Source organism: Hyperolius riggenbachi, chromosome 2, assembly GCF_040937935.1.
Source record: "Hyperolius riggenbachi isolate aHypRig1 chromosome 2, aHypRig1.pri, whole genome shotgun sequence".
Taxonomy (NCBI): Eukaryota; Metazoa; Chordata; class Amphibia; order Anura; family Hyperoliidae; genus Hyperolius; species Hyperolius riggenbachi.
Genome location: NC_090647.1, coordinates 174,060,108 through 174,132,196, shown reverse-complemented (window position 1 = coordinate 174,132,196; position 72,089 = coordinate 174,060,108). Strand labels below are relative to the sequence as shown.

Sequence of the window (72,089 nt, the reverse complement as noted above, 5' to 3'; positions counted from 1 at the left end):
AGGATTTTGTGTTGTTTTAATGTGAGATGTAACTCACCATATATTACATATCTCCAACAAGGCCCAATAAGTCATATAATGTGAGTACAATAAAAAAAAACGCACACCAAGAAGTGGAGTAATACAGGTGCTGGGTATCCCCTGGCAATCCAAATCCAAGAATCAAAAAGGGGATCTTCTTCACACAGACTTCTTAAAGAGAGTCTGAAGCGTTATTAAAAATCAATTTTTACCTTATATTCAGCAGGGGCATGCCCTGCTAAAACGCCGCTATCCCGTGGCTAAACGAGGGGTCTTTACCCCCCCCCCCCCCCAATCCCCTCTGAAGTGTCCAGGGATCGCTTCTGTGTGAGGCAGGGCTAATGGCCGCAGCCCTGCCTCTCAGCGCGTCTATCAGCGCTGATCGCCGCCTCTCCCCGCCCCTCTACCTCTTCCTTCACAGAAAGGGGCGGGGAGAGGTGGAGATCCGCTGCTGATAGACGCACATGGAGGCAGGGCTGCAGCCGTTAGCCCTGCCTCCATGAGCAGCAAAATCTACGACCAAGTTGGTCGTGGATTTTGCCGGGGGGGGGGGGGATTTGGGGGGTTTTAGCAGGGGCAAGCATGCCCATGTTGAATATAGGGTAAAAAGCTGTTTTTAATTACGCTTCAGAGTCTGTTTAAGGAACAATTAATTAATTTATTGTCCCAATGCACATATATACAATTATACAATTATGATTCACCCAATCCGATGATCGTTTCAGGTGCCATATGTCAAGGCTCAGTGCTTTGTCTGCTTGTGCCTTGACAAAGGGTACCTATCTGGCCCTGAAACGATGTGTGCACTGGGACAATAAACGTAATTGTTCCTTAAGAAGAATTGTTCATTGAGTATATATATATATATATATATATATATATATATATATATATATATATATGTATATATACTTATTTTTTCATTAAGCTGAATGTGTGAATACGTTTCCCTTGTCTTAGTAATTTTCATTTTCCTCACATGTCATCTTTTGGCATATGTACACAAAACCATCACATGTTACACATAGCAGGAATTAATCTATCTGCATACATTTTGGAGGTAGTAGCCAAAGTAGCACAACATTTCCTTCTTTATTTAATTATGTTTCCATGTAGAATTATGTTAAAAGTCTGATATATCCTGCAAAGTTTTGGATACAACATGTTTTTCAAACATCTTTGCAAGCTGCCACCTGCTTTACAGCTGTTTGATTCCATATTTTAAAATCATACTGTAAGCACTAAAATGTTTAGTTCACAGTATTTTTGTGCAAACTCTTCTAAATGTTCCTGAATCTGGAAAGCTTGCTGAAGTATAAGCTGTATCTTTTCAAAAAGTTTTGGAAATGTATATAGTTTCATGTTATCATTACTGGAACAATGCCCAGAAAAGTAGTAACTTTTGACCTGAAATTTCACTATAACTACAAAATTGAAAAGTCACCAAATCTGAAAACTGCTAATTATCTAATGTGATGACATACTTGTAAAATAGGACAGGAAAATTAAAAAAATGTGCTTATTTATCCAACACAAAATAGGCAATATAGCTGCATGAATAAATAAAAAATAAAAGTAGTTTTGTTGAACCAACCTGGCAGTTTGATTATTTCCAAATTTTAAGGTCTAAAACTGGTGCAATTTTTTTGCATGCCTTTAGACGCTAAAATCGTGAAAAAAAAATCACACCACAGAATGATCTGCATCAATCCAGCATTTACTCCATGATACAGCGCTGCAATTCTCCCTCCATCCTCCGGATGGCACTGTAATCCTGTAGTGAGATTGCCATCTGTCTTCATGATGACAGACGGTGATCTCACCAGAGAGATGCAGAGCCTCCGAAGACAGGAGAATGGCTGCAGGCGTCTGGATCCTGGGGCAGTGAGTTAAAATGCCCAATGCGCGCTGCACTCTGCATAGAGCTCCCAGTGGCTACCACGAGTCAAGTTTGAGGCTACCGCTCCTGTCTGCTTTTTTAAACAATGAGCCTGACTCTGGGTTGCCACCAGTGAGGTTAAAATGTCTGGTGGGAATTTAGGGAAGAGAAAAAAAATCACCTACTACGAAAATATTTATAGCGCCAGAAAGTGGGCTGGTAGAACAAAAGTTATTGCCTCTTGTTCAATTACCCAACTGCTAATTGAGTAACAAAGCTGTTGGAGATGTGTTAATTAGGAAAAAAATCCCTTTATCCCTAATCCTTTCAGTTGCTGGCAGCGGCGTTCCTACTGTAGGGCGCAGGGGGGCGTGGCGCACCGGGTGACAGACAGCCAGGGAGGTGTCGCCACGACCCCCCACAGCAGCAGAGCAGGAGGAGGAAGCAGCACTAGAAGGAGGGGCAGTGGGGCAGCGGTGGAGAGGGGGGAAATATCCCCCCCCCCTCCTTCACCTGGGACCCCTCCTTCTGCCTCTCTCCCCCTCCATTTAGCGGTGGCAAGTGCGGGCTCGGCGAGTCGGCGGCGGGGAGACATGCGCAGAATTACTCACCACTTCCGCGATCCAAACGCTGGCAGTGTCATGTCGTCACAGATCTCCGCCTTCAAAGCCTCCCACTGTGCTTCCTGATTAGCGGAAGCACAGTGGGCGGCATTGAAGGCGGAGATCTGTGACGACATGACACTGCCAGTGCTTGGAACGTGGAAGTGGTGAGTAATTCTGCGCATGTCTCCCCGCCACCGAGCCCGCACTTGCCACCGCTAATCTATGAAGGGGGAAAGAGGCAGAAGGAGGGGTCCCAGGTGAGGGAGGGGGGAGGGGTATTTCCCCCTCCCCACCGCTGCCCCCACTGCCCCTCCTTCTAGCGCTGCTTCCCCCCTCCTGGGGCATCTATAATGGGGGCAACTGTACTAGCTATACTGGGGGCAACTGTACTAGCTATACTGGGGGCAACTGTACTAGATATAGTGGGGGCAACTAAACTAGCTATACTGGGGGCAACTAAACTACCTACACTGGGGGCAACTAAACTACCTACACTGGGGGCAACTAAACTAGCTATACTGGGGGCAACTATACTAGCTATACTGGGGCAACTATACTAGCTATACTGGGGGCAACTATACTGGGGGCAGCTATACTGGGGGCAGCTATACTAGCTATACTGGGGGCAGCTATATAAGCTATACTGGGGGCAAATATACTAGCTATACTGGGGGCAACTATACTAGCTATAATGGGGCAACTATACTAGCTATACTGGGGGCAACTATACCAGCTATACTGGGGGCAGCTATACTAGCTATACTGGGGGCAACTATACTGGGGGCAGCTATACTAGCTATACTGGGGGCAGCTACACCAGCTATACTGGGGGCAGCTATACTGGCTATACTGGGGGCAACTATACTGGGGGCAGCTATACTAGCTATACTGGGGGCAACTAAACTAGCTATACTGGGGGCAACTAAACTAGCTATACTGGGGTCAACTAATCTAGCTATACTGGGGGCAACTATACCAGCTATACTGGGGGCAACTATACTAGCTAAACTGGGGGCAACTATACTAGCTATACTGGGGCAACTATACTAGCTATACTGGGGGCAACTATACTAGCTATACTGGGGGCAACTATACTAGCTATACTGGGGGCAACTATACTAGCTATACTGGGGGCAACTAAACTAACTTCATTGGGGGCAACTAGTTTCACTGGGGGCAGCTATATTGGGGGAAACTACTAGCTATACTGGGGCAACTATACTAGCTAATACTTTAAATTACAGTTAGCTCCGCCCTCATCCGGTCATGACCATGCCCATTTTTGACGCGAAGCATGCCGCAGGTTGTGGCCATGCCCATTTTTTTAGGGGGGTGTCTTTTAATACCCAGCACCGGGTGCCAAATGCCCTAGGTACGCCACTGGTTGCTGGAAGAGTTTTTTTATTATTTCAAAACTTTTTTTTTGTTTTTTTTTTTGTAAATATGCATACACACATTTACTATAAAGGCAATTAAAATGATATCTAAATGAAGTATGGCACAAAAAACATAATAAATATAGGACCGTAATAAACAAAATAAAAAAAAATCTGTCCATTAAATTAGAGTAACCAGCCTCTGACCTAATTGGCTAAAACCTATTCCTGTGCATAAAAAAGAAGAGTTGGAGAAGAAGACTGAGAAACACTAAGGCCTCTTTTCCATGAACTGTTGAGCTGTGTGCTCAGCAAGCAGTTGCCAGGCAGCAGTGAGCAGTTACCAGGCAACAGTTCGGAAGCACAGAGGGACCATGGCAACTCACTGGTAGTACCACAGTGTAATAGTGCTGCCCAAAAAATTAGATGCGTCCGGTGACCCGGGCAGAGTGAACGCAGAGTGTAGTAGTGACTGAGTCCGCAGGAAAAAGCACCTCCTGGCTGTGTAAGGGCTATTTGACCAGGGTGCTGCACCAGATGACCTGGCCTCCACATTCACCAGACCTGAACCCAATCGAGATGGTTTGGGGTGAGCAGAGTGAAGGCAAAAGGGCCAACAAGTGCTAAGCATCTCTGGGAACTTCTTCAAGACTGTTGGAAGACCATTTCAGGTGAGTACCTTTTGAAGCTCATCAAGAGAATGCCAAGAGTGTGCAAAGCAGTAATCAAAGCGAAAGGTGGCTACTTTGAAGAACCTAGAATATGACATGATTTCAGTTGTTTCACACTTTTTGGTTATGTACTATACTTCCACATGTGCTAATTCATAGTTTTGATGCCTTCAGTGTGAATCTACAATGTTCATAGTAATGAAAATAAAGAAAACTCTTTGAATGAGAAGGTGTGTCCAAACTTTTGGTCTGTACTGTATCACAATGGTACATGCTAGGCTGGCTTCAGCATATAACAGTATAGTGTGTTGTGTTGGTGGTATAATGGTTAGGGTAGCAACCTACAGAGCGGAAGGCCTGAGTTCTATTCCTGGCCAATTTGAGTTGGCTTTTGACATACTACAATCCTTAAGCAATTTTCTCTTGGATATATCATAATGGTACATGCTAGGCTGGCTTCAGCATGTAATGTTGGTGGTGGTATAGTGGTGAAGTGAGCTACCTACCACGCACTCAGACCTAGGTTCAATTCCTGGCCAAGGTATGTAAGCTGGCTTTTGAAATACTACAATTCCCTGGAAGACAAGACCCTCGTCCCTCCGGGAGGAGGGAGTGAGGGATTACATCTCCTGATGTTGTAAAGCAGTGTAGGCCTGCAATTGAACATTCAATGAGATTTATGACCTTAAAACACTGCTTAGTATTAAATCCAGATTTCTTTCTGGGACGTTTGATGTGTATTTCACTCAATCATGTCTTACTCCAGGACCTCTTGAAACATCGTTTCTATCATTTTTCGAGTCAGCAGAATTTTTTAAAAAATTTTTAAGTTCGCCTCCCCATTGAAGTCTATTGTGGTCTGCGAAAGTTTGCGAACGGGGTTCGCGCACCGAAAATCAGAGGTTTGCGACATCTCTACTGGTCAGTCGCTGCTGGCACAGGTTGGAGGTGGATACTAGTGAGCAGTGAACACAGTACAACGTAACTGAAGAGTATCACTGCCAAATGAGATGATTAATACCAGTGAGCAGTGAGCACAGTACAACGTAACTAAAGGGTATCACTGGCTAATGAGATAAATAATACCAGTGAGCAGTGAGCACAGTACAACGTAACTGAAGGGTATCACTGGCTAATGAGATGAATAATACCAGTGAGCAGTGAGCACAGTATAACGTAACTAAAGGGTATCACTGCCAAATGAAATGATTAAAACCAGTGAGCAGTGAGCACAGTACAACATAACTGAAGGGTATCACTGCCAAATGTGATGATTAATACCAGTGAGCAGTGAGCACAGTACAACGTAACTGAAGAGTATCAATGGCTAATGAGATGAATAATACCAGTGAGCAGTGAGCACAGTACAACGTAACTGAAGAGTATCACTGGCTAATGAGATGAATAATACCAGTGAGCAGTGAGCACAGTACAATGAAACTGAAGGGCATCACTGCCAAAAAGATGAATAATACCAGTGAGCAGTGAGCACAGTACAACGTAACTGAAGGGTATCACTGCCAAATAAGATGAATAATACCAGTGAGCAGTGAGCACAGTACACAATGTCACTCACAAAACTTACTGAATGAACAGCACTGGCAGTGGCAGTCTGTAAGTAGTAGCTGAAGTGTATGACTGGTTAGCAGAATACAAGTGAGCAGTACACTCTGAACCTGCCTGTACTAAACACACTAATAACCAGTACACTCTGACTACACTGACTACAACTAACTACAGCAATGACTCACTGGCTAACTAACTGAATACAAGTGTAGTATAAGAGCACTGTTAGCAGTAAAAACGCTAGGTTTTCACACAAAAATGCACTTGCTGAAGCAACAATGGCCTGGAGATGATCCTTTCAGTACCAGAGTCTAGCAAGGACGAAGCTTTTCATGATGGCTGCCGCTTTATATACAGGAGGGGAGGGCATAGCCTCCCCTCCTATGATTGGTTGCTAGGGCCTGCCTGGGGGCCCAGGGAAGTCATTTCCACCCATTTCTACGCATTTCCGCTAACCACGGCTTCTGCGCCGTTTTCACGAGCGTGAATGCGTTGAGATGTACGTATTCACAGTCTGCCAAAGCGGATTTTAGTGATTGAAAATTGATCCACGGCGACGAATTCCCATGGCGGATAGCAAAAAAATGGTCGTGAAATCACGGCGAATCGTGCTCACGACCTCCATCCGAGCACCACTGATCCAAACCAAGGATTTAAAAATGTAAATGCCACAATGCAATTTCAAAATCTAATTATCAAATAAGATACCTATAAACAATAAAAACACTTCAAAACAATGTGTAGTGCAGGTAATTTTCAAAGGGAGATTCCTCAAAGTTCTCTTTTGCCAAGCAGCACTATACTGTGCATGCACTGGTGCAATGTGTGCCCACAAAATACACATGTTGTGCAGTGTTGGTCCACAAAATACACATGATGTGCAGCATTTGCCCACAAAATACTCATGTTTGCTACATTCCCCCACCCCTTCTCCCTTTAATATAGGTAGCCTTGTGTTCCCCATTTCCACCCCCCTCTCATTTTATTGTAGGTAGCCTTGTGTGTCCTTTCCCGTACTACCTCCTCTGGACTGTGGAGCAGCAGCTACAGATTCAACACTCACTTCTCCAAGCTTCCAGGGCAAATCTTAATTTCCCATCAGCTGGTGTCCCTCACTTGTGATGCACTAACATAGTACCACGAGTCACATGTGAGGGATGCCGGCTGCAAAGTGAGAGGTGACAGCAGTTGTCAGAGAGGAAATGAAGATTCAGCACTGGAAGCTTGGAGAGGTGCATGATGAATCTGATGTTCAGCCCCCGTGCATTCCCCCTCTGTCCGTAGTCACTTTAGCCCACAATGTGCACAGAAGAGTGGGCATCTACGGACCGGCCGGGTTTGTCTTATGCTGGCGTGGGGGCAGAGGATTGGCGATCCCCAGCAGCAGCACATCTGATCATGGTTGCAAGAGGCATTCTGGGCACTTGGAACCCCCTCTTGCACATGCCCCTGTAGTGATCATGTCTCATGTATCTTAAATAAGATATTTAAATAGGGGAACTATCCATACACATACATACATTATTAGTGATGAAAAAGAGGCAATGTAGTGGTTCTGACATGTGCAATGTTCACCCAATGCAAATGCATTGCCACATCTAAAATTGTATCAAAATTACATGCAAAATGATGTGGAGATGGGTCATAATGCAATACACGGGGAGAACCATATCCAAAATAATACAATGAACAGAACATGCATATGATAATTTGCATATGGAATAAGGTGCAGAAAGTGTTCAATGGATTGATAATTTGTATGTAATTTTCATGAGGTGCAAGAATGCTAGATCACAAAAAACGCTTTGCACAATTGTTAAATGCAATGTGTAGGCTCTGACATGTGCAGTGCTGGCCCAACACAAATTCATCACCACATCTGAAATTGCATAAAATGCATACAAAATTATGTGAAGATTGGTCAAAGCACAACACATGGAGAGGGCCTGATCCAAAATAATACATGCATATGTCATACAACCATAAGTAACTAAAATTAAAAAAGTGCTTAGTACATAATAATTTGCATATGGAATACATATTGTGCAGAATACACCCTGAGGGCTGGAACCCACTAGAGCAATTTTTTGAGAGTTTGCGGAGCACTTTGAATCGCTAGCACTTTCCCTAAACGCTCTGCCAATGTAAATAAATGTAACAAATTCCACAGTAGCGATTGCGATTAGCAAAATCGCAATCGCAGGACATGCAGCATTTTGAAAGCGTTTGCGCTTCAATGTAATGTACTGAAGCGCTGGCAAATCGCTCATGAATCGCTACACATAGCGATTTGAGTGCGATTGCAAACTGTAAATAAAATTATGATACATTGAAAGGACCAATCAGAATTAAAATCACTAATCGCAAATCGCTACACAATCGCTGGGAAAAAGCTTACACTTTTTAAAACCGATCCCAAAAGCGCTGGAAAACGCTCATGAAATCGCTTATTAAAAACGCTAGCGATTGTACTAATGATTTGCGATTTGTAGTGGGTTCCAGGCCTGAGGCCAGAAACCCACTAGGAAAAAGCTCTTGCTAATGCAATGCTATGGGGGATTTTTATAAAATCACATCGCTCAAGTGGGATCACACCCATAGCATTACATTAGCAGGAGTTTTCAAATCACAAAGTGTTTAGAAAGCGTTCCTAGTGGGTCTCTGACCTTAGTCCTCTTTTTCACGGGCTGTTGATAGGAAATGAAATGCCTCTCAAACTCTGACAACTGTTCACTGCTGCCTGGTAACTGCTCACTGCTGCCTGGTAACCAGTGGTGCTCAGCAGAGCTCGAATATTCGAGTAGCTCGAATATTCGAGCTCTTTTTCAGCTATTCGAGCTCGGTATTCGAGCTCCGAATAGCTAGAGCTATTCGAATGGGCTATTCGAGTAAACTCGAATAGCCCATTCACTATTCGAGCTATTCGAGCAAACGGCGCTATTCGAGCTCAAATACCGAGCTCGAATAGCGTCATAGCCCAGATTGATGTCCTTAGAGCCAATCAGAGGGCTCCCAGGCCCTCTGACGGCAGCCAATCACAGAGGGGGACCCTGGCCAGCCCCTACCCTATAAATAGCGGCCGCCATGTTCCGTTTTTCTGTCCTTGCCTGAGACTTGTACAGAGAGAGATCTGCTCCTTTGTGCTTTGGCTTAGCAAGAGCTCTATTGTGGTCATTTACCTAGCGTTTTTGCTCACATACACCTCCTATACACACCTATATTGTTGTTAGTTAGATAGACATTGTATTTTAGTTAGTAGCTTTTGTGTTACATAGAGACAGCTGCTGCAGGCTTACAGCTTTAGGCCTCAGGGCCTTGCCTGTGTGGGCAGCTGTTCTCTCCTGTCCTCTGTTTATTTCTCATCTATACCAGTATTTCTGCTGTCCTTTACTACTGATTGATTGTATTTTGTATTGTAGTTATATACTGTAACTGTACTAGGACAGTCACTCAGTCACTGTTCATAGGCTACTAGCTCCTGCGTGTGCGTGCACTCACTGTCTGTGTACACACACTCTATTTCCTTCTGATTACTGATTGATTATTTTAATTTCTAGTTGTACTTCCTGACTGTTACTACTTACTTACTGTACTAGGGACACTCACTCAGTCTCCGTTCATAGGCCAGCTCCTGCGCGTGTGTGCGCGTGCGTGCACTCACTGTCTGTAGTGTACACACACTCTATTTCCTTGTGATTACTACTGATTATTGTAACTGCTAGTTGTACTTCCTGACTGTTACTACTTACTTACTGTACTAGGGACACTCACTCAGTCTCTGTTCATAGGCCAGCTCCTGCGCGTGTTTGCGCGTGCGTGCACTCACTGTCTGTAGTGTACACACACTCTATTTCCTTGTGATTACTACTGATTATTGTAACTCTCTAGTTGTACTTCCTGACTGTTACTACTTACTTACTGTACTAGGGACACTCACTCAGTCTCTGTTCATAGGCCAGCTCCTGCGCGTGCTTGCGCGTGCGTGCACTCACTGTCTGTAGTGTACACACACTCTATTTCCTTGTGATTACTACTGATTATTGTAACTGCTAGTTGTACTTCCTGACTGTTACTACTTACTTACTGTACTAGGGACACTCACTCAGTCTCTGTTCATAGGCCAGCTCCTGCGCGTGTGTGCGCGTGCGTGCACTCACTGTCTGTAGTGTACACACACTCTATTTCCTTGTGATTACTACTGATTATTGTAACCGCTAGTTGTACTTCCTGACTGTTACTACTTACTTACTGTACTAGGGACACTCACTCAGTCTCTGTTCATAGGCCAGCTCCTGCGCATGTGTGCGCGTGCGTGCACTCACTGTCTGTAGTGTACACACACTCTATTTCCTTGTGATTACTACTGATTATTGTAACTGCTAGTTGTACTTCCTGACTGTTACTACTTACTTACTGTACTAGACACTCACTCAGTCACCTCACCCACCAACCCACTCCATTAAAGTACCCCACTTTTCACCCGCCCTTTTAAAAAAACTTTTGTGTTTACGCCCAAAACATCGAAGATGTCTGGAAGTGGCAGCCAGCGCGGTTTGGGCAAGGGGAAGGGCAGCAAGGGAATCAGGAGGAGAGGGAGCAGCATTGTGGCAAGCTGCGGGCGCGGCCGCGCCACCATGCACAGTTCCGCAGCAGCAGCGTCAGTGGCTAACATTCCTCCTATAGCCACTGGCCGTGGACGCCTTGGGCGCCGCCCAGCAGGAGCATCTGCAACTCACGCTGCAGAGACACAGCAGCAGCAGCGTGTAGCACCTGCTCCGATTTTCCTCCAGCCGGGTCAGAAACGTCCCATTGAGGAAAAGGATGCAGACACTGTGGTGCAACTGATGACGGAGTATGAGCAGCCCGCCATCAGCTCTGCATCCGAGGCCTCCACCCTCACCACAACCACCCCTGTTCGCAGCAGCCGCCCAGCAGGGCCTGGGGAGGAGGCCAGTTCACCGTCGGTCGCCGACCTGTCACTCAGCACTCTTTTGACCCCAGGCATGATGAGTCAATTGTCTGCTGTTGTTGGCAATTTGGAGGAGGAGATGCTGATGGGCACTTTGGGGGATGAGGGATTGGACAGCAAGACTGTGGCGACAGTCAAGCAGCCCATCCATGCATCAGGAGAGGAGTTTGGGGGGTCATCATCCCAGCAGGACATGTTTCAGGAGGGGGAGGATGATGATGACACGGTGACAGACAGAGACTGGGTGCCACCAGCTCCAGGGGATGTCGTCATCAGCAGCTCTGAGGAGGAGGAGGAGGATGCGCTTGTGGGCCTTGCAAGGAGGCGCATCATTGCAAGCATTGGCAGCAGTAGGCAGGTCCCACAGCCTGCTGGTGTCTCAGGCTCAGCAGCAGCAGCAGCAGCATCTGCCAGTACCACCACCAGCCGCACCCAAGCCCCCCCCCCCCAACCACCACAGGGAGACAGGCAGCAGCGGTTCCATGCCATAGGGGGTTGTTTTTCTCACCAATCTGGCGTTTTTTCACCATGCCCACAGTGTACAGCAAGTACGCCACTTGCAACCACTGTCAGCGGAAGTTGAGCAGAGGTGCAGACCCCTTAAAGTTCAGCACGAGCTCGCTCATCAACCACCTTGCTGCAAAACATTTCCACCAGCATGAGGAGTTCCAGAGGCTGAAGGCATCTGGTGCTGGCAGTGGCACCACACCCATCACTGCACAGCCTTCAGCAGCAGCAGCAGCAGCAACAGCAGCCACCCGCCCTCCTGCTCCTCTAGCAGCACCAGCAGGAGTGCGGAAACGCACTGCTCCTCCCCCCTCTGCAACTCCTGCCGCCGACACTAAGGCCTGTTCTGGCAGCCAGTCCTCAGTGGCCTCCTCTGCTGTGTCTGCTGATTCCCGTGCCAGCAAAAGGCCATGCCAGAGCCTTTTGAGCGAGTCCTTCCAGGGGGTGGTTAGGGCTCTGCCTCCCAGCAGCCGTCGCGTGCGGCAGCTGAACAGCTTGCTGGCATGGGCCATGTGCTCCCAACTCCTGCCGTACACGCTCGTGCAGGAGGGGAGCGACATGCGTGCGCTGCTTGCTTGCGCAGCCCCAGACTGGCAGCTCCCCAGCAGACACTTCTTCGCCCGCAAGGCCATTCCTGCACTGCACCGCTTTGTGATGGCCAATGTGGAGCGAGGGCTGGAGCACGCGGTTGGTGAAAGGGTCCACGTCACCATGGACTCCTGGAGCAGCCGCTTCAGGACAGGCCACTACCTGTCCTTCACTGTCCACTGGGTCAGCTTGGTGGAAGGGGGTGAGGATGGGAGAGCAGCAGCGGGCACAGCAGCAGCAGCAGCAGCAACACAGTGGGTGGTGCCCCCCCGCAGGGTCAGGGGAACTGCCGCAGTTTCCTCCGATCCTCTACCATCCTCCGGCACACCTGGCCAACCCCCCCGCCTCAGCAGCAGCGTGAAGGCCCGCCACTGCCAAGCGCTGCTGCAGTTGGTCAGCCTTGGGAAGACCAAGCTGACGGCAACCCATGTGTTGGCCAAACTCCGGGAGCAGGAGAGGATTTGGCTGACCCCCAGAGGCCTCAGAGTCGGAGAGGTGGTGGCCGACAATGGGGCCAATCTGGTTGCCGCAATAGACAGGGGAAACCTGACCCACATCCCCTGTCTTGCCCACGTGCTGAACCTGGTGGTGCAGAAGTTCTTGCGCACCTACCAGGGGATGGGCGAACTGCTGGAAACGGCAAGGGAGGTTGTGCGTCACTTCCGGCGCTCAGCTGCAGCCTGTGCGAGCCTGGAAGACGTGCAAAAGGAGCTGGAGCTGCCACGCCATCGGCTGATCATTGACGTTCCAACTCGCTGGAACTCCACCCTGGCGATGTTGGAGCGTCTGGTTGAACAGAAGCATGCTGTCAACCAGTACCTTGCCCTGGCCACTGTGTCCGCCGCTCAGAAAAGGGACAAGACCAGCAACATCCCGTCCATCGTCCCCGATGACGACTGGAGGCACATGCAGCAGGTGTGCTTAGTGCTGGCTCCCTTTCTGCAGGCCACCAACATGGTGAGCAGGGACCATGCTATGGTCTGCGAGTGGGTGCCCCTGGTTTGTCTGCTGAACAGGGCCCTCTATGCTTTGCTGGAACAGGGAGCGGCAGCCTTGGACCAGCAGGAGCGGCAAGCAGCTGCACAGTCCACCTCTGAGGGGGAGGAGGAGGAGGACTTGGTGGAGGTCCCTGACCTTGCTGCTGATGAGGGGGATCAGCACAGTGCAGCTGAGTTGGTGCGGGGATGGAGAGAGGATGAGGCAGCAGAGGAGGAGGCTGAGGACAGCACTGTCGTCGATGTGCCAGCACACGTGGCCCGCCTCTTCCCAATGGCAGCGCACATGCTGACGTGCCTGTGCAAGGACCCCAGGGTGATCCAGATGAAGCAGAGGGAGGACATCTGGATCAGCATGATGTTGGACCCACGCCTCAAGGGGAAGTTGAGCCAGTTCCTGCCGCCTGCAGGAGGAGACCCAGCGCAACAAATAAGGAGCTTGCAGCAGGCCCTTGTTGAGCGCTTGGAGGAAGCCTTCCCCCAGCCTTCCACCCCCACTGTCCAGCCAGCACAGAGGCAGCAGCAGGTGCCTGCATCCAGCAGCAAGCGCCCCACAGACCTGCTGTCTCTCAGCAACGAGCTCTACAGGACTGTAGAGGCTCCGGCAGCAGTGACTAGAGAGGAGGTGCATGCAGCAGCATCCTCCTCCGGTCACAGCCAGCGCCTGACCCGCATGGTGGCTGACTACATGGGGTCCTACAGCAGGCTTGACAGCGATGCCCCTGTTGATCCCATGGAGTATTGGGTCAAGCGCCTGGAGATCTGGAGCGAGCTGGCGCAGTATGCCCTGGAAGTGCTGTCCTGTCCCCCTTCCAGCGTGCTGTTCGAGCGCTGCTTCAGTGCAGCTGGTGGCGTGGTCACCGAGAAACGCTCACGTCTGTCTCACAAGTCTGTGGACAGACTGACGTTTCTCAAGATGAACCAGGCGTGGGTGGAAGGCGAGTTCCTGGCCCCTGTTGTCGGCGAGAGGGGGACATGAACTGGCTGCCGGAACTTAGAACCATCGTTAATGTGCCTTACCACCCTTTACCACCTCCTGGCTCCTGCTCACTAAGCCAGCCTGGTTCACTTTGACTATTACGTCGCCTGCAGCCACACATTTTACACCTACAGTGGGCTGCTGTGTACTGCCCTTCTGCTGTCTGTCTGTGTTTCCCACTGCCAGGGTACACAGAATTACCTTCTGCTGCCACTCTGCCACCAGCTATTACGTCAAACAATAGCTATATCTGTAATTGGTTGTAAAACCAAAACTACAAAACCATTAAAAAAAAAAAAAAGGTTTAATTTTTCTGAGGTGCCCGGGTTGAAAACTGTGTTGTCCCAGTTGTGTATTGGACACGATGTGGGCTGCACGACCGCTGTCTGGGACCTCCTGCCTGCTGTTTATTTACAGCCCTGGTATCACCGCTAGGTACCAGGGCTATTATGTCACGCTGCCTGCCTGCTGCCACACTCACACTACTCCTCCATTCCTCCTGCTGATGCTGCTGTCTGTCTGTGTTTCCCACTGCCAGGGTACACAGAATTACCTTCTGCTGCCACTCTGCCACCAGCTATTACGTCAAACAATAGCTGCTCACATAATTACTCCTCCATTCCTCCTGCTGCTGCTGCTGTCGGTCTGTGTTTCCCACTGCCAGGGTACACAGAATTACATTCTGCTGCCACTCTGCCACCAGCTATTACGTCAAACAATAGCTATATCTGTAATTGGTTGTAAAACCAAAACTACAAAACCATTAAAAAAAAAAAGGTTTAATTTTTCTGAGGTGCCCGGGTTGAAAACTGTGTTGTTCCAGTTGTGTATTGGACACGATGTGGGCTGCACGACCGCTGTCTGGGACCTCCTGCCTGCTGTGTTTATTTACAGCCCTGGTATCACCGCTAGGTACCAGGGCTATTATGTCACGCTGCCTGCCTCATTGACTGCCTGCTGCCACACACTCATCCTCCTCTTCCTGCTGATGAATTTACCTCCTGCTCTCTGTGTGTTTCCACTGCCAGGGAGCACATACAATGGCGCTTCCAACATGCGTGCGCCACCAGCTATTTGTTACGCTCAAAAATAGCTGCATTTCTTTAAAAAAAAATTGAAAAGAGAAATAAGTGAAGAAGAAGAAGACGATATAGAAAAAGAAGGAGAAGAAGATGAAGAAGAAGATGAAGAAGAAGATGAAGAAGAAGATGAAGAAGAAGATGAAGAAGAAGATGAAGAAGATGAAGATGAAGATGAAGATGAAGATGAAGATGAAGAAGAAGAAGAAGAAGAAGATATAGAAGAAGATATAGAAGAAGATATAGAAGAAGAAGATATAGAAGAAGAAGAAGAAGATATAGAAGATAAAGAAGAAGATATAGAAGATAAAGAAGAAGAAGAAGAAGAAGAAGAAGAAGTATATACAGTACTGAACAGAATTTTGGACACAACTTCTCTTTCCACCTTTTTTTTTTTTTAAAGGAACATCCCCACATAATCACTTGCTGTTGTTACTTGGAAAAAAAGATGTTTCTTGCATCATTCACCCTCAAAACAAGTGTTGGAAGCTATTTAAGGCCAATTCGAATAGTCAGCTGGAATAATGAGCTCAAATACCGACTCGAATAGTGAGCTCGAAGTCCGAGGTCGAATCGAATAGTAAAAATTATTCGACTCGAATATTCGACTGACCTCAAATAATTTACTATTCGAATTCGACCAAACTCGAATTTTAAAAAGGGGTATTTGAGCACCACTGCTGGTAACTGCTTGCTGAGCACAGAGTTAAACTGCCCATGGAAAAGAGGCCTTAGAACACATGCAGGCCTCTTTTCCATGAACAGTTGACAGGCAGTGAAATGCCTCTCAAATTCTCACAGCTGCTTGCAGGGGCATAGCTAGAAATGACTGGGCCCCATAGCAAATGTTTTTAAGGGGCCCCCCCACCCCCTTCCTTCCGGACTTCCCACCCCAACACACACACTCCTCCTGGAACCCCAGCCCCGACGAAGATTTTACATCTAGACCGAACAATATTTTTGATTGTTTTGTGGTTAAAGGTGTTATCAGCCAAATATGAAAAAATGAGCTTTGCTCACCTGCGGCTTTCTCCAGCCCCTTGCAGCCGACTGTCCCACGCTGACCACTCTGCTCTCCGCCACTGTCCCAGGCTCCCCGCACGCTGTTCAGGCCGACCTCAAGATTGTCCTTACTGCGCATGCGTGAACCGCCGCTGTCAATCAAGCCCACGTTGTACGTGGTTTACTGTGCAGGTGCAGAACTACTACCACCTGCGCATTAAGCCACGTACAATGTGGGCTTGATTGACAGCGGCGGTTTGCACAGGCACAGTGCAGACGACCTCGGCTTGGCCTCCACACCGTGCACGGAGAACAGGACGGCGGCACAGAGCGGAGCGGTTGGCGTGGTACAGTCGGCTGCAAGGGGCTGGAGAAAGCCCCAGGTGAGTAAAGCTCATTTCTTCCAAAAAAGGCTGGGGGGGGGGGCGAAAATTGTGGGCGTTTGCGCGGAGCTAACGTAATGATGTAACAGCGAAGCATAAGAAAGCAGCGTTTCTGCCATGATGTGGTAAAACGAGGATTCGCATCATGGGTGTGCAGAAACTGTGTGATGCTATTTATTAGTATACCGTAACCCCAAAGCAGCAAATACAGCCAACTATGACCGTTATATAATAAATGCAGCAAAAGTTTCTCCAGACACCAGAAAATAAACGCAATGTGGGCATCATTTCACCAGAAAAAACGCAATGTGGGCAACATTTCAGCAGTAAATAATCGCAATGTGGGCAAGATTTAAGCAGTAAATAAATGCAATGTGGGCAGCATTTCACCAGAAAACTGCAATGTGGGCAACATTTCAGCAGTAAATAAACGCAATGTGGGCAACATTTCAGCAGTAAATAAACGCAATGTGGGCAACATTTCACCAGAAAATAAACGCAATGTATGCAACATTTTACCAGAATTTAGACGCTATGTGTGCAACATTTTAGCAGGAAATAACGCAATGTGGGCAGCATAACACCTGCAAAAAATATAATTTACTCATCTGACAAAAGTCCCCTCACGCGGCTGGCCTCTGGCATGCAGCTCCTCCAAGATCTTGCTCCTGCAGTGTCCCACGCTGATGGAATAGCAGGGCTATGGGAAGTTGGCGCCCGAAGCCCTGTACTGGAGAAACAAATAGTCTCCAGTACAGGGCTTTGGACGCCATTTTCCCGTAGCCCTGCTCGCCTGCCGAACATTATGCACGCTGGAGCGGGGACGGGGCTGCGAACTGGCGCGGCCAGTTGCAATTACGGTGGCCAGAGTCCCGAAGCTGGGACGTCCCACTGCTTAATGAGGGGACGTTTCCCGGGACACAAGGCATCCTGAGACAGCAGACCCCGAAGGCAGGACGCGTCACGGGTAAAGCGGGACGTCTATCTGACACATCAGATAAAAATTGGCTGAGGCAGTTGCTTCCGACTATCTCGGCCGGGAATCAGGTGTGTGTACGTTTGATCCCCTCAGCCAGTGATCTGCAGGGCAGATCCAGTTGACTGATAGCTGGTCGAGAGCATTTTCTCTCCACTCACCCCGTTGCTGCAACACATCACTCTGCACCGTGGCGGGGGAGCGGCACTATAGAGGAGGCGGGGATCGGCACTATAGAGGACTTAGGGGAGCGGCAGAGAGTGACAGTTTACATGTAAACAGCCTGCTAGTGACACGCGGTGTGTCGCTAGTACGGCGGTTTTATTTTGGAGGCACAGCAGAGCGCAGGGGTGGTGGGCTTGGGGGGAACAATATATTAACAGAGGCTGGGCATTATATGCAGACCCAGCCTCTGTGTGCTTATAGGATTTGTAAAACCCACCTCTTTAATGTCCTGCTGGCTGCTGGTTAGAGAGTCCCCCTGCAGAATCCCTCTCACATCCTGTCAGTGTGCCCCATGGACATTGCTCCCTCTTCTTGGCGTTGTAACAGACCCAGACAGGCGAGCAGGGGGTGGAGCTACGAGCAAGGGGCGGGGCCATGCCCAGCACTGTGCGCGAGAGGCAGAGCCATGAGCGGGAGGGGGTGGAGTCACCCACGGGGGTGGGGCACAACCAGCGCTGCTCTCCTCCTGAGTTCCAGCCGAGGCCGGCCGGAACTATAAATTAAGTGTCGGGAAATGAATATGCAGAGAGGTGGCGGATGGAAAAATAGTCCCATTCCACCTGCCAGCCTCTCTGCAATGAGCGCAGCGGGGGGCCCCTGAGGTGGTGGATTTCAGTCTGCCAAAACTGGCCAGCTGTGGTCCCATAGATTAAGAAAAAAAAGGCAAAAAAACAAGAATAGGCAGCAGCCAGCAAGACAGTCGGGCCCCCTGTTGTGGTTAAGGGCCCCGGGCCCTATAGCAACGCTATGGTTGCTATAGTGATCCCTACGCCAGTGGCTGCTTGCTACTACCTGGTAACTGCTCACTGCTGCCTGATAACTGCTCACTGCAGTTTGGGAACTGCTTGCTGAGCACACAGTTCAACAGTCCGTGGAAAAGAGGTCTCACAAAGCTACAGGGACCAGAAGTAGCATGTTAATTCACCTTAACCAGCTTGGCGGTATGGACGAGCTGAGCTCGTCCATACCGCCGATACAAATAGTGGTAATGACGAGTTGAGCTCGTCATGCAGGAGCAGGGGCTTACCGCTGTGATCGGCGGCACGTCCGCTGCTTCCCGCTGTCTGTGCTGGCTCTGCGGGCTGTGTGGTCTCCCCTCCCGGGCTCCCTGTATCTCTCTGTGCGGAGGATTTCCGGATTTCCAAGATGGCGATGCCCAGCTTCCTTCTGTGATGTGTATCATGCATCCTCTGCTTGCCGGCGCATGAATTACACCATAAAGTGACTCATTACACAATTACAAAGTAACACCAATCATGATACACTCATTCAAAGTTGTTTAGTAAATACACCTGATCACAGAATAAAAAGGGTGGGCTGTTACTGATTCTTCCTCTTTCAGAGTCACTGGTGTCCCATTACTAGTCTGCTTGTCAGCTACTTTTGGTGATTGCTGTGCTTTGAGTGATTTTCCTGCGTTTGCTTCATACAGTGTTGCAGTTTTGCTAGTCTTTCTAAAGACGTTGTGATTTCTGTGTGATTTTTTTTTTTTTTTTGGCCGCTGACCCCGTATCTTGTTTGGAGTCATGGCTTCATCCTCCCGGAGGCGTCTATGTGACCAGGAGCTGATGGACGTCCTTGAGGATAGCGGCAGTGATGTCGAGTCTGTGGCGGAGGAATCTACCGACAGTGGCGTTCCAGGGGATCTGTCATCAGAGACCGACGCCACAAGTGACAGCGACATCGAGGAGCCAGTCGTTGTGCGCACATGGTGTGAGCTGGAGAGCCTGGACCAAGCTCCGCCACCCAGGTTCCCTTTCACTGGGGTACATGGGCAGAAGCGCAACTGCGACCACAACCCGCTGGCCTACCTGGAGCTCTTCCTGACCGAGGATGTCATCCAGCGGATTGTAGAGGAGACCAACCGCTACGCAGTGCAGCAGCAGGGTGCTCCTCTCAGCAGGTTGTCCAGGAGCAGGCGGTGGGAACCGGTCACCAGGGATGACATCTGGTTGTTCCTGGGCCTCATCTTCCTCCAGGGACTGGTCGGTAAGCCGCTGCAGAAGTGGTACTGGTCCACCAACTGGATGATTGCCACTCCGTTCTTTGGTTGTGTGATGCCGGAGTACCGCTTCAGCCTCATCATGAAGTTCTTGCACTTCGCGAACAAAGAGGACTTTGATGAGGCCACCCCTCCTGCACCCAAGCTAAAGAAGATCTGGGACATCTACCAGATGATGGTAGGCAATTTCCGGGATGCCTACACACCAGATCGAGACGTCACCGTCGACGAAAGTCTCATGACCTTCAAGGGGAGACTCAGCTGGGTGCAGTTTATCGCATCAAAAAGGGCCCGCTTTGGGCTCAAGTCCTTCATGCTTTGTGAGGCCAAGTCCGGGTACATCTGGAACTCTATCGTGTACACGAGCAAAGGCACGAAGTTTGGTCCCCAGTTCAGTGAGTATGGGTTGGCTACCTCATCCGTGCTCACTCTCATCGAGCCGTTGCTGGGTCAGGGGTACTGTCTTACGACGGACAACTTTTATACTTCCCCTGAACTTTGTGACTACCTGATCCAGCACAAGACTGATTCATACGGCACAATGAGACCCAACCGGCACCAACTTCCACCGGCCTTTTCTGCCAGGCGTTTGAAAAAGGTAGAAATTGTTGCCTGGCAGAAGGGGAAAATGATGGCCCTGCGGTGCAAGGACAAGCGGGATGTTTGTGTTGTTAGTTCCGTGCACAACGCTGCTACCGTGCACACCACCACCAGAGGTAGCAGGGAGGTGGACAAGCCACAAGCTATAGTGGACTACAACCACACCATGGGAGGTGTGGACAGGGCTGATGCTGCCATGACCTTTTATCCGGCTGTCCGGAAGCAGCAAAAAAAATACTATAAAAAAATTTTTAGGCACCTCCTGGAACAGTGCATGTGGAATGCCTATGTCCTGTTCAAGCAAAACAGTGAAAGGCCTGTTGCACACCATGACTTCATTTGGCAGTTTTGCAAAAACATTTACCTGAAGCACCCCCCACCGGAGTTAGTGTTGGGCGAACAGTGTTCGCCACTGTTCGGGTTCTGCAGAACATCACCCTGTTCGGGTGATGTTCGAGTTCGGCCGAACACCTGACGGTGTTCGGCCAAACCGTTCGGCCACATGGCCGAACTAAGAGCGCATGGCCGAACGTTCCCCGAACGTTCGGCTAGCGCTGTGATTGGCCGAACGGGTCACGTGGTTCGGGCCCGAACGCGCTCTGATTGGCCGAACGGTCACGTGGTTCGGGTAAATAAATACCCGAACCACGTCATATCTCCGCCATTTGTCTGTGGGTTTAGCTTTGGGTAGGCAGGCAGGGTAGTTCGCTCTCCAGCCACGCTAGCCAGGGTCCCCCCCAGTCATTGTGTGTCGCTGCTGGGAACAGTAGTACACCGCTCGCTCAGCCACACTATATATAGCATTGTTTACTGCCACTGTGTACCTCGCTCAGCCACGCTATATATATAGCATTGTGTTTTCTGACACTCTGTGTACACGGCTTAGCCTGACTAATATAGCATTGTGTGTACTGCCACTGTGCACATCGCTCAGCCACGCTATATATAGCATTGTGTGTACTGCCACTGTGCACCTCGCTCAGCCACGCTATATATAGCATTGTGTGTACTGCCACTGTGCACCTCGCTCAGCCACGCTATATATATAGCATTGTGTTTTCTGACACTCTGTGTACACGGCTTAGCCTGACTAATATAGCATTGTGTGTACTGCCACTGTGCACCTCGCTCAGCCACGCTATATATAGCATTGTGTGTACTGCCACTGTGCACCTCGCTCAGCCACGCTATATATAGCATTGTGTGTACTGCCACTGTGCACCTCGCTCAGCCACGCTATATATAGCATTGTGTGTACTGCCACTGTGCACCTCGCTCAGCCACGCTATATATATAGCATTGTGTTTTCTGACACTCTGTGTACACGGCTTAGCCTGACTAATATAGCATTGTGTGTACTGCCACTGTGCACCTCGCTCAGCCACGCTATATATAGCATTGTGTGTACTGCCACTGTGCACCTCGCTCAGCCACGCTGTATATAGCATTGTGTGTACTGCCACTGTGCACCTCGCTCAGCCACGCTATATATAGCATTGTGTTTTCTGACACTCTGTGTACACGGCTTAGCCTGACTATATAGCATTGTGTGTACTGCCACTGTGCACCTCGCTCAGCCACGCTATATATAGCATTGTGTTTTCTGACACTCTGTGTACACGGCTTAGCCTGACTAATATAGCATTGTGTGTACTGCCACTGTGCACCTCGCTCAGCCACGCTATATATAGCATTGTGTGTACTGCCACTGTGCACCTCGCTCAGCCACGCTATATATAGCATTGTGTGTACTGCCACTGTGCACCTCGCTCAGCCACGCTATATATATAGCATTGTGTCTACTGCCACTGTGCACCTCGCTCAGCCACGCTATATATATAGCATTGTGTTTTCTGACACTCTGTGTACACGGCTTAGCCTGACTAATATAGCATTGTGTGTACTGCCACTGTGCACCTCGCTCAGCCACGCTATATATAGCATTGTGTGTACTGCCACTGTGCACCTCGCTCAGCCACGCTGTATATAGCATTGTGTTTTCTGACACTCTGTGTACACGGCTTAGCCTGACTATATAGCATTGTGTGTACTGCCACTGTGCACCTCGCTCAGCCACGCTATATATAGCATTGTGTTTACTGCCACTCTGTGTACACCGCTCAGCCAGACTATATACCGTTGTTTACTGACACTCTGTGTACACCGCTCAGCCAGACTATATACCATTGTTTACTGACACTCTGTGTACACGGCTCAGCCTGACTATAAAGCATTGTGTGTACTGCCACTGTGCACCTCGCTCAGCCACGCTATATATAGCATTGTGTTTTCTGACACTCTGTGTACACGGCTTAGCCTGACTATATAGCATTGTGTGTACTGCCACTGTGCACCTCGCTCAGCCACGCTATATATAGCATTGTGCTTTCTGACACTCTGTGTACACGGCTTAGCCTGACTAATATAGCATTGTGTGTACTGCCACTGTGCACCTCGCTCAGCCACGCTATATATAGCATTGTGTTTTCTGACACTCTGTGTACACGGCTTAGCCAGACTATATAGCATTGTGTGTACTGCCACTCTGTGTACACCGCTCAGCCAGACTATATAGCATTGTGTTTACTTCCACTCTGTGTCTGCTGGGCCTGGGAACAGTAGTACACCGCTCACCCGCCACTGTATAGCATTGTGCTCTGTGTCGCTGCTGGGAATAGTGGTACTGTATAGCATTTCTGTGCTGCCACTGTACTGCTGCCAGTCAGCGTGTACTGTAAGGATAAGTGAAATGAGGAAGAAATCCGGTGAAAGAGGAAGGGGCAAGGGAAGAGGTGTTTCCCCTGACGGTTCACGTACAGGCCACAGGGGAGCACCCAAGAAAACCCACTCAATACCGCCCATGTTGTCCAGGACAACAACCCTCACAAATCCAAAAGAACAGGACCAGATAATTACTTGGATGACCTCTCAAGCGTCCAGCAGTGGGTTAAGCAGCACCAGCACATCACGCACGAGGTCCGAGTCCTCAGCCAGTTACAAGGAGCCAGTGGGCACAAAGCTGACACAACCGGCAGCGACACCACGCACACAACTGCCAGATAACCAGTCCTATGAATTACCTCAGGACACAATGGGGTATTCGCAGGAGCTATTCCCAGCCCAACAAACTTCCACCTATGAAAGGTCAATGGAGGAACAGCCAGAAATGTTGTGCCCGGATTCACAACCATTAACTGTGGGAAATGCACCGCGCACTGAAATACAAGGCGAGTCCGAGGAGGACTCGGAAACCCAAATCCCAGAGCAAGTTGGGCAGGAGGGGTTGCAATTGCAGGAGGTCGGCCGACAAGATCTGGAAGACGACGTTGGAGTGAGCTGCGCAGAGGTTGTTCTGGGGAGCTCTACTCCACGGCGGCGGCCCCCCACAATGACATATGACGAGTTTGAGGAGATGGAAGAGGAGGGTATGGACAATGTGGACAGAGACCCAGATTTTATTTGTGAACAAGAACATCGCCGTCGTAGCAGCAGCACAGATGAGTCTGTTGAAGAACCCACTGCTGCACGAGTTCGCCTTGTGCCACAAGGTAGGCGGCGCGCAATTTCAGGCACCACAAGCGTGGAAGTTAGAGTGAGAGGCAAAAGAGGAGGAAACAGAAATCGCCAGCAAGGAGGCAGGTGCTCCAAAGTCTGGGCTTTCTTTGAAGACTGCACTGAGGATGTTACCATGGCGATGTGCAAGGTGTGCAAGACTCGCCTGAGCAGGGGGAAAAGTATTAACAACCTCTCCACCACCAGCATGAGCCGCCACATGCTATCCAAACATCCCACTCTGTGGGCAAACGCGGCAGGACAGGGTACCAGCAACACTGCCTCCCTTGGGTTCACCAGACTCACCACCAGACCCGCCTCAGCAGCAGCAGTAGCCCAGCCATTGCGTGGTTCACAACATTCACAAACATCAGACGACGCTGACACTGTCACTTTCCGGAGTAGTGCTCTTGAGGTCTCCCAGTGTTCATCAAACACAACAACCAACAGCCCTTCCGTGTGCAGCGCTACGGTTCAGTTGTCTGTGTCGGAGATGTTTGAGCGCAAGAGGAAATTGCCAGCAAATGACCCCCGGGCCGTGGCAGTAACAGCCAGCATAGCCAAGCTTCTGGCCTGCGAAATGCTGCCATATCGAGTGGTGGAGACAAACAGCTTCAAGGGCATGATGTCAGTGGCCATCCCACGTTACGTGGTTCCAAGCCGCTACCACTTTGCGCGCTCTGCAGTGCCTGAGTTGCATGAGCACGTGGTCAGCAAAATAACCCGAAGCTTGAAGAATGCCGTTGCCTGCAAGGTTCACCTCACCACTGACACCTGGACGAGTGCGTTCGGCCAGGGTCGATACATCTCCCTTACCGCGCACTGGGTGAACCTTGTGGAGCCTGGCAGCGATTCCTCACCTGCTACGGCGCGGGTGTTGCCCACGCCGCAAACAGCTGCACCGCCGTCCCTCCCACTGGATAACAACAGCAGCACCTACCTCTCTGACTCCTTCTCCTCCAACGCATCTCAAAGCTGTACCTCTTTCGGAAACGCTAACCCAGCAGCAGTAGGATCGTGGAAGCAGTGCAGCACAGCTGTTGGCATGCGTCAGCAAGCGTTGCTGAAGCTGATCTGCCTTGGGGATAAGCAGCACACAGGGGAGGAAATTTGGAGGGGAATAAAGGAACAGACGGATTTGTGGCTGGCACCGCTGGACCTGAAACCGGGCATGGTTGTGTGTGATAATGGGAGTAATCTCATTCGCGCTTTAAGGTTGGCTAAGCTGACACACATCCCTTGCCTGGCGCACGTGATGAACCTAGTAGTTCAGCGGTTCCTGAGGACATACCCAGGCGTGGCCGATCTTCTGTTGAAGGTGCGTCGAGTGGCCAAACATTGTAGAAATTCCAGTACTGCTTCGGGGGCACTCGCCAAGATGCAGGAGCGCTTCAATCTCCCCCACCATCGCTTGCTGTGTGATGTCCCTACGCGCTGGAATTCTACGCTGCACATGCTAGCACGCTTTTGTGAGCAGAAGAGTGCAGTGGTCCAGTACATGACGGCGCAGTACCGAGGCGCATCCGGACAGCTGCCAAGCTTCTGTGGATCCGATTGGGCCAACATGTTGGACCTCTGCCAAGTCCTCCAAAATTTTGAGCAATCCACGTTGCTTGTGAGCAGTGACAACTCTTCAGTCAGCATTACCATACCACTGCTGTGTTTACTGAAGAGGTCGATGTTAAAAATCAAGGAAACAGCTGTCATGATGCAACTGGGGGAATCTGAAGGAGAAAACGATCAGCGTGATGGTACCAACATCAGGCCATCCGCCTCAGGGAACGCTGGCCCCAGCAGCTATGACGAAGAAGAGGAGGAGGAACAGCTGGAGTTGGAGCAGGAATTTCATGCCACCACTGACGAGGGCCAGAGCGGTGCACGTTGGACTTCCACAATTCAACGCGAATGGTCAGCAGAAGCAGACCAGGAGGAAGGTGACGACTATGATGCATCACAACAACTATCACAACGCTCACAAGAGGATGATGAGGATTCTGGTAGGACTCTGGCACACATGGCTCAATTCATGCTAGACTGCATTGAACGTGACCCACGCATTGTGCGCATTCTGGACAACACCAATTACTGGGTTTATACCCTTCTGGATCCACGGTACAAACACAATGTTCCAAAACTGCTTGAAGAAAGAGTCAGACAGGTCAAAATGGAAGAATACCAGCAGGCCCTTGTGGAGACTTTAGAGAGGAGATTGACATCCTCCCCCTCCTCTAGCCAGTTGTACGCAGACAGACTGACTTCCGCAAACCCAGGACGACCAGGAGGGCAGCAAACAACGCAAGCCGCAGCTAGTACCCAAAAGGGAACGGTATCGGCAGTGTCCTTGGAGTGGGAAAATTTTCTGACACCCATGCAGCAGCAGCCCACTGAACAGCAAGCATGCAGATCCACCTCCAACACCGATCGCCTGGAGAAGATGGTCAAGGACTACATGTCAGATGACGTAGCTGTGTCGAACAATCCATCTGCACCCTTCAACTATTGGGTATCGAAGCTAGACACCTGGCACGAACTGGCAATGTACGCAATAGAGGTGCTGGCTTGCCCGGCAGCCAGCGTTATGTCGGAACGCTGTTTCAGTGCTGCCGGAGGCATCGTCACAGATCGGCGTATCCGCCTCTCTACAGAAAATGCAGACCGTCTGACTCAAATTAAAATGAATCAATCCTGGATTGGAAATGACTACGCAACACTCCAGGACCCCAACCAAGTAACATGACCAATGAACATCTGGGATGGTGTAGCGTTTCCGGTCCCTGTTTATTGAACCTCTCATCTGTATTACATTTATGACTGCATGGCGGCAAAAAGCATTGCTGCTATATCCGCACGCTTTTTGTCCTCATGCAAGGCCTGGGTTGTTGTGTCTCACAAAGCGTGGCCTTCTCCTTCTGCGCCTCCTCCTGTTCCATCACGTCTGCTGCTGCTGGGTTAGCGTTGCCGCGTGGTCCCTGTTTATTGAACCACTTATCTTTATTACATTTATGACTGCATGGCGGTACAAAGCATGCTATCCGCACGCTTCTTGCCCTCATGCAAGGCCTGGGTTGTTGTGTCTCACAAAGTGTGGCCTTCTCCTCCTGCGCCTCCTCCTGTTCCATCACGTCTGCTGCTGCTGCTGCTGCTGGGTTAGCGTTGCCGGTCCTTGTTTATGGAACCTCTTATCTTTATTACATTTATGACTGCATGGCGGTACAAAGCATGCTATCCGCACGCTTCTTGCCCTCATGCAAGGCCGGGGTTGTTGTGTCTCACAAAGCGTGGCCTTCTCCTCCTGCGCCTCCTCCTGTTCCATCACGTGTGCTGCTGCTGGGTTAGCGTTACCGGTCCCTTTTCCTGGAACCTCTTATATGTATTACATTTATGACTGCATGCCGACAAAAAACATGTTACCTGTGCAAAGAAAACAGACATTTCCCGCATTTAAAAGACAGTTTTCCCTTTGAAACTTTAAAATCGATTTTCTCAAAAACTATAAGCTCTTTTTGCTAATTTTTTTTTTCCTCTTGTACCCACATACCCTGTAAATTTGGGGTATGTAGCATGTAAGGAGGCTTTACAAACCACAAAAGTTCGGGTCCCCATTGACTTCCATTATGTTCGGAGTTCGGGTCGAACACCCGAACATCGCGGCCATGTTCGGCCTGTTCGGCCCGAACCCGAACATCTAGATGTTCGCCCAACACTAACCGGAGTCCAGTAGAGTGGGGCGCAGAGCCTCATATGTTGTAAATCCGGAGAGACTGACTGGACGCCACTTTCTTGAATATTTGCCCCCGACCGCACAAAAGCTTCACCCTACAAAAAGGTGTGCGGTGTGCTGCGCCAAAAAAGGCCCCGAAGGTAAAAAAGTGCGCAAAGAGACAAGCACTTATTGTCCGGACTGTGACGTTGCACTTTGTGCTATACCTCGTTTCAAAATCTATCATACGAAGGAGGTATTTTGAGATATACCATGCATTTGTTTTTCTGCCTCCATTTATTTCTGCCTTTATTTTTAGCATATTACTGCATTTATTTATTTGTATTACTTATTTTTTATTACTGCATTGATTTAAAGCTATTTCTGTTTGTCATTGATAAATTTTATTTTATTTTTGACAAGAATTTGTGTTTGACGCTTTTATTATACTCCTATTGTATACTAAACTCTTGCTTGACTCATGTTGGTAAGTTACAGGAAAAAGGTTATGAAAATTAATTGTACCAATTTGGGCACGGAAATCCTGGGGAAATAGAACGCCAGGGTGGTTAAGCAAGTAGTTTTAAATCATGATGATACAATTTATTGGCTAACTTAGAGATGGATAAACAGTGAGCTTTTGGCTTATAAAAAGCCTTCGTCGGACTGGTTCCTGACCAAAACCGAAAAACACAGCTTATATACACTGACATACAGAGGAGAAATATTCTTTAGCAAACATAGATGTAATTAGATGCCTCAACTGTTACTGAGGAGGCTTTCCCAGGCATCCTGGCTAAATTGATAAGATCAATATCAACATGATATGAAGCAGTCTCTGGTAATGGGGAGACATTGTAAATTCCGAGTTCAAATTGTAACTGGGCTGGTTACATGCACCATTAACTCTAAGCTAAAGAGAATTGTGGCATTTAAAGCGAGCACGTGAAAGCAAATAAAATGAATAGTGACAGTGAATTCCATCTTACACAGCATATGGCACAAAGAATGAATGAAAAGATAGAACAATTAAAAGAATTGTGGCATTTAAAACCCATCGTACCAGCACAAGAAGTTAGAGTCCTTGTTTAAACCATCTTCTACAATTTTGAACCAATGTATAAACTTTGTTTCTTGTGTTGGTCTCATGTTTCCCGATTTGAAGCCACCCATTAATACAGTGACGCAAAAATCGCTTAAACTGTGTCCATATCACCTTAAAGAGACTCCGTAACAAAAATTGCATCCTGTTTTTTATCATCCTACAAGTTCCAAAAGCTATTCTAATGTGTTCTGGCTTACTGCAGCACGTTCTACTATCACCATCTCTGTAATAAATCAACTTATCTCTCTCTTGTCAGACTTGTCAGCCTGTGTCTGGAAGGCTGCCAAGTTCTTCAGTGTTGTGGTTCTGTGATGCATCTCCCACCTCCAGGCCCCTCTCTGCACACTGCCTGTATATTATTTAGATTAGGGCAGCTTCTCTCTTCTCTCTTATCTTTTACAAGCTGGATAAATCATCCTCTGAGCTGGCTGGGCTTTCACATACTGAGGAATTACATACAGGCAGAGCTGTCTGCACTCTGCAGGAAGAAACAGCCTGACACTTCAGTAGAAGATAGCTGCAGGGGAAAAGAAACACACAAATGATCTCTTGAGATTCAAAAGGAAGGGTGTATACAGCCTGCTTGTGTATGGATGTATTTTCTATGTGTGAACATACTGTACATCAACCTACTTCCTGTTTTGGTGGCCATTTTGTTTGTTTATAAACAAACTTTTTAAAACTGTTTTTAACCACTTTTAATGCGGCGAGGAGCGGCGAAATTGTGACAGAGGGTAATAGGAGATGTCCCCTAGCGCACTGGTATGTTTACTTTTGTGCGATTTTAACAATACAGATTCTCTTTAAGGACAGGCAACCTGCTAAAAGGAATAAGAGAGAATGTACAACAAAAAAAAAAAAAACCACAGTCAGATACAACAATCATCCTCCTTTATATACTATTAGGCCTCTTTTCCACGGGCAGTTGAACTGTGTGCTCAGCAAACAGTTACCAGGCAGCAGTGAGCAGTTATCAGGCAGCAACAATCAGTTGTGAGAGTTTGCGAGGCATTTCACTGCCTATCAACTGTCCGTGGAAAAGAGACCTTAGACAGCTAAGACAATTGACATGTAAAATACAGTTGCCTTTTTTTTGGGGGGGGGGGGGGGGGTATTAGAAATAACCTTGGAAGTCGGTGAACTTGATAATTGTGCATTTATAAGTTAACTACAGCTTGGGCAATTCTAACATCTTCATAATAGGAATTACCCAGTAGATCTTTATCTAGGTGGAAATTGAGTCTATATGGATAATAACTATACAAAACCAATTAATATGTAAAGCTATTAGCTAGCAACCTAAGGCAAAATTAGATTTCAAAGGCGTTAACAACACAAATTAAAATATCTTATTTATTAATTATTGAATAAATAACATATTTTACTTTGCTGTAATCATCATTTTAATGATGGATATGGAGTTCAGCAATAATGACGTGAATAATGACTGAATAAATTATGAAACACTATAATTCATTTGCAATGGCTATTTAACTCTTTTTCATAGCATTACAGACTTTAAATATATCATTGTGCAACCATACTTGTCATTGACAATCACAATATTCTTTCAGCTAAAATAATGATTATTTCGATTATTTAGATGTTTGATCGACACCATCATTTTCAACTGTATTTCAACTTATCTACCCTTTAAGTAACCTTATAACTATAATATTACATTCCTATCACCCCTGGCACCTTTTCTGGATTGGTAAGTAGAGATGTCGCGAACCTCCAATTTTCGGTTCTCGAACCTCCGCGAAAGGTTCGGTTCGCGAAAAAGTTCGCGAACAGCAATAGACTTCAATGGGGAGGCGAACTTTGAAAATTTTAAAAAATTCTACTGGCTAGAAAAAATGTTTCAAGACCTCTAATACCTGGAGGCACACCTGATTGGGTGAAATACACATCACTGCTGGAAGACCCACCCTCCCCCAAGCAAGGTCCTTTATACCAGTGGTGCTCAGCAGAGCTCGAATATTCGAGTAGCTCGAATATTCGAGCTCTTTTCCAGCTATTCGAGCTCGGTATTCGAGCTCCGAATAGCTGTAGCTATTCGAATGGGCTATTCGCGTACACTCGAATAGCCCATTCACTATTCGAGCTATTCGAGCAAACGGCGCTATTCGAGCTCGGTACCGAGCTCGAATAGCGTCATAGCCCAGATTGATGTCCTTAGAGCCAATCAGAGGGCTCCCAGGCCCTCTGACGGCAGCCAATCACAGAGGGGGACCCTGGCCAGCCCCTACCCTATAAATAGCGGCCGCCATGTTACGTTTCTCCGTGCTTGCCTGAGACTTGTACAGAGAGAGAGTTGCTCCTTTGTGCTTTGGCTTAGCAAGAGCTCTATTGTGGTCATTTACCTAGCGTTTTTGCTCACATACACCTCCTATACACACCTATATTGTTGTTAGTTAGTTAGACATTGTATTTTAGTTAGTAGCTTTTGTGTTACATAGAGACAGGCCAGCTGCTGCAGGCTTACAGCTTTAGGCCTCAGGGCCTTGCCTGTGTGGGCAGCTGTCCTCCTGTCCTCTGTTTATTTCTCTCTATTCTATATATTTCTGCTGTCCTTTACTACTGATTGTATTAGTATTGTAGTTATATACTGTAACTGTACTAGGACACTCACTGTCACTGTTCATAGGCTACTAGCTGCTCCTGCGTGTGTGCACTCACTTTCTGTGTACACACTACACACACTCTATTTCCTTCTGATAACTGATTGATTATTGTAATTGATTATTGTAATTAGTTAGTTGTACTTACTGTTACTACTTACTGTACTAGGAGTCTAGGACACTCAGTCACTGTTCATAGGCTACTAGCTCCTGCGTGTGTGCACTCACTGTCTGTGTACACACTACACACACTCTATTTCCTTCTGATAACTGATTGATTATTGTAATTAGTTAGTTGTTTGTACTTACTGTTACTACTTACTCTTACTGTACTAGGAGTCTAGGACACTCAGTCACTGTTCATAGGCTACTAGCTCCTGCGTGTGTGCACTCACTGTCTGTGTACACACACTACACACACTCTACTTCCTTCTGATAACTGATTGATTATTGTAATTAGTTGGTTGTTTGTACTTACTGTTACTACTTACTCTTACTGTACTAGGAGTCTAGGACACTCAGTCACTGTTCATAGGCTACTAGCTTCTGCGTGTGTGCACTCACTGTCTGTGTACACACACTACACACACTCTATTTCCTTCTGATAACTGATTGATTATTGTAATTAGTTAGTTGTACTTACTGTTACTACTTACTCTTACTGTACTAGGAGTCTAGGACACTCAGTCACTGTTCATAGTCTACTAGCTCCTGCGTGTGTGCACTCACTGTCTGTGTACACACACTACACACACTCTATTTCCTTCTGATAACTGATTGATTATTGTAATTAGTTAGTTGTTTGTACTTACTGTTACTACTTACTCTTACTGTACTAGGAGTCTAGGACACTCAGTCACTGTTCATAGGCTACTAGCTCCTGCGTGTGTGCACTCACTTTCTGTGTACACACTACACACACTCTATTTCCTTCTGATAACTGATTGATTATTGTAATTGATTATTGTAATTAGTTAGTTGTACTTACTGTTACTACTTACTGTACTAGGAGTCTAGGACACTCAGTCACTGTTCATAGGCTACTAGCTCCTGCGTGTGTGCACTCACTGTCTGTGTACACACACTACACACACTCTATTTCCTTCTGATAACTGATTGATTATTGTAATTAGTTAGTTGTTTGTACTTACTGTTACTACTTACTCTTACTGTACTAGGAGTCTAGGACACTCAGTCACTGTTCATAGGCTACTAGCTCCTGCGTGTGTGCACTCACTGTCTGTGTACACACACTACACACACTCTATTTCCTTCTGATAACTGATTGATTATTGTAATTAGTTAGTTGTTTGTACTTACTGTTACTACTTACTCTTACTGTACTAGGAGTCTAGGACACTCAGTCACTGTTCATAGGCTACTAGCTCCTGCGTGTGTGCACTCACTGTCTGTGTACACACACTACACACACTCTATTTCCTTCTGATAACTATATTGATTATTGTAATTAGTTAGTTGTACTTACTGTTACTACTTACTCTTACTGTACTAGGAGTCTAGGACACTCAGTCACTGTTCATAGTCTACTAGCTCCTGCGTGTGTGCACTCACTGTCTGTGTACACACACTACACACACTCTATTTCCTTCTGATAACTGATTGATTATTGTAATTAGTTAGTTGTTTGTACTTACTGTTACTACTTACTCTTACTGTACTAGGAGTCTAGGACACTCAGTCACTGTTCATAGGCTACTAGCTCCTGCGTGTGTGCACTCACTTTCTGTGTACACACTACACACACTCTATTTCCTTCTGATAACTGATTGATTATTGTAATTGATTATTGTAATTAGTTAGTTGTACTTACTGTTACTACTTACTGTACTAGGAGTCTAGGACACTCAGTCACTGTTCATAGGCTACTAGCTCCTGCGTGTGTGCACTCACTGTCTGTGTACACACACTACACACACTCTATTTCCTTCTGATAACTGATTCATTATTGTAATTAGTTAGTTGTACTTACTGTTACTACTTACTCTTACTGTACTAGGAGTCTAGGACACTCAGTCACTGTTCATAGTCTACTAGCTTCTGCGTGTGTGCACTCACTGTCTGTGTACACACACTACACACACTCTATTTCCTTCTGATAACTGATTGATTATTGTAATTAGTTGGTTGTTTGTACTTACTGTTACTACTTACTCTTACTGTACTAGAAGTCTAGGACACTCAGTCACTGTTCATAGGCTACTAGCTCCTGCGTGTGTGCACTCACTTTCTGTGTACACACTACACACACTCTATTTCCTTCTGATAACTGATTGATTATTGTAATTGATTATTGTAATTAGTTAGTTGTACTTACTGACTGTTACTACTTACTTACTTACTGTACTAGGGACACTCACTCAGTCACTGTTCATAGGCTAGCTCCTGCGCGTGTTTGCGCGTGCGTGCGTGCACTCACTGTCTGTAGTGTACACACACTAAATTTACTTGTGATTACTACTGATTATTGTAACTGCTAGTTGTACTTCCTGACTGTTACTACTTACTTACTGTACTAGGGACACTCACTCAGTCACCTCACCCACCAACCCACTCCATTAAAGTACCCCACTTTTCACCCGCCCTTTTAAAAAACTTTTGTCTATACGCCCAAAACATCGAAGATGTCTGGAAGTGGCAGCCAGCGCGGTTTGGGCAAGGGGAAGGGCAGCAAGGGAATCAGGAGGAGAGGGAGCAGCATGGTGGCAGGCCGCGGCCGCGCCACCATGCACAGTTCCGCAGCAGCAGCAGCAGCGTCAGTGGCTAACATTCCTCCCATAGCCACTGGCCGTGGACGCCTTGGGCGCCGCCCAGCAGGAGCATCTGCAACTCACGCTGCAGAGACACAGCAGCAGCAGCGTGTAGCACCTGCTCCGATTTTCCTCCAGCCGGGTCGGAAACGTCCCATTGAGGAAAAGCATGCAGACACTGTGGTGCAACTCATGACGGAGGATGAGCAGCCCGCCATCAGCTCTGCATCCGAGGCCTCCACCCTCACCACCACCCCTGTTCGCAGCAGCCGCCCAGCAGGGCCTGGGGAGGAGCCAGTTCACCGTCAGTTGGCGACCTGTCATTCAGCAGTCTTTTGACCCCAGGCATCATGAGTCAATTGTCTGCTGTTGTTGGCGATTTTGAGGAGGAGATGCTGATGGGCACTTTGGGGGATGAGGGATTGGACAGCAAGACTGTGGCGACAGTCAAGCAGCCCATCCATGCATCAGGAGAGGAGTTTGGGGGGTCCTCATCCCAGCAGGACATGTTTCAGGAGGGGGAGGATGATGATGACACGGTGACAGACAGAGACTGGGTGCCACCACCTCCAGGGGATGTCGTCCTCAGCAGCTCTGAGGAGGAGGAGGAGGATGCTCTTGTGGGCCTTGCAAGGAGGCGCATCATTGCAAGCATTGGCAGCAGCAGTAGGCAGGTCCCACAGCCTGCTGGTGTCTCAGGCTCAGCAGCAGCAGCATCTGCCAGTACCACCACCAGCCGCACCCAAGCCCCCCAAGCCCCCCCCCCAACCACCACAGGGAGACAGGCAGCAGCGCTTCCATGCCGTAGGGGGATGTTTCTGTCACCAATCTGGCGATATTTCACCATGCCCACTGTGTACAGCAAGTACGCCACTTGCAACCACTGTCAGCGGAAGTTGAGCAGAGGTGCAGACCCCTTAAAGTTCAGCACCAGCTCGCTCATCAACCACCTTGCTGCGAAACATTTCCACCAGCATGAGGAGTTCCAGAGACTGAAGGCATCTGGTGCTGGCAGTGGCACCACACCCATCACTGCACAGCCTTCAGCAGCAGCAGCAACAGCAGCCACCCGCCCTCCTGCTCCTCCAGCAGCACCAGCAGGAGTGCGGAAACGCACTGCTCCTCCCCCCTCTGCAACTCCTGCCGCCGACACTGAGGCCTGTTCTGGCAGCCAGTCCTCAGTGGCCTCCTCCGCTGTGTCTGCTGATTCCCGTGCCAGCAAAAGGCCACGCCAGAGCCTTTTGAGCGAGTCCTTCCAGGGGGTGGTTAGGGCTCTGCCTCCCAGCAGCCGTCGCGTGCGGCAGCTGAACGGCTTGCTGGCACGGGCCATGTGCTTCCAACTCCTGCCGTACACGCTTGTGCAGGAGGGGAGCGACATTCGTGCGCTGCTTGCTTGCGCAGCCCCAGACTGGCAGCTCCCCAGCAGACACTTTTTCTCCCGCAAGGCCATTCCTGCACTGCACCGCTTTGTGATGGCCAATGTGGAGCGAGGGCTGGAGCACGCGGTTGGTGAAAGGGTCCACGTCACCATGGACTCCTGGAGCAGCCGCTTCGGGACAGGCCGCTACCTGTCCTTCACTGTCCACTGGGTCAGCTTGGTGGAAGGGGGTGAGGATGGGAGAGCAGCAGCGGGCACAGCAGCAGCAGCAACACAGTGGGTGGTGCCACCCCGCAGGGTCAGGGGAACTGCAGCAGGTTCCTCCGATCTTCTGCCATCCTCCGGCACACCTGGCCAAACCCCCCGCCTCAGCAGCAGCGTGAAGGCCCGCCACTGCCAAGCGCTGCTGCACTTGGTCAGCCTTGGGAAGACCAAGCTGACGGCAACCCATGTGTTTGCCAAACTCCAGGAGCAGGAGAGGATTTGGCTGACCCCCAGAGGCCTCAGAGTCGGAGAGGTGGTGGCCGACAATGGGGCCAATCTGGTTGCCGCAATAGACAGGGGAAACCTGACCCACATCCCCTGTCTTGCCCACGTGCTGAACCTGGTGGTGCAGAAGTTCTTGCGCACCTACCAGGGGATGGGCGAACTGCTGGAAACGGCAAGGAACGTTGTGCGTCACTTCCGGCGCTCGGCTGCAGCCTGTGCGAGCCTGGAAGACGTGCAAAAGGAGCTGGATCTGCCACGCCATCGGCTGATCCTTGACGTTCCGACTCGCTGGAACTCCACCCTGGCGATGTTGGAGCGTCTGGTTGAACAGAAGCACGCTGTCAACCAGTACCTTGCCCTGGCCACTGTTTCCGCCGCTCAGAGAAGGGACAAGACCAGCAACATCCCGTCCATCGTCCCCGATGATGACTGGAGGCACATGCAGCAGGTGTGCTTAGTGCTGGCTCCCTTTCTGCAGGCCACTAACATGGTGAGCAGGGACCATGCTATGGTCTGCGAGTGGGTGCCCCTGGTTTGTCTGCTGAACAGGGCCCTCGATGCTTTGCTGGAACAGGGAGCGGCAGCCTTGGACCAGCAGGAGCGGCAAGCAGCTGCACAGTCCACCTCTGAGGGGGAGGAGGAGGAGGACTTGGTGGAGGTCCCTGACCTTGCTGCTGATGAGGGGGAGCAGCACAGTGCAGCTGAGTTGGTGCGGGGGTGGAGAGAGGATGAGGCTGACGAGGCAGAGGAGGAGGATGAGGACAGCAGCACTGCCGTCGATGTGCCAGCAGACGTGGCCCGCCTCTTCCCAATGGCAGCGCACATGCTGACGTGCCTGCGCAGAGACCCCAGGGTGATCCAGATGAAGCAGAGGGAGGACATCTGGATCAGCATGATGTTGGACCCACGCCTCAAGGGGAAGTTGAGCCAGTTCCTGCCGCCTGCAGGAGGAGACCCAGCGCAACAAATAAGGAGCTTGCAGCAGGCCCTTGTTGAGCGCTTGGAGGAAGCCTTCCCCCAGCCTTCCACCCCCACTGTCCAGCAGCCAGCACAGAGGCAGCAGCAGGTGCCTGCATCCAGCAGCAAGCGCCCCACAGACCTGCTGTCTCTCAGCCATGAGCACTACAGGACTGTAGAGGCTCCGGCAGCAGTGACTAGAGAGGAGGTGCATGCAGCAGCATCCTCCACCGGTCACAGCCAGCGCCTGACCCGCATGGTGGCTGACTACATGGGGTCCTACAGCGGGCTTGACAGCGATGCCCCTGTTGATCCCATGGAGTATTGGGTCAAGCGCCTGGAGATCTGGAGCGAGCTGGCGCAGTACGCCCTGGAAGTGCTGTCCTGCCCCCCTTCCAGCGTGCTGTCCGAGCGCTGCTTCAGTGCAGCTGGTGGTGTGGTCACCGAGAAACGCTCACGTCTGTCTCACAAGTCTGTGGACAGACTGACGTTTCTCAAGATGAACCAGGCGTGGGTGGAAGGCGAGTTCCTGGCCCCTGTTGTCGGCGAGAGGGGGACATGAACTGGCTAAGAACCATCGTTAATGTGCCTTACCACCCTTTACCACCTCCTGGCTCCTGCTCACTAAGCCAGCCTGGTTCACTTTGACTATTACGTCGCCTGCAGCCACACATTTTACACCTACAGTGGGCTGCTGTGTACTGTCCTTCTGCTGTCTGTCTGTGTTTCCCACTGCCAGGGTACACAGATTTACCTTCTGCTGCCACTCTGCCACCAGCTATTACGTCAAACAATAGCTATATATCTGTGTAATTTGTTTTACAAACAAAACCAAAAAACCATTAAAAAAAAAAAGGTTTAATTTTTCTGAGGTGCCCGGGTTGAAAACTGTGTTGTCCCAGTTGTGTATTGGACACGATGTGGGCTGCACGACCGCTGTCTGGGACCTCCTGTTGTGTTCATTTACGGCCTGGTATCACCGCTAGGTACCAGGGCTATTATGTCACGCTGCCTACCTGCTGCCACACTCACACTACTCCTCCATTCCTCCTGCTGATGCTGCTGTCTGTCTGTGTTTCCCACTGCCAGGGTACACAGAATTACCTTCTGCTGCCACTCTGCCACCAGCTATTATGTCAAACAATAGCTGCTCACATTACTCCTCCATTCCTCCTGCTGCTGCTGCTGTCTGTCTGTGTTTCCCACTGCCAGGGTACACAGAATTACCTTCTGCTGCCACTCTGCCACCAGCTATTACGTCAAACAATAGCTGCTCACATTACTCCTCCATTCCTCCTGCTGCTGCTGCTGTCTGTCTGTCTGTGTTTCCCACTGCCAGGGTACACAGATTTACCTTCTGCTGCCACTCTGCCACCAGCTATTACGTCAAAAAATAGCTATATCTGTGTAATTGGTTGTAAAAACAAAACAAAAAAAAACAAAAAAAAGGTTTAATTTTTCTGAGGTGCCCGGGTTGAAAACTGTGTTGTCCCAGTTGTGTATTGGACACAATGTGGGCTGCACGACCGCTGTCTGGGACCTCCTGTTGTGTTCATTTACGGCCTGGTATCACCGCTAGGTACCAGGGCTATTATGTCACGCTGCCTACCTGCTGCCACACTCACACTACTCCTCCATTCCTCCTGCTGATGCTGCTGTCTGTCTGTGTTTCCCACTGCCAGGGTACACAGAATTACCTTCTGCTGCCACTCTGCCACCAGCTATTACGTCAAACAATAGCTGCTCACATTACTCCTCCATTCCTCCTGCTGCTGCTGCTGTCTGTCTGTGTTTCCCACTGCCAGGGTACACAGATTTACCTTCTGCTGCCACTCTGCCACCAGCTATTATGTCAAAAAATAGCTATATCTGTGTAATTTGTTGTAAAAACAAAACAAAAAAACCAAAAAAAAAAAAAGGTTTAATTTTTCTGAGGTGCCCGGGTTGAAAACTGTGTTGTCCCAGTTGTGTATTGGACACAATGTGGGCTGCACAACCGCTGTCTGGGACCTCCTGCCTGCTGTGTTTATTTACAGCCCTGGTATCACCGCTAGGTACCAGGGCTATTATGTCACGCTGCCTGCCTCATTGACTGCCTGCTGCCACACACTCATCCTCCTCCTCCTGCTGCTGAATTTACCTCCTGCTGTCTGTGTGTTTCCACTGCCAGGGAGCACATACAATGGCGCTTCCAACATGCGTGCGCCACCAGCTATTTGTTACGCTCAAAAATAGCTGCATTTCTTTAAAAAAAAAATTTGAAAAGAGAAATAAGTGAAGAAGAAGACGATATTGAAGAAGAAGAAGAAGAAGAAGAAGAAGAAGAAGAAGAAGAAGAAGAAGAAGAAGAAGAAGAAGAAGAAGAAGAAGGAGAAGAAGATGAAGAAGAAGAAGAAGATGAAGAAGATGAAGATGAAGAAGATGAAGAAGATGAAGATGAAGAAGATGAAGAAGATGAAGAAGAAGAAGAAGATGAAGAAGAAGAAGATGAAGAAGAAGAAGAAGATGAAGATGAAGACGAAGAAGATGATGAAGAAGAAGAAGAAGATGAAGAAGAAGAAGAAGATGAAGAAGAAGAAGAAGAAGATGAAGAAGATGAAGAAGAAGATGAAGAAGATGAAGAAGATGAAGAAGAAGATGAAGAAGATGAAGAAGAAGAAGATGATGAAGAAGAAGAAGATGAAGAAGATGAAGAAGATGAAGAAGATGAAGATGAAGAAGATGAAGAAGATGAAGAAGAAGATGAAGAAGATGAAGAAGAAGATGAAGAAGATGAAGAAGATGAAGAAAAAGAAGATGAAGAAGAAGAAGATGATGATGAAGAAGATGAAGAAGAAGAAGAAGAAGACAATATAAAAGAAGAAGAAGATATAGAAGAAGATATAGAAGAAGAAGATATAGAAGAAGAAGATATAGAAGAAGAAGAAGAAGAAGATATAGAAGATAAAGAAGAAGAAGAAGAAGTATATACAGTACTGAACAAATTTCTGGACACAACTTCTCTTTTCAACTTTTTTTTTTTTAAGGAACATCCCCACATAATCACTTGCTGTTGTTACTTGGAAAAAAAGAGGTTTCTTGCATCATTCACCCTCAAAACAAGTGTTGGAAGCTATTTAAGGCCATTTCGAATAGTCAGCTCGAATAATGAGCTCGAATACAGACTCGAATAGTGAGCTCGAATTCCGAGGTCGAATCGAATAGTAAAAATTATTCGACTCGAATATTCGACTGACCTCGAATAATTTACTATTCGAATTCGACCTAACTCGAATTTTGAAAAGGGGTATTTGAGCACCACTGCTTTATACCATTTGACTCAGTTGTCTGCCTACACTAATTAGTTATGGGACAGCTGCTACACACTCTGCTAGGGAGATTTTAATTAGCCTCTTGTGGGTCTCCTTCCACCTCCCTTTCTACCCTTCTACCTATTCCCTCCTACCGGAGGGAGGAGGGTCTCTTCTGCCAGGGAATTATGCTATTTTAAAAAACAGAATACATCATACCATGGCTGGGAATCGAACCCAGCTCTCACTGTGTGGTGGCCAAGCCACCCTAACCACTGTACCACTACAGTAGTAAACGAAGTTGGCCTAAAATTTACGATTTATGCTCAATGCAATAGAAACATGTTGCTTACAGGGAACCTTAACTGAGAGTGATATGGATGTTTCCTGTAAACAATACCAGTTGCCTGGAAGTCCAGCTGATCTTTGTGACTGCAATAGTGGCTGAATCACACCCTGAAACAAGCATGCAGCTAATCCAGTCTGACTTCAGTCAGAGCACCTGATCTGCATGCTTGTTCAGGGGCTGTGGCTAAAAGTATTAGAGACACAGGATCCGCAGGCGATTCAGGCAACTGGTATTATTTTAAAAGGAAAAATCCATATCCTTCTCCGTTTAGGTTCCCTTTAAGGATTTGTAGCATAAAAGCCAACTCACATTGGCTGGTATTTGAACCTGGGTCTCACTGTGTTTTGGGCATGCACCCTAACCACTGTACCAACTGAAGCTGGCCTAAAAATTACCATTTATGCTCAATACAAGAGAAAAAGTAGACAAGACAAATAACATTTATATCACACTTTTCTCCTGGCGGACTCAAAGCACCAGAGCTGCAGCCACTAGGGCATGCTCTATAGGCAGTAGCAGTGTTAGGAAGAGAGAGAGATATGAATCTACCTGGCTATCTGGGGTTCTCTTTGGACAACTGTTGAACACAAAAGAGAAGGCCATGTCTGGCTACACATCTGTAAGCGGTGGGTGCACGGTGTAATGGTTAAGGGCTCTGCCTCTGACACAGGAGACCAGAGTTCAAATCTCAGCTCTGTCTGTTCAGTAAGCCAGCACCTATTCAGTAGGAGACCTTAGGCAAGTCTTCCTAACACTGCTACGGCCTATAGAGCATGCCCTAGTGGCTGCAGCTCTGGTGCTTTGAGTCTGCCAGGAGAAAAGTGTGATATAAATGTTATTTGTCTTGTCTACTTTTTCTCTTGCATTGAGCATAAATGGTAATTTTTAGGCCAGCTTCAGTTGGTACAGTGGTTAGGGTGCATGCCCACCACGCAGTGAGACCCAGGTTCAAATCCCAGCCAATATGAGTTGGCTTTTATGCTACAAATCCTTTAAGGGAACCTAAACGGAGAAGGATATGGATTTTTCCTTTTAAAATAATACCAGTTGCCTGAATCGCCTGCTGATCCTGTGTCTCTAATACTTTTAGCCACAGCCCCTGAACAAGCATGCAGATCAGGTGCTCTGACTGAAGTCAGACTGGATTAGCTGCAGCCTTGTTTCAGGGTGTGATTCAGCCACTATTGCAGTCACAAAGATCAGCTGGACTGCCAGGCAACTGGTATTGTTTACAGGAAACCTCCATATCAATCTCAGTTAAGGTTCCCTGTAAGCAACCTGTTTCTCTTGCATAGAGCATAAATGGTAATTTTTAGGCCAGCTTCAGTTGGTACAGTGGTTAGGGTGCATGCCCACCACACAGTGAGACCCAAGTTCAAATCCCAGCCAATGTGAGTTGGCTTTTATGCTACAAATCCTTAAAGGGAACCTAAACGGAGAAGGATATGGATTTTTCCTTTTAAAATAATACCAGTTGCCTGAATCACCTGCTGATCCTGTGTCTCTGATACTTTTAGCCACAGCCCCTGAACAAGCATGCAGATCAGGTGCTCTGACTGAAGTCAGACTGGATTAGCTGCATGCTTGTTTCAGGGTGTGATTCAGCCACTATTGCAGTCACAAAGATCAGCTGGACTTCCAGGCAACTGGTATTGTTTACAGGAAACATCCATATCACTCTCAGTTAAGGTTCCCTGTAAGCAACATGTTTCTATTGCATTGAGCATAAATTGTAATTTTTAGGCCAGCTTCACTTACAACTGTAGTGGTACAGTGGTTAGGGTGGCTTGGCCACCACACAGTGAGAGCTGGGTTCGATTCCCAGCCATGGTATGATGTATACTGGTTTTTAAAATAGTATAATTCCCTGGCAGAAGAAACCCTCCTCCCTCCGGTAGGAGGGAATAGGTAGAAGGGTAGAAAGGGAGGTGGGAGGAGACCCACAAGAGGCTAATTAAAATCTCCCTAGCAGAGTGTGTAGCAGCTGTCCCATAACTAAATAGTGTAAGCAGACAACTGAGTCAAATGGTATAAAGGACCTTGCTTGGAGGAGGGGGGATGGGCGGGCCTCCAGCAGTGAAAGAAGTGTGTTTGACAATAACATGTCTGCTGACAGTGATATAGAGGGTCAAAGTTTTGCTCTATGGGGCGAATCAAACTTCCGCAAAAGTTCGCCTGGAACCGTTCGCAGGCGAACCGTTCGCGACATCTCTATTGGTAAGGTAAATTCAAGATATCAATTATCCTGAAGATTTTATACCATTTCTGTTTAACCCCTATCTAGGTTCCTCCAGGCTTCTTTGAAGGGAACCTAAACTGAGAGGGATATGGATGTTTCATTTTAAACAATACCAGTTGCCTGGCAGTCCTGCTGCAGTTCAGTAGTGACTGAATCACACATCACAGACCTGAAACAAGCATTCAGCTAATCCAGTCTGACTTCAGTCAGACCACCTGATCTGCATGCTTGTTCAGGGGCTGTGGCAGCCTGCGCGCGCATATCCTGCAAACTGCAGCCCCAGGACTTGACGCCAATTGGCGTTAGGCGGTCCTGGGGCTGCCACCGCAGCCACGCCCATTGTCGTGGAGCGGTCTTATAGTAGTTAATATACCATGTGCTAGGGTAACAGGCATATGAACATGGTAATACCTTCATCAGATAGTTCCCTCTCTCAAAAAGCTTAGGACTCTCTCAGTGTAGCCCCAGAGAATTTCAAGCATACATATGTTCAGAATTGGGAGACATATTTACAGAGAACAAATTGTACAGAGAACTGGGGACAGGTATCGAAAATGATCTCTAAGGTGTCCATAAACATTGATAAGAATGCATTAATCTGCAAAATTAGTTTCCACTAGTACTGGGTGTTCCATGCAGACCAGCACACCTGCATGCTATCAGTTTTGGAAGTTATGTACTACAAATTCTAGACCTAGTCCAAACTTATCTGATTCTGATCCAGGATATATGACCAGTAATGAGTAAAAATGTCAATATTCTTTTTTGCATCAATTTTTTACAAAAATAATGTTAAATTTGATTTTCGAGTAAAAATTCTAATTTATTTTGTTATTGTTTGCATTTTCTACACTTTTCACCTATTGTCACAGTAAAAAATATAGATTTTTTGAGGTAAAAAATGTAACCAGAAAAACTACTGTTTTTCTGCATTGTCACGCGTTACGGATTTTTCGCGTAAACATACATTTTTTACGTTTTCGCAAAAAAAAGCAAACTACAAGCCTGTTTTTCATGAAATTTCTCCAAGTAAAAAATAGCATCTTTGATGCAAAAATGACTTTAGTAACAAAAATATGCTAGCAATACTGTATATGACCTGCTCCATACATTGTATGCTAAAGAAATTTATAAAGACCTACTGTGTAGGCCACTTTGCTCCACTTTCACTCACAAAAAAAAAAAACAAAGCCTGCTCTTCAGTTACATTGTGGATACAGCAAAACAAACAAAAGCTTGGAAGAGACCTGGGGCTTGATTCACTAACCGGCTCTAAGCCGGTTAGTGAGCCTTAACACTTTGTGGGCGCAAACCATGGCACTAGAGGCTTGATTCACTAAGACAAATTCACTAAGACAAATAGCGTGCCTTTTCAGAGATAAGGGGCCTTATCAGAGTTAGCGTGCCTTATCAGAGATAAGGGGCCTTATCGGTGCCTTATCAGAGTTAAGGGGCTTTATCAGAGTTAGCGTGTCTTATCAGAATAGCATAGCGAGCGCTACGAACTTATGCCTGATAATTGACGATGAGTAGAGCTCTCGCCATTGTCAATTATCAGGCATAAGTTTGTAGCGCTCGTTATGCTATTCTGATAAGGCACACTAACTCTGATAAGGCCCCTTAACTTTGATAAGGCACCGATAAGGCCCCTTAACTCTAATAAGGCCCCTTAACTCTGATAAGGCCCCTTAACTGTAATAAGGCACGCTAAATGGCTTTTTATTCCAGCGCTAACATTTAGCGCCGGTTAGTGAATCAAGCCCTTGGTGTTTCTGTTGAAGAAGTAAAGTTTCTAACAAACAGTTTTATGGTACTTGTGAAATGGCTGCAATAATGGATCAACTAAGATATTTTGAGAGAGTGTGAAAAACTTGGAGGGAGTACATAAGATTTGCTATGATTCTAGGTTTTGCATTCAGATGTGTTTTTGTTTTGTTTTCTTTTTTCTTTTTTTTTATAAATGGACTTTGTAACATGCCTTAGTAAGTAACCATAAAGGGAGCTGCAGTGTCTGCTGATGCTGATACTGCTGTCCCATTTCATATTCGCTGACTGCTCACCCATTAAACCCTATGCTTGAAGAATATTGGAATGCTCAGCATAAACATCCCAGACAATTGTGCATTGCAAACAGTGACCAAGCATACATAGCTGTAGACTCAAGGTTAAGGCTGTTGCTTAACTGTATACATTAGTAAGTCAATAACTAATGCAATATTTCCTGGATAGTTGAAAAGATACATTCTGCCCTCTTGTTTCTAAATGAAATATCCAGTTTTGTCCTAACACTTTTATAGAAAAGTAGAACAGTTCAATTATTTTAAATTAGCCTCATGCTTGTGCAGGGAATAGATGGCCATTGAATAGTATTATTGTTCATTCCAAATAGACTATTTTATTTCATACGTCAGTAATGATTTTCATTATCTCCTAAGCTGATAGAATCTATTCCAAAACCAATAATCTTTTGAAATCCACTGAGCCACAAATTACTCATTAGATATACTTTCAAAGATCATTACCTTTATCATAGGCCTAAGCATTTCATTTCTTGGTTCCTCAGCTCTGTTTATAATGGAAAGTATGGGTTAAGGTTGTATAGGAAAAAAATCACAACATTGTAGATTCAAAAACTATTTTATAGAGCAACATATAGAAGCATACAAGAATAGTGCAGTAAGACAGGCCAATTGCCCATAAGGCTTGTGTAGAGTGATAGTCTTTCATGAAAATTGTTTATCAGTTGTACACAAATAAAACTTTTAGCCAGGCCGGGTTTACATCACAGGAGACTATAGGCACAGATGTCCTGGCACCCTAGACTCAACCCTCCATGAACCTACAAACCCAACCCCAGATATCACTTCTCCCTACTTCCCTTGCCCATCATAGGTATCTACAGTTGTCCCTTAGCATTATGTAGCAAGAGGTACCCTCAGTATTAAGTAGCTAGTGGTGCCCCCTACTAAAGGGAGATCCTGTCAGTGGAATGCTGAGAGCTGGACTAGTAACCTCCTCTTTACACTCTGCTCAGGACTCTGAATAGGGAAGGAGAGTAGAAGGCACTGGGGAAGGGAGAAAAAGAGCTGCCTTTCCATCATCAGGCAACTGTATGCACGTGCCTCCAGTACCTTATCCGGCCCAATATGGTAACAGAATGGTATGAAAAATTGAATATTCTTTCAGTTACATAATAACATACAACAGTGATCTGCAAACTTGACCCTCCAACTGTTAAGGATCTACAAGTCCCACAATGCATTTGCCTTTTAGAGATGGCCCAAACCTCCGATTTTAGGTTCGCGAACCTCCCGCGAAAGTTCGGTCCACGCGAACTTTCGCGAACCGCAATAGACTTCAATGGGGAGGCAAACTTTGAAAACTAGAAAAATTTATGCTGGCCACAAAAGTGATGGAAAAGATGTTTCAAGGGGTCTAACACCTGGAGGGGGGCATGGCGGAGTGGGATAGACGCCAAAAGTCCCGGGGAAAAATCTGGATTGGACGCAAAGCAGCGTTTTAAGGGCAGAAATCACATTGAATGCTAAGTTGCAGGCCTAAAGTGCTTTAAAACATCTTGCATGTGTATACATGGATCAGGGAGTGTAATTAGAGTGCTGCTTCACACTGACACACCAAACTCACTGTGTAACGCACCGCAAACAGCTGTTTGCGTAGTAACGGCCGTGCTGGACTGGTGCGCACCATGGCGAGATTGCTCTTCCTCACTCAGTGATGTCAGGTAATGTCTGACTGCCTTATCGACTTTCGATGGTTCTTTCTCTACCATTGTTAAAGCTTACATCTATTTTTTTAAATACTTGTTCTTCTTGCTGTTCAGTACCTGCATCAATAATCCTTTATGGAGGGCAAGTCTGCCATTGCGAGTGACCGCGGGTAATGGCCGGGGAATCCTGGTTCGATTCCAGTCCGGAGTGGGAGCCTAAGAAATGGCTACCACCACCACACATCCAAGGAAGGCAGCAGGCATGCTGTGGGCAAAGGAGCAGGAATGACTACCACACATCCAAGGAAGACAGCAGGCATGGCATGCACGTCCCGAAGTAGTGACCAAAAATAACCATACAGGATGATTTTCGAGGTTCTGCTGTATATGTGAGATGAATCAACTTTAAATACTTTAACCAGAATCTGTTATGGAGGGCAAGTCTGCCATTGTGAGTGACCACGGGTAATGGCCGGGGAATCCTGGTTCGATTCCAGTCCGGAGTGGGAGCCTAAAAAACGGCTACCACCACCACACCTCCAAGGAAGGCAGCAGGCACGTTGTGGGCAAAGGAGCAGGAATGGCTACCACCACACAAAAATAACAATACAGGAGGACTTTTGAGGCCCTGCTGTATATGTGAGATGAATCAACTTTTAATCCTTTAACGAGAATCTGTTATGGAGGGCAAGTCTGCCATCCATTCAAGAGAAAGGTATACTGACTGCCAGGTATAATACAATGTGCAGTCAAAGATGCAGTGAACAGCTGTTTTTGTAGTGATGGCCGTGCTGGACTGGTGCGCACCATGATGAGAGTGCAGGTGACGGTAGCTTTCAAGCCCATTGTGATGATTTGCTCAGCTGCCTGTGCAGGCAGGCAGCTTTTTGACCATTGTGTAGGTTTGCATGCTGCAGGACTCTGGAAAGAAGAGCTTCTGTCAGTTTTGCAGCTTGTGGTTGCAGAGGAATTTGCATACGTTGTCATGCAAATTGCCTGGCCACATTCATTGGAGGCGTGTACTATAAGTACTATGTCTTTCCCACAATGCTTGGCTGGTCATAAGGATTTCGTCCTATGTAACACTCCTGGTGGGGTGTCAGCCTTACTCTCTGTTTGAAGATCAGCTTAGAGTAATTCCTGAATCTGCGCTAGGCAGGTTTTCCCTAGTGCAGTTAGGATTGTTTATCTGTTTGTTTGTTCTGTTGCCATTGTCCTGTCCCAACGGTGGTCGACAGGAAATGGTTCTGATCTCTGTTCTTGGAGTATAGCTGGTGCAGCGGTTGCTACCAGCTATCTCTTCTGATCTGTCTCTTTGGATCGCGCTAGCCACTTTTCGCTAGCGCTGTGGATCCTTCTGTTCTGTCTCCTGGGATCGCGCTAGCCACTTTTCGCTAGCGCTGTAGATCCTTCTGTTCTGTCTCCTTGGATCGCGCTAGCCACTTTTCGCTAGCGCTGTGGATCCTTCTGTTCTGTCTCCTGGGATCACGCTAGCCACTTTTCGCTAGTGCTGTGGATCCTTCTGTTCTACTACTCTGTACCTGGATCACGCTAGCCACTTTCGCTAGTGCTGTGGATCCTATCTCTCGCTTGTCCCTGTTTTCGTGTGTCTGTATTGTCTGCTACGGCCGCTTGCTGAAGGCTCGGTCAGGTAACCGTTAAGCAAGTGCTCGCGTCCTCTGTTACATGTTTGTCTGTCGATAGTTAGTTAGGCGTGCTTGTCTCTATTGTGCTTATCACGTGGAGACCGCGCATAACCGCGTGCACTGTTGCGAATGAGTGCGGTGTTCGCGGTTAGCTAGCGTTTGTTATTTTCTGCACCTCCTCATTGTATGATTTGCTGTGCCTTTGCTAACCTCGTATTCTGTTCTGATCTGCCTTGTTTCACGTCTGGCGATCGCTCCTCTCGCGATCGCGTTCCTGTTTCATATCTGCTGTTGTGTGTGCACTGTCGCAGGGTGGCGACTAGGTTGGCACACACACACATACAACCTGTCCCTTTGCTCGTCTCATTCGCAATCGTCTCTCTTGCGATTGCGTTCTGCACTTCGTACAATTCCTACCTACGTTCTACTCTACAATTCCTGTCTGGCATTTGTGGAGGTACAGAGGATAGGTTCCTCTGCACTCCCCAGCGCCATCTGCCAACAGGAATTTTCCCTCTATGGGTGCGTAGCACCTTTTGCTGGGTGCCTGCAAATATACGCTTGTGGAGGATTTCTGCCGTGTCAGCGCACGCGTTGTGCGCTGATCACGGAGAAAGTTCCACAATCGTTACACCCATATGGTCGCCGGGCTGAGGTAACTGAATGACACAACAGTGACTGTCCAGCTGACCAAATTTGGTCTGTCAACAATGAAGCAACGACCTTATTATCTTTGGTGTGCCACCCCCCAAGACACTCATATAGCCGGCGGTCATTGCTTCATTGTGCTATGCAAGCCCCTTCAAGGTAATGATCACGAAGGGGAATGGGCACATACACATGCCTTTTGTTTTGTTGTTGCAGCCGCAGTGCAGACAGAAAAATTAGGCAGGACTGTACATGCACCAGAAAAATTATTATAGCGGCTGCTGCTAGCAGCAGCAAAATTCAGGAATCTACCTGGAGTCCTGGACCCTGTTGATGGTGGCGGAGAAGGCAGTCAAGCGGCCTGCAGACAGAGGTGCTGTGTGGGGAGCGACTTAGTCTTGGGCCGGCAGGCAGCCAGTCACAAGGCATGCAGGCAGAGGTTCTGTGTGTGGGGACTGATTTAGTCTTCGGGCGGGCAGTAGCCCTCCGGGATCCATGCCTCATTCATTTTGATAAAGGTGAGGTACTGAACACTTTTGTGACTTAGGCGACTTCTCTTCTCAGTGACAATGCCTCCAGCTGCGCTGAAGGTTCTTTCTGACAGGACGCTTGAGGCAGGGCAAGACAGAAGTTGGATGGCAAATTGGGACAGCTCTGGCCACAGGTCATGCCTGCGCACCCAGTAGGCCAAGGGTTAATCGCTGCTCACAGTGTCTACATCCACACTTAAGGCCAGGTAGTTGGCTACCTGCCGGTCCATGCATTGGTGGACGGTGGATCCAGAAGCGCTAAGGCGAGGCATTGGACTAAAGAATGTCCGGCATCACCATGAGATTGCTGGAGCGTCCTGTCCTTGCCTGCGTGGACATGAGAGGAGGCTTACTTGCAGTGGTATCTTTATTGCATTGTGCTGTGACATCACCCTTAAATGCATTGTAAACCATAGTTGCCAGCTTGTTCTGCATGTGCTGCATCCTTTCTGCCTTCTGGTGAGTTGGTAACATGTCCGCCACTTTGTGACTGGACACTACGAAAGACGACATCTGCACAAAGTTGGATGCAGACGTACTATCCATCTCCTCTTGCTCTTCCTCAGTGACGTCAGGTAAGTCCTCCTCCTCCCTCAGCTACGAACAATACCACAGGAACTTCGAGCAGCACAAGCCCCCTTCGACGTGTGCTGCGGAAACACAATCCTCATCATCTGAGTCTGAGTCCTCTTCCCCACATGACTCTTCCTCCTCCTCCCCCCTCTGTGCTGCTGCAGGTTCTGAGGAAACATCTGATTCTGATGAAAATTGCTCCCACAACTGTTCCTGCCGTAACTGTTCCTGTTCATGCTCCTCCACAGCTTGATCCACAACTCTACGCACGGCATGCTCCAGGAAGTAAGCGTACGGGATCAAGTCGCTGATGGTGCCTTCACTGCGACTCATCAGGTTGGTCACTTTCTCAAATGGCCGCATGAGCCTGCATGCATTTCGCATCAGTGTCCAGTTGTTGGGCCACAACATCCCCATCTCCCCAGATTGTGTCTTTCTACTGTAATTATACAGGTACTGGGTGATGGCTTTCTCCTGTTCTAGCAAGCGAGAGAACATGAGCAGGGTTGAATTCCAGTGAGTCGGGCTATCACATATCAAGCATCTCATGGCAAATTGTTTCTCCGCTGAATGCCCGCAAAGCGTGCCATGGCCATATAAGACCGCCTGAAATGCCCACACAACTTCCTGGCCTGCTTCAGGATGTCCTCTAAGCCTGGGTACTTTGACACAAGTCTTTGAATGACTAGATTCAGCACATATGTCATGCAGGGTACATGTGTCAGCTTTCCCAAATTCAAAGCAGAAAGGAGATTGCTGCCATTGTCACTCAGCATGTTGCCGATCTTCAGCTGGTGCGGGGTCAGCCACTGATCTACCTGTTTGTTAAGAGCAGCCAAGAGAGCTGGTCCAGTGTGACTCTCCGCTCTGAGGCAAGACATGTCTAAGATGGCATGACACCGTTGTACCTGGCATGCAGCATAGGCCCTGGGGATCTGGGTCTGTGTAGGTGGAGAGGATATCGCAGCACCAGTAGAGTTGAACTGTTACTCAGCCAAGGAGGAGGAGGAGGACAACAGTGAAGAGGATGTAGCAGGAGGAGAGGAGGGGGCAGCCTGCAAGCTGTGGAGGTGTCACAAGTTGGTCCGCTGCACAGCCACATACTCCCTGCTTGCCATCGGTCACCAGGTTGACCCAATGGGCTGTGTAAGTAATGTAGCGGCCCTGACAGTGCTTGGCAGACCAGGCATCCATGGTCAGGTGGACCCTTGACCCAACGCTGTGTGCCAGAGATGACACCACTTGCCTCTCAACTTCACAGTACGGTTTAGGTATCGCCTTTTTAGAGAAATAATTGTGGCCTGGTATCTTCCACTGCGGTGTCCCAATGGCCACAAATTTACGGAAGGCCTCAGAATCCACCAGCTTGTATGGTAACAGCTGGTGAGCTAACAGTTCCACCATGCCAGCTGTCAGAAGCCGGGCAAGGGAGTGACTGGCAGAAATTGGCTTCTTACGCTCAAAAATTTCCTTCACGGACACCTGGCTGCTGTGGGCAGAGGAGCAGGAACCGCTCAATGGCAGAAGCAGAGTGGAGGAGAGTGGCTGTGAAGGTGCAAGGAAGAAAGCAGCTGAAGATGCTGCACCTGGAGGAGGAAGATGAGAAGGAGGCTTTTCTTTTGTGCGCTGCTTTTGCTCAGGTGCTCTTCCCATTGCAGTTTATGCCTTTTCTGCATGCGCCTTCGTAAGACACTTGTCCCTACATGAGTTTTGGCCTTTCCACGGCTCAATTTTTGGAGGCAGAGACAACAGATGGCATTGCTTAGATCTGAGGCAGACACATTAAAAAATTTCCAAACCGCTGAGCCCCCCTCTATTGTATGCTAAACTTGGGAGTTGATGGGACGTGCCTTCTTCTGAGCACTGTACTTTGGTCGAGGGCCGCACAAAATCACATCAACACGACCTCGCACAGACCTCCCTTTGGGTCTACCTCTACCTCTGCCTGTTTTGTCTGTTGTGTCCATATCGGGGGGGATAAAGTGAAAGGTATGCACTGACTTGACTAATACAATGTGCAGTCACACAGGTGCAGTTAACAGGTATGCATGGAGTGGTATATCACACGTAGGTAGGTGGGTGCACTGAACACAACATGTAGGTATATGCAGTGATGGGTATTACAATGAAGATACCAGGCCACAATTATTTCTCTAAAAAGGCAATACCCATACTGTTCCGTGAAGTTGAGAGGCAAGTGGTGTCATCTCTGGCATACAGCGTTGGGTCAAGGGTCCATCTGACCATGGATTCCTAGTCTTCCAAGCATGGTCACGGCCACTACATTACTTACACAGCCCATTGGGTCAACCTGGTGACTGATGGCAAGCAGGGAGTATGTGGCTGTGCAGCGGACCAACTTGTGACACCTCCACCGCTTGCAGGCTGGCCTCCTGCCACCTCCTCTCCTCCTGCTACATCCTCTATGCTGTCGTCCTCCTCCTTGGCTGAGTGGCAGTTCAACTCTACTGATGCTGCAATCTCCTCTCCAGCTACACAGACCCAGCTCCCCAGAGCCTATGCTGCATGCCAAGTCCGACAGTGTCACGCCATATTAGACATGTCTTGCTTCAAAGGGGAGAGTCACACTGGACCAGCTCTCCTGGCTGCTCTTAACAAACAGGTGGATCAGTGGCTGACCCCGCACCAGCTGGAGATCGGCAATGTGGTGTGTGAAAACGGCAGCAATCTCCTTTTTGCTTTGAATTTGGGAAAGCTGACACATGTACCCTGCATGGCATATGTGCTGAATCTAGTCATTCAAAGATTTTTGACAAAGTACCCAGGCTTAGAGGATGTCCTGAAGCAGGCCAGGAAGTTGTGTAAGCATTTCAGGCGGTCTTACACGGCCATGGCACGCTTTGCAGACATTCAGCGGAGAAACAACTTGCCGGTGAGACGCTTGATATGTGATAGCCTGACTCGCTGGAATTCGACCCTGGTCATATTCTCTCGCCTGCTAGAACAGGAGAAAGCCGTCACCCAGTTCCTCTACAATTTCAGTAGAATGACACAATCTGGGGAGATGGGGATGTTCTGGCCCCCAAACTGGACACTGATGCAAAATGCATGCAGGCTCATGCGGCCGTTTGAGGAGGTGACCAACCTGGTTAGTCGCAGTGAAGGCACCATCAGCGACTTGATCCCGTACGCTTACTTCCTGGAGCGTGCTGTGCGTAGAGTGGTGGATCAAGCTGTGGAGGAGTGTAAAGAGGAACAGTTATGGCAGGAACAGTTGTGGGAGCAATTTACATCAAAATCAGATGTTTCCTCAACACCTGCGGCAGCACAGAGGAGGAGGAGGAGGAGGAAGAGTCATGTGGGGAAGATGAGTCTGACTCGGATGATGAGGAAGGTGTTTCTTTGGAGGAGGAAGAGGCAGTGGCAGCAGAACAACCGCCGCAGGCATCTCAGGGGGCTTGTGCTGCTTGACATTCCCATGGTATTGTTCATGGCTGGGGGTAGGAGGAGGACTTACCTGACGTCACTGAGGAAGAGCAAGAGGAGATGGATAGTATGTCTGCATCCAACTTTGTACAGATGGCATCTTTCATGTTGTCCAGCCTGTTGAGGGACCCCGGTATAAAAAAACTCAAGGGGAATGACCTGTACTGGGTGGCAACACTACTAGACCCTCGGTATAAGCACAAAGTGGTGGAGATGTTACCAACTCACCAGAAGGCAGAAAGGATGCAGCACTTGCACAACAAACTGGCAAGTATGCTTTACAGTGCTTTTTAGGGTGATGTCACAGCACAACGGAATAAAGGTGTAACAGCCAGTAATCCTTCTCCCATGTCCACACAGGCAAGGACAGGATGCTCTAGCGATCTCATGGTGTCGTCGGACATGCGGACATTCTTTAGTCCAATGCCTCGCCTTAGCCCTTCTGAATCCACCCTCCATTAACACCTCGACTGGGCAGGTAGTTGGCTACCTGGCCTTAACTGCAGATGTAGACACTCTGAGCAGCAATGAACCCTTGGACTGCTGGGTGCGCAGGCTTTCATGCTGTCCAGCTTGTTGAGGGACCCCCGTATAAAAAAACTCAAGCGGAATGAGCTGTACTGGGTGGCCACGCTACTAGTCCCTCGGTATAGGCACAAAGTGGCGGACATGTTACCAACTCACCAGAAGGCAAAAAGGATGCAGCACATGCAGAACAAGCTGGCAACTATTCTATACAACACTTTTAAGGGTGATGTCACAGCACAACGCAATAAAGGTACCACTGCAAGTAATCCTCCTCCCATGTCCACGCAGGCAAGGACAGGACGCTCCAGGGATCTCATGGTGATGCCGGACATGTGGACATTCTTTAGTCCAACGCCTCGCCTTACCGCTTCCGGATCCACCCTCCACCAACACCTGGACTGGCAGGTAGCCGACTACCTGGCCTTAAGTGTGGATGTAGACACTGTGAGCAGCGATTAACCCTTGGACTACTGGGTGCACAGGCTTGACCTGTGGCCAGAGCTGTCCCAATTTGCCATCTAACTTCTGTCTTGCCCTGCCTCAAGCGTCCTGTCAGAAAGGACCTTTAGCGCAGCGTGAGGCATTGTCACTGAGAGGAGAAGCCGCCTAAGTCACAAAAGTGTTCAGTACTACACCTTTATGAAAATGAATGAGGCATGGATCCCGGAGGGCTACTGCCCGCCCGAAGACTAAGTCAGTCCCTACACACAGCATCTCTGCCTGCCCCAAGACTAAGTCGTTACCCACACAGCACTTCTGCCTGCAGGCCGCTTGACTGCCTTTTCCGCCACCACCAACAGGGTCCAGGACTCCAGGCGGACTCCTGAATTTTTTAGGCCGCTGCTAGCAGCGGCTGCTATAATAATTTTTCTGGTGCGTGTACAGTCCTGCCTAATGTTTCTGCCTGCACTGCAGCTTGCTGGCTGCAACAACAAAACAAAAGGCATGTACATGTGCCCATTCCCCTTCGTGATCATTACCTTGCCGTGGTGAAGGGGCTTGCGTATCACAATGAAGCAATGACTGCCAGCTATATGAGTGTCTCGGGGGGTGGCACACCAAGGATAATAAGGTTGTTGCTTCATTGTGGACAGACCAAATTTGATCACCTGGACAGTCACTGTTGTTCTATCATTGAGCTACCACAGCCCGGCGACCATATGGGCTTGAAAACCGCCACAACCTGCACTCTGGCCATGGTGTGCACCAGTCCAGCACAGCCGTTACTACGCAAACAGCTGTTTGCGGTGCGTTACACAGTGAGTTTGGTGTGCCAGTGTGAAGCAGTACTCTAATTGCACTCCCTGATTGATGTATACACATGCAAGATGTTTTAAATCACTTTAGGCCTGCAATTTAGCATTCAATATGGTTTCTGCCCTTAAAACGCTGCTTTGCGTCCAATCCAGATTTTTCCCTGGGACTTTTGGCATGTATCCCACTCCGCCATGACCCCCTCCAGGTGTTAGACCCCTTGAAACATCTTTTCCATCACTTTTCTGGCCAGCATAAATTTTTCTAGTTTTCTAGTTCACCTCCCCTTTGAAGTCTATTGTGGTTCGAGAAAGTTTGTGCGAACCGAGCTTTCGGAGGTTCGCAAACCTAAAATCAGAGGTTGGGACCATCTCTAACCACCGGAAGTTCGCTGGGAACCGTTCGCCGGTGAACCGTTCGGGCCATCTCTATTGCCTCTATGAATCACGACTGTGGCAATGCAAATCATACCCCCTTCCCACTCACCCTCCCTCAGCAGCACAAACATCACACTTACTTTTTTTATCACGCTGTGCTTCAGACAAAGACTCCCATTCTGCTTCATAAAACTTCAAAATATCCACAGATATTTTGCTCTGTTCGCGTCCTTGTACAAGGAATGGCCCTTATCATATAGTTCCGGATGCTCCTGCACCCGGACTATAAGCTCTTTTGTGGAGAAACAGATTTGGGTGTCCATTTCCTGCTGGATCTATTCATAGTGGCAGCACTCCCTCCACGTGTGCTTCTCTGCGCCATCTTAACTCCTCTGCCAGTCAACAGGAAGTTGACTACTCCCTAGAGAAAGGGATTAGGGGTAAAAACATCTCTGCAAAGCGCATTGCTATGCGCGTCTACGCGCTAAAAAAGTGCACCCTTTTACCGCACAGAAACGGCCCTGATGTGAATGAGGCCTAAGGGAGTTTTTTGTTGTTGTTGTTAATCATGGAGGAGTGAATATGGGCAAAGACATTTGTGTGGGATAAAGATTTTTGCAGCTATTGCAATGCTATGTACCTATGTATCTTAGTAGCATTCAAAATGAATTGTATGCGGTTGTGTTTTGCATGAAGCATTTTTTATTTGGGTCGAAGACCTAAGAAACAGGTTTAAGTCTTAGGTGGAGAGATATGTTTTTTTTTTTATCAGGTTTGTTACCTTGCACCAGATTTTGGCCACCAAAGGACCATTAACCTCTTGACGACCAGCTAACGCCGATTGGCGGAAACTGGTCGTCTGCGGGTTACCATGGAAACGGCCGCTTGACCGAGCGGCCTTTCCATGTCAGTTCACGGAGGGTGTCTCCGTGAACAGCCGGAGAGTCGCCGATCACGGCTCGCCGGCAAAATGTAAACAGGCGGGGAAGAAATCCCCGCTGTTTACATCATACGGCGCTGCTGCGCAGCAGCGCCGTAAGGCAGATCGGCGATCCCCGGCCTCTGATTGGCCGGGAATCACCGGCATATGATAGGCTGAAGCCTATCCTTCAATGCGCAGGACAGAAATCCGTCCTGTGCAGCTCACAGGGGGAGGGAGAGGGAGGGAGCGGCGAGACGGCGGAGAACGCTGCGGAGGGGGGCTTTGAAGAGCCCCCCGCTAAGCAAATGCAGCCGGCGGCGATCAGACCCCCCCAGCAGGACATCCCCCTATTGAGGAAAAAAGGGGGGTAGTCTGATCTCCCTGCTGCACTCCTGATCGGTGCTGCGGGCTGTAGAGCCCACGCAGAACCGATCACTGAAAAATCCCCTGGTCGGCAAGTGGTTAAGTATGGTACATAGAAGCAGTGTTCTGGCATTCTTAAAATTAGAGCATAGACCAGGCATGGGCAAACTTGGTCCTCCAGCTGTTAAGGAACTACAAATCCCACAATGCATTTGCCTTTATGAGTCATGGCTGTGGCTGTCCGACTACTGCAATGCATTGTGGGACTTGTAGTTCCTCAACAGCTGGAGGGCCAAGTTTGCCCATGCCTGGCATAGACCCATCTGCAGAGATTTAATGCAAACTCTTAGGCACCATATAGGCAGTGGCGGATCTAGAGGGGTGCAGGCATGGCTAGTGCCATGGGCGACAGCACACCATGGGCGCCATGCCTGTCCCCATGCTGCCTGCCACCTCCGCATCCTTGCCGCTCCTTCCGCTATGCCTCCGGTCCCCCGCGCCCCCCCGTTCCTTCCCATGTGGGCCATGCTATTTGCCACCTCCGCATCTTGTGCTTCCCTCTCTTGCTCGATGCCTCCAGTCTTCCGCGCCCCCGCCCGCCGGCTCTCTGTCACTGCTGTCAGATTTTAGTTTAGCAGCAAGAGGCGAGACAGAGAGGGCGCACTCCATACACCCGTCGCGTCACATGCGGAAGTGACGTCATCAACCACTTCCTGCATTTGAAGCGCACCGGGCGGGAAGTGTGAGCCCTCTCTGTCTCGCCTCTTGCTGCTAAACTAAAGTTAGACAGCAGGGACAGAGGCGGCGGGCGGGGGCGCGGAAGACCGGTCACCGGAGGCATCAAGTATGGGAGGAAGGCACAAGATGCGGAGGTGGCGAACATCTAACTAAGGTCCAGGAACAGAGAGCCGGGAATGTGGTAGAGGTGAGCACTTCATCCCTCCTCCTCATAATCTAACCCCTGCTGCATTCTGCTGTATGTCACCACAGGACCTCTTTACTGCATTGTTCTATATGTCACTACAGGGCCTCTTTACTGCATTCTGCTATATGTCACTACAGGGCATATTTATTGCATTCTACTATATGTCACTACAGGGCCTCTTTACTGCATTCTGCTATATGTCACTACAGGGCCTCTTTACTGCATTCTGCTATATGTCACTACAGGGCCTCTATACTGCATTCTGCTATATGTCACTACAGGGCCTCTTTACTGCATTTTGCTATATGTCACTACAGGGCCTCTTTACTGCATTCCGCTATATGTCGCTACAGGGCCTCTTTACTGCATTCTGCTATATGTCACTACAGGGCCTCTTAACTGCATTCCGCTATATGTCACTACAGGGCCTCTTTACTGCATTCTGCTATATGTCACTACAGGGCGTATTTACTGCATTCTACTATATGTCACTACAGGGCCTCTTTACTGCATTCTGCTATATGTCACTACAGGGCGTATTTACTGCATTCTACTATATGTCACTACAGGGCCTCTTTACTGCATTCTGCTATATGTCACTACAGGGCGTATTAACTGCATTCTACTATATGTCACTACAGGGCCTCTTTACTGCATTCTGCTATATGTCACTACAGGGCCTCTTTACTGCGTTCTGCTATATGTCACTACATGGCCTCTTTACTGCATCCTGCTATATGTCACTACAGGGCCTCTTTACTGCATTCTACTATATGTCACAACAGGGCCTCTTTACTGCATTCTGCTATATGTCACGAAAGGGCCTCTTTACTGCATTCTGCTATATGTCACGAAAGGGCCTCTTTACTGCATTCTGCTATATGTCACTACAGGACCTCTTTACTGCATTCTGCTATATGTCACTACAGGGCCTCTTTACTGCATTCTGCTATATGTCACCACAGGGCCTCTTTACTGCATTCTGCTATATGTCACTGCAGGGCCTCTTTACTGCATTCTTCTATATGTCACTGTAGGGCCTCTTTACTGCATTCTGCTATATGTCACTAGAGGACCTCTTTACTGCATTCTGCTCTATGTCACTACAGGGCCTCTTTACTGCATTCTGCTATATGTCACTACAGGGACTTTTTACTGCATTCTGCTATATGTCACCACAGGGTCTCTTTACTGCATTCTACTATATGTCACCACAGGGCCTCTTTACTGCATTGTGCATTATGTCACCACAGGGCCTCTTTACTGCATTCTACTATATTTCACTACAGGGCCTCTTTACTGCATTCTGCTATATGTCACTACAGGGCCTCTTTACTGCATTCTGCTATATGTCACTACAGGGCCTCTTTACTACATTCTGCTATATGTCACTACAGGGCCTCTTTACTACATTCTGCTATATGTCACTACAGGACCTCTTTACTGCATTCTGCTATATGCCACTACAGGGCCTCTTTACTGCATGCTGCTATATGTCACTACAGGGCCTCTTTACTGCATTCTGCTATATGTCACTACAGGACCTCTTTACTGAATTCTGCTATATGTCACTACAGGGCCTCTTTACTGCATTCTGCTATTTGTCACCACAGGGCCTCTTTACTGCATTCTGCTATATGTCACTACAGGGCCTCTTTACTGCATTCTGCTATATGCCACTACAGGGCCTCTTTACTGCATTCTGCTCTATGTCACTACAGGGCCTCTTTACTGCTTTCTGCTCTGTCACTACAGGGCCTCTATACTGCATTCTGCTATATGTCACTACTGGGCCTCTTTACTGCATTCTACTATATGTCACCACAGGGCCTCTTTACTGCATTCTGCTATATGTCACTACAGGGCCTCTTTACTGCATTCTACTATATGTCACTACAGGGCCTCTTTACTGCATTCTGCTCTATGTCACTACAGGGCCTCTTTACTGCTTTCTGCTCTGTCACTACAGGGCCTCTTTACTGCATTCTGCTATATGTCACCACAGGGCCTCTTTACTGCATTCTACTATATGTCACCACAGGGCCTCTTTACTGCATTCTGCTATATGTCACTACAGGGCCTCTTTACTGCATTCTGCTATGTCACTATAGGGCCTGTTTACTGTATTCTGCTATATGCCACTACAGGGCGTCTTTACTGCATTCTGCTATATGCCACTACAGGGCCTCTTTACTGCATTCTGCTCTATGTCACAGGGCCTTTTTACTGCTTTCTGCTCTGTCACTACAGGGCCTCTATACTGTATTCTGCTATATGTCACTACTGGGCCTCTTTACTGCATTCTACTATATGTCACCACAGGGCCTCTTTACTGCATTCTGCTATATGTCACTACAGGGCCTCTTTACTGCATTCTGCTATATGTCACTACAGGGCCTCTTACTGCATGCTGCTATATGTCACTGCAGGGCCTCTTTACTGCATTCTTCTATATGTCACTGTAGGGCCTCTTTACTGCATTCTGCTCTATGTCACTACAGGGCCTCTTTACTGCTTTCTGCTTTGTCACTACAGGGCCTCTATACTGCATTCTGCTATATGTCACTACTGGGCCTCTTTACTGCATTCTACTGTATGTCACTACAGGGCCTCTTTACTACATTCTGCTCTATGTCACTACAGGGCCTCTTTACTTCATTCTGCTCTATGTCACTACAGGGCCTCTTTCCGGCATTCTGCTATATGTCACTACAGGGCCTCTTTACTGCATTCTGCTATATGTCACTACAGGGCTTCTTTACTGCTTTCTGCTCTGTCACTACAGGGCCTCTTTACTGCATTCTGCTATATGTCACCACAGGGCCTCTTTACTGCATTCTGCTATATGTCACCACAGGGCCTCTTTACTGCATTCTGCTATATGTCACCACAGGGCCTCTTTACTGCATTCTACTATATGTCACTACAGGGCCTCTTTACTGCATTCTGCTAAATGTCACCACAGGGCCTCTTTACTGCATTCTGAAATATGTCACCACAGGGCCTCTTTACTGCATTCTACTATATGTCACCACAGGGCCTCTTTACTGCATTCTGCTATATGTCACCACAGGGCCTCTTCACTGCATTCTACTAAATGTCACCACAGGGCCTCTTTACTGCATTCTGCAATATGTCACCACAGGGCCTCTTTACTGCATTCTGTTATATGTCACTACAGGGCCTCTTTACTGCATTCTACTATATGTCACTACAGGGCCTCTTCACTGCATTCTGCTATATGTCACCACAGGGCCTCTTCACTGCATTCTGCTATATGTCACCACAGGACCTCTTTACTGCATTCTGCTATATGTCACCACAGGGCCTCTTTACTGCATTCTACTATATGTCACCACAGGGCCTCTTTACTGCATTCTGCTATATGTCACTACAGGGCCTCTTTACTGCATTCCGCTATATGTCACTACAGGACCTCTTTACTGCATTCTGCTATATGTCACTACAGGGCCTCTTTACTGCATTCTGCTATATGTCACTACAGGGCCTCTTTACTGCATTCTGCTATATGTCACTACAGGGCCTCTTCACTGCATTCTGCTATATGTCACTACAGGGCCTCTTGCTATCCTTGTAATTTGCTTGTGTGATTCTATCCACACTTTTGGTGGTAGAATAACAATGTATAATATTACAGAATCGCATTTTATTATTCACAGTACACTATTCTGCTCAATATAGGCTGGTTTCCTTTACATCACAGGAGGCTGATTTCTGGGACTCTTGTATGAAGCAATGCTTGGCACTTGTGAAGTGATGATGTTACAGTAGCAAAATATTCAGAATTAGATGCTGTTAGACTCTGTTGTCTCATCTAATTTACCATCACAGGGATATCATTTAGTTGTGATTTATCAGCGGAATCATTTGTCATCTGCAACGCATTTGCTAATTCTGTTACAGGGGTGCAGGTATACCTTGTGTGGGGAGGGGGGATCGGGCTGGCTGTGCAAGAGGAGCTTACAATCTAACTTCTGCCGCACTTGGCTACCTAATTATTTGATCTTGATGCCCCTGACTGTAATGCTTATTGTGAGGCACCTGGTTACTGAATTATTGCATCTGGAGGTGTGTAACTACTTAATAAAAACTACTAATTAAAAGTTTAATTGGGCGCAGTGACTACTTGATTAATTATCCGGAGGCATGTGACTACTTGGTGGTGGTGGGGGGGGCGCAATCTCAGTGTTTGCCATGGGCGCTATATTACCTAGATACGCCTCTGCATATAGGACCTGTGAAGGAAACGCCTCCTTATCAGTTACCTGCAAAGCACTCCTGCCATTGTTCAGTGTCCAATGTGACATGACAGTCCCTTTCCCATTCAATGGGCTTGATCCACTAAACCATGATGGGCTTGATTCACAAAGCGGTGCTAACCTACTTAGCACGTCTAAAGTCTTTAGACGCGCTAACCAGGGTGTTAAGTAGGTTAGCACCGGATTTCTCAATCAGATCGCGTGCTAACTTTGCGCGCGCAAAGTTTTACGCACGCAAAGTTTTACGCACGCTAAGTCCCATAGGCTTTAATGGGCACTTCGCGCGGAGCGCCCTGTGCTCTGTGCAGTACGCGCGTAAAATTTTATGCGCATAAAGTTTTGCGCGCGTAAAGTTTTATGCGTGAAAAGCTTGTTTAGACGTGCTAAGGGGGTTTTCACAGGCGTGATAACAGTTAGCACCGCTTTGTGAATCAAGCCCGATAACTCATATCACAGCCTTTTCTGTATGCATTTTCACGTTTTCACACGATTGCAAATTTGCACGCAATTGCAAATTTGCACACGCAATCACGAATTTGCACACGAAAACACGGTTGTTTTCATGTGAAAATTTGCAATTGTGCACGCAACTCGCGATTGCGGAAACGCACGCGAAAACGTCCATGATATGAGTTATCACGGTTCAGTGAATCAAGCCCCATATGTGATATGAATTTAGAGTCCTGAGACCCAGCATTCAGGTTGGAGTAAAGGAATGATAAAGTCCCTTTATGTAGGGGATAAGTCAGACAGAGAATCTCAAAGGAGGTTGTTTTAATTTCCTGGCCTGCTTTAGCTAAGGCGAAAACATAATGGAACAGCTGGTGGCAGGTACAATGAACTACTCCATAAAGCATTGTTTAAAATATTTTTTTTTAATTCCTCAGGGCTTGCCAAAACATTCGGAATCTCTCAGAAAATCAGGGTTTCCGTAGAACTCAACTAATTTGTTGCGACTGCAGTTAATTTTTATATTGAACTCTCTCGTCCATGTAACTAGGGAGAGATAAGTAAATGTGGGCAGTTGCCTAATGGAATTATATTGCCATTGCTGGACCCAAAGTACTCCCTTCCAGCCCAGTAGTTTAACTATTATTATTATTATTAATAATAATTTATAACGCACCAACATATTCTGTGGCACTGTACAAAGTAGAAAGACAAACAAGTGGTACATAATGATACAGACAATGATATGGACACTGGTACAAAATATGAAACTGGTGATTACAATGATAAATGTAACATAATGAATAAAATGTATAACAGAGTGCAAGCTATGAAATGAAAAACCAATTCCAAGAAAAGTGTGAGAGATCCCTGCCCTTGCGAGCCTATGATCTAAAGGAATGGGGGAAACAAGAGGTGGGGAAGTATGCAGTATACATACAGGAAGTGTGTGTTTAGGTTATCTAGTAAGGAGTAAAATTGACCTACGTTAGAGCATATGCTTGTCAGAAAAAGTGAGTTTTGAAGGAGCGTTTAAGGATTTCAAAGGTTGGAGAATGAGGTATGTGCTGTGGAAGGGCATTCCAGAGGAGGGGTGAGGCACGTAAAAAGTCTTGTATATGTGAATGCGTAGGGGTGATTCTAGAAGAGGACACAAAGAAGCTCATGGGCAAGCTTCATGTGGTCATTCTCCAAGCTGACCTAATGAATCAGAATCAGAATCAGAATCATCTTTATTATCGCCAAGTACACCAAGTGGTGTACCCGGAATTGCTTGTGGTTCACATGGCACGAGTAAATCAGGGACATATAGCAAGACATACAACAACACATGATTGCAAACGTAGTGAAGGCAGGCAGGACATACATACATTTAAAGCATCTTAGTTTCAGTTAGAGTCCTGGGGGGTGGGGGGACAGGGATTGCTGCTGTGGGAGTCCATTCAGTCAGAGTTTGCGGCTGAGAGGAGGGGGTGCCTGGGGCTAGAATGTCCCCGTAGTGTAGGCCGGGGGGGGGGGGGGGGGGAGTTTTGAGTTCAGTGAGTTAAGCAAGAGAACTGCTTGGGGGAAGAAGGTGTTCATGCGCCTAGTGGTCTTGGCGGGGATGGATCTGAGACGGCGTCCCAGTGGAAGGGTCTCAAAGTATCGTCTGCCCGGGTGGGAGGGGTCGAGTAAGATTTTGGAGGCTCTTGTCTTCATTCTCGTGGAGTAGAGGAGATCTAGCGAGGGCAGTTGGGCGCCAATGATCTTTTCTGCTGTTTTTATCACTCTGTGGAGTTTATACTTGTCTTTGGCGGTTGCTCCTGCGTACCAGACGGTGATGGAGCAGCAGAGGATGGATTCGATGGTCGCGGAGTAAAAGCTGGTGAGCAGATCCCGTGACATTCCGAATTTTCTCAGTTGGCGTAGGAAGAAAAGCCGCTGTTGAGCTTTCTTTTGAGTTCTGGTGGTGTTCTGCTCCCATTTGAGGTCGCTTGATAGGGTTGAGCCTAGGAACCGAACACTTTGGACTCGGGAGACCTCGGACCCGTCGATGAACACAGGTAGTGGGGCCGGAGAGAGTTTCCGGAAGTCCACGATAAGTTCCACAGTCTTTGCCGCATTGAGAACAAGATTGTTGGCCTTGCACCAGTTACAGATCCTCGCAACTTCGTTTCGGTAATTGTCCTCCCCGTTTCTGTCGATGAGGCCGATAAGCGTGGTATCATCTGCGAATTTGATAACTTTGACGGAGTCTGAGGCCGAGGTGCAGTTGTTCGTGTACAGAGAGAACAGGAGAGGGGACAGCACGCAGCCCTGCGGAGCACCGACGTTGGTGGTTCTTTCGCTGGAGATGCGACTACCAAGCTTGACCCGTTGAGTTCTGTTGGAGAGAAAGTCCTTAACCCACCTGCAGAGGAGGGAATCTGCTCCCAGATGCGCAAGGTTGTTGATCAGAATGTTCGGACAGATGGTGTTAAAAGCCGAGCTGAAGTCCAGGAAAAGGACTCTAGCATAGGCCCCTGGGCTGTCGAGGTGTTCCGAGATATATGCCAGGCTGACATTGATGGCATCGTCAACTGATCGGTTTTCCCTGTAGGCAAACTGGAGTGGTTCGAGAAGGGAGCTGGTGGAGTGCTTCAGTTGGGCCAGCACTAGCCTCTCGAATACTTTCATGGTGATGGGGGTCAGGGCCACGGGTCTGAAATTGTTGAGTTCTGTGTTCCCTGGTTTTTTGGGGACTGGGATGATTGTGGACCTTTTGAAGCAGGAGGGAACCTTTCCTTCTGATAAGGATCTGTTGTAGAGGGAGGTGAGGATGGGAGCTAGTTGGATTGCGCAGGTTCTCAAGCAGAGTGAGGACACCCCGTCCGGGCCCGAGGCTTTCCTGGGATTGAGTCTGCGGAGGTGTCGTAGCACATCCTCTTCCTGTACTGCGGTCAGAGCGGGGATTCCACTGGCCCCTGGGGGGCCCTGGGCATCCTCTGTCGCGGATGCCGTGAAGTCTGGGGCTGACTGGGATGCTGGGGACACAGGCTGCTTGGATTGGAGATCAAACCTACAGTAGAACTCGTTGAGTTCCTCCGCCAGTTGTGAGCTGGAAGCTGCTTGGTGAAGGGGGGGTTTGAAGTTCGTTGCCGCCTTGAGACCCTTCCAGACTTCCCGCGAGTTGTTGGACTGTAGGCTGAGTCCTACCTTATTAGAGTAGGTCCTTTTTGCTGCTTTCAGTTCTCTGTTCAGGGTATTCCTGGCTTCCCTGTACTCTTCTGGGGTGCCCGACTTGTGTGCCTCCTCCTTGATCTTCCGGAGACGTCGTAGGTTGCTGTTGAACCAGGGCTTATCGTTTGGGAAGACTTTGAAGGTTTTGGTTGGGATGCATGCATCCTCGCAGAAGCGGACGTAGGAGAGGATGTTTTCGGACCATTCCTCCAAGGTGGGTGCCTTTAGGGTCGGCCAGTCGGTGCATTCCAGACATGCCTGCAGCCTCAGTTTTGCATCCTCGGACCACTTTTTAACAGTTCTAGTGATGGGCTTCGTCGACTCAAGCTGCCTTCTGTAAGTGGGGATGAGGTGGATCACGCAGTGGTCTGAGTTCCCTAGGGGAGCGCCTCGAGAGGCCTTGTAGGCGTTTCTGAGGGCCGTGTAGCATTTGTCCAGGGTGTTGTGGTTCCTGGTGGGACAGGTGATGTGCTGCTGGAAGTGGGGCAGTTCCTGTCGCAGGTTTGCGCTGTTGAAGTCCCCTAGGGTGATGATGAGGGCCTCAGGGGAAGCAGTTTCCCAGCCCGAGATATAGTCGCTCAGTGTTCTCAGGGCATGTCTGGTGTCGGAGTCCGGTGGGATGTAGACTCCTATTAGGATGTAGGAGGAGAACTCCCTAGGTGAGTACCTGGGCCTAGTGTTGGGCGAACAGTGTTCGCCACTGTTCGGGTTCTGCAGAACATCACCCTGTTCGGGTGATGTTCGAGTTCGGCCGAACACCTGACGGTGCTCGGCCAAACCGTTCGGCCATATGGCCGAACTAAGAGCGCATGGCCGAACGTTCCCCGAACGTTCGGCTAGCGCTGTGATTGGCCGAACGGGTCACGTGGTTCGGACCCGAACGCGCTCTGATTGGCCGAACGGTCACGTGGTTCGGGTAAATAAATACCCGAACCACGTCATATCTCCGCCATTTGTCTGTGGGTTTAGCTTTGGGTAGGCAGGCAGGGTAGTTCGCGCTCCAGCCACGCTAGCCAGGGTCCCCCCTGTCATTGTGTCACTGCTGGGAACAGTAGTACACCGCTTGCTCAGCCACACTATATAGCATTCTGTTTACTGCCACTCTGTGTACCTCGCTCAGCCACACTATATAGCATTCTGTTTACTGCCACTCTGTGTCTGCTGGGAATAGTAGTACACCGCTTGCTCAGCCACACTATATAGCATTCTGTTTACTGCCACTCTGTGTACCTCGCTCAGCCACACTATATAGCATTCTGTTTACTGCCACTCTGTGTCTGCTGGGAATAGTGGTACACCGCTCGCTCAGCCACACTATATAGCATTCTGTTCACTGTTCTGTGTCTGCTTGGAATAGTGGTACACCGCTCGCTCAGCCACACTATATAGCATTCTGTTTACTGTTCTGTGTCTGCTGGGAATAGTGGTACACCGCTCGCTCAGCCACACTATATAGCATTCTGTTTACTGTTCTGTGTCTGCTGGGAATAGTGGTACACCGCTCGCTCAGCCACACTATATAGCATTCTGTGCACTGTTCTGTGTCTGCTGGGAATAGTGGTACACCGCTCGCTCAGCCACACTATATAGCATTCTGTTCACTGTTCTGTGTCTGCTGGGAATAGTGGTACACCGCTCGCTCAGCCACACTATATAGCATTCTGTTTACTGTTCTGTGTCTGCTGGGAATAGTGGTACACCGCTCGCTCATCCACACTATATAGCATTCTGTTCACTGTTCTGTGTCTGCTGGGAATAGTGGTACACCGCCCGCTCAGCCACACTATATAGCATTCTGTTCACTGTTCTGTGTCTGCTGGGAATAGTGGTACACCGCTCGCTCAGCCACACTATATAGCATTCTGTTCACTGTTCTGTGTCTGCTGGGAACAGTAGTACACCGCTCGCTCAGCCAGAGTATATAGCATTGTGTTTACTGCCACTCTGTGTACACCGCTCAGCCAGACTATATACCATTGTTTACTGACACTCTGTGTACACCGCTCAGCCAGACTATATACCATTGTTTACTGACACTCTGTGTACACCGCTCAGCCAGACTATATACCATTGTTTACTGCCACTCTGATTCTGCTGGGAACAGTAGTACACCGCTCGCTCAGCCAGACTATATAGCATTGTGTTTACTGCCACTCTGTGTACACCGCTCAGCCAGACTATATACCATTGTTTACTGACACTCTGTGTACACCGCTCAGCCAGACTATATACCATTGTTTACTGAAACTCTGTGTACACCGCTCAGCCAGACTATATACCATTGTTTACTGCCACTCTGATTCTGCTGGGAACAGTAGTACACCGCTCGCTCAGCCAGACTATATACCATTGTTTACTGACACTATATAGCAGACTATATAGCATTGTGTGTACACCGCTCAGCCAGACTATATACCATTGTTTACTGACACTCTGTGTACACCGCTCAGCCAGACTATATACCATTGTTTACTGCCACTCTGATTCTGCTGGGAACAGTAGTACACCGCTCGCTCAGCCAGACTATATACCATTGTTTACTGACACTCTGTGTACACCGCTCAGCCAGACTATATACCATTGTTTACTGCCACTCTGATTCTGCTGGGAACAGTAGTACACCGCTCGCTCAGCCAGACTATATACCATTGTTTACTGACACTCTGTGTACACCGCTCAGCCAGACTATATACCATTGTTTACTGCCACTCTGATTCTGCTGGGAACAGTAGTACACCGCTCGCTCAGCCAGACTATATAGCATTGTGTTTACTGCCACTCTGTGTACACCGCTCAGCCACACTATATAGCATTGCGTACTCTGCCAGTCAGTGTGTATATTACTGGGATCAGTAATACTCCACTCACCGTCAACCACTATATGAGCTCAACATGAGTTCCCCAGAGACCTCCGCTGTGAGCAGCACTCCCAACAACAGCAACAGCCAACGCCCCACGCAAGCTATAACATCCACCCCAGCAGCCAGTGGTCAGCAGCAGCCCTCCCCGGAGGAGAACGTTGTGTCCATCAGTCCGTCGCCAGAGCGATTAATGAGGGCTGCCATTGAGGAGATGATGGGGCCTGATGTGGAGGAGGAGGTCTGGCTCAGGCCAGCATCCCAAGTTAATGTTGAGGACGATGAGGGGTCTGTGTCTGGGGATGTTGGGGTGGCAGAGGTGGTGGGTGGGTCAGACTCAGGAGAAGAGTTGTATGATGAGGATGATGATCGGGACCATCTGTATGTGCCTCAGAGTCCGACCCCGGAAAACATGTTGTATCGTGTGTTTAGGTACTAAAATCTGCGTTCCCTCCCAGTAGTGTTGGGCGAACAGTGTTTGCCACTGTTCGGGTTCTGCAGAACATCACCCTGTTCGGGGTGACTATATAGCAGACTATATAGCATTGTGTTTAATGCCACTCTGTGTACACGGCTCAGCCACACTATATAGCATTGTGTTTACTTCCACTCTGTGTCTGCTGGGAACAGTAGTACACCGCTCACCCGCCACTGTATAGCATTGTGCTCTGTGTCACTGCTGACAATAGTGGTACACCGCTCACCCACCACTGTATAGCATTTCTGTACTGCCACTGTACTGCTGCCAGTCAGCGTGTACTTTAAGGATAAGTGAAATGAGGAAGAAATCCGGTGAAAGAGGGAGGGGCAAGGGAAGAGGTGTTTCCCCTGACGGTTCACGTACAGGCCACAGGGGAGCACCCAAGAAAACCCACTCAATACTGCCCATGTTGTCCAGGACAACAACCCTCACAGATCCAAAAGAACAGGACCAGATAATTACTTGGATGACCTCTCAAGCGTCCAGCAGTGGGTTAAGCAGCACCAGCACATCACGCACGAGGTCCGAGTCCTCAGCCAGTTAAAGTCTGGGCTTTCTTTGAAGACTGCACTGAGGATGTTACCATGGCGATTTGCAAGGTGTGCAAGACCCGCCTGAGCAGGGGGAAAAGTATTAACAACCTCTCCACCACCAGCATGAGCCGCCACATTCTATCCAAACATCCCACTCTGTGGGCAAACGCGGCAGGACAGGGTACCACCAGCAACACTGCCTCCCTTGGGTTCACCAGACTCACCACCAGACCCGCCTCAGCAGCAGCAGTAGCCCAGCCATTGCGTGGTTCACAACATTCACAAACATCAGACGATGCTGACACTGTCACTTTCCGGACTAGTGCTCTTGAGGTCTCCCAGTGTTCATCAAACACAACAACCAACAGCCCTTCGGTGTGCAGCGCTACGGTTGAGTTGTCTGTCTCTGAGATGTTTGAGCACAAGAGGAAATTGCCAGCAAATGACCCCCGGGCCGTGGCAGTAACAGCCAGCCAGCATAGCCAAGCTTCTGGCCTGCGAAATGCTGCCATATCGAGTGGTGGAGACAAACAGCTTCAAGGGCATGATGTCAGTGGCCATCCCACGTTACGTTGTTCCCAGCCGCTACCACTTTGCGCGCTCTGCAGTGCCTGAGTTGCATGAGCACGTGGTCAGCTAAATAACCCGAAGCTTGAAGAATGCCGTTGCCTGCAAGGTTCACCTCACCACTGACACCTGGACGAGTGCGTTCGGCCAGGGTCGATACATCTCCCTTACCGCGCACTGGGTGAACCTTGTGGAGCCTGGCAGCGATTCCTCACCTGCTACGGCGCGGGTGTTGCCCACGCCGCAAACAGCTGGATAACAACAGCAGCACCTACCTCTCTGACTCCTTCTCCTCCAACGCATCTCAAAGCTGTACCTCATCCGGAAATGCTAACCCAGCACCAGCAGCAGTAGGATCGTGGAAGCAGTGCAGCACAGCTGTTGGCATGCGTCAGCAAGCGTTGCTGAAGCTGATCTGCCTTGGGGATAAGCAGCACACAGGGGAGGAAATTTGGAGGGGAATAAAGGAACAGACGGATTTGTGGCTGGCACCGCTGGACCTGAAACCGGGCATGAAGCTAGACACCTGGCACGAACTGGCAATGTACGCAATAGAGGTGCTGGCTTGCCCGGCAGCCAGCGTTATGTCGGAACGCTGTTTCAGTGCTGCCGGAGGCATCATCACAGATCGGCGTATCCGCCTCTCCACAGAAAATGCAGACCGTCTGACTCAAATTAAAATGAATCAATCCTGGATTGGAAACGACTACGCAACACTCCTGGACCCCAACCAAGTAACATGACCGATGAACATCTGGGATGGTTTAGCGTTTCCGGTCCCTGTTTATTGAACCTCTCATCTGTATTACATTTATGACTGCATGGCGGCAAAAAGCATTGCTGCTATATCCGCACGCTTTTTGTCCTCATGCAAGGCCTGGGTTGTTGTGTCTCACAAAGCGTGGCCTTCTCCTCCTGCGCCTCCTCCTGTTCCATCACGTGTGCTGCTGCTGCTGCTGCTGCTGCTGCTGCTGGGTTACCGTTGCCGGTCCCTGTTTATGGAACCTCTTATCTTTATTACATTTATGACTACATGGCGGTACAAAGCATGCTATCCGCACGCTTTTTGTCCTCATGCAAGGCCTGGGTTGTTGTGTCTCACAAAGCGTGGCCTTCTCCTCCTGCGCCTCCTCCTGTTCCATCACGTGTGCTGCTGCTGCTGCTGCTGCTGCTGGGTTACCGTTGCCGGTCCCTGTTTATGGAACCTCTTATCTTTATTACATTTATGACTACATGGCGGTACAAAGCATGCTATCCGCACGCTTTTTGTCCTCATGCAAGGCCTGGGTTGTTGTGTCTCACAAAGCGTGGCCTTCTCCTCCTGCGCCTCCTCCTGTTCCATCACGTGTGCTGCTGCTGCTGCTGCTGCTGGGTTAGCGTTGCCGCGTGGTCCCTGTTTATTGAACCTCTTATCTTTATTACATTTATGACTACATGGCGGTACAAAGCATGCTATCCGCACGCTTTTTGTCCTCATGCAAGGCCTGGGTTGTTGTGTCTCACAAAGCGTGGCCTTCTCCTCCTGCGCCTCCTCCTGTTCCATCACGTGTGCTGCTGCTGGGTTAGCGTTGCCGCGTGGTCCCTGTTTATTGAACCACTTATCTTTATTACATTTATGACTGCATGGTGGTACAAAGCATGCTATCCGCACGCTTCTTGTCCTCATGCAAGGCCTGGGTTGTTGTGTCTCAAAGCGTGGCCTTCTCCTCCTGCGCCACCCTCCTCCTGTTCCATCACGTGTGCTGCTGCTGGGTTAGCATTACCGGTCCCTTTTCCTGGAACCTCTTATATGTATTACATTTATGACTGCATGCCGACAAAAAGCATGTTACCTGTGCAAAGAAAACAGACATTTCCCGCATTTAAAAGACAGTTTTCCCTTTGAAACTTTAAAATCGATTTTCTCAA

The 72,089-nt window shown here is 48.4% G+C and overlaps 1 protein-coding gene across 1 annotated transcript; it reads left to right on the top strand.

Moving 5' to 3' along the window:
- Positions 1-19,347: 19,347 nt before the first annotated feature.
- LOC137544898 (piggyBac transposable element-derived protein 4-like) lies at positions 19,348-63,040 on the top strand. The gene is made up of 2 exons (XM_068265996.1): positions 19,348-20,596; positions 62,982-63,040. Exons 1-2 carry the CDS (start codon positions 19,348-19,350, stop codon positions 63,038-63,040), a joined length of 1,308 nt encoding a protein of 435 aa, XP_068122097.1.
- The last annotated feature ends 9,049 nt before the right edge of the window (positions 63,041-72,089 follow it).

Bases quoted from the DNA above. Each gene is read 5' to 3' on its own strand.
- LOC137544898 (XM_068265996.1), top strand. From the start codon at position 19,348: ATGGCTTCATCCTCCCGGAGGCGTCTATGTGACCAGGAGCTGATGGAC. The intron at 20,597-62,981 runs GTGTGGACAGGG...TTAATTCCTCAG, and splicing joins CTACAACCACACCATGGGAG to GGCTTGCCAAAACATTCGGA.